Genomic DNA, 65,865 nt, shown 5'->3' on the forward strand with positions numbered 1-65,865 from the left:
CCTGTCAATTGGGTTTTCTCCGGGTCTTCCGGTTTCCTCCCACTGCTAAATACCTCTAGGAGCAAGCGAATTCTAGAAATAAAATTGAATCACGAGTATCTCTCTGTCTCTCTCTCTCCCTCTCTCTCTCCCTCTCTCTCTCTCTGCTCTTCTTTCAAAATACTTGCTTAAGTCTCTATTTACTGTAAATAAACGTTAATTTGGACTTTTCAAACGTTATATTTAAGAAATATTGAGACTTGTAACATTCAATACATTTGAAGGTAGTCACAATATAGCATGTGGGCGTGGTTTGTTTTGTTTATGAATTAAATAACAATATTGATATTTTAATTATGCCAAGTTTTCTGTCAAATATAACGTAAATATGTAATCTGAAACAAATGTGGAGTAAAAATGTAAAGATTAAATAATGAAATTTGCACTTATGTAATGATTGTGAATAACCTTTTTTTTCACACCTGTTAAAATTGTTTTATCTATGTGGTATAGGTTTACAAGTCATAAAAATCAGGTAATTCTGTGACTATAGTTTATACTCAGAGTTACGGTACTTTATAACTTGTAAATGTTCGTTTTTATGGTATAATAAATATATATCGTTTATGTAGGCGAAATACATGTATGATGAAACACTACAGCAACATATGCAATTTCGAAACCGCATAGGCATAGAGGTATCATCTACGTTATTGCATCATGGCTTTCCGGTGCGTCTAAATCACTATAATACACACGAATTCTCTCTACTTAATGAACCAACACCGCCTCTACCAACCAATCAGCTCATGAATACGTCACCGTCTGTTCATTGATTCCAGACACCGAGGGACGGCTAAGCGAGCTGACAACAACATGTAGAGTATAACAGTCAGTTGCTTATCGAACACGCGCACATTTCAACTCAGTGCAGTGCTTCAAGAGGGTTCACTCTGTTTCCGCTGTTTTGTGTTCACTGAAATTTACATTAGTCGCTTGTGACAGACCTTTACAAAATGGACGATACGGCTTCTCCGATGATACCGGAGCCAGACTCCAAAAAATACACAGTTAATAGCGATAAGGCTCCCGAGAATGGTGCCGTGTCGACGCCGGAGGGAGAAAGCGGTCCAGTGGAACTTAAACAACGTATTTCCCTTCTTAATGGATGTACTGTTATTGTGGGGTCCATTATTGGATCGGGTATTTTTGTCAGTCCCAAGGGAGTTATGGAAGGATCCGGGAGTGTAGGATTGTCCTTAATCGTCTGGATTCTCAGTGGTGTATATTCTATGATTGGAGCTTATTGTTATTCCGAATTGGGAACCTCCATCGTCAGATCCGGTGCGGATTATGCCTATATCTTTGAGGCTTTCGGACCCTTTTTGGCTTTTATAAGACTTTGGGTGGAATGCATGATAGTAAGACCATGCTCGCAAGCAATTGTGGCCCTTACGTTTTCATATTATGTTATCGAACCGTTGTTTCCCGACTGTACCCAGCCTGATGATGCGGTGAAGATTTTAGCTGCCATATGTATAAGTAAGTTTGTCTAACATAATCTTAATTAACCAACAATTCATTATCTTCTCTATTCTTACCCTGATTTTATTTCAGTACCGACATATATTTATTTTAAATAATGCCAGAACTTTCGAGCAGTTCCACAAACCAAATGGGGCGTAACGATCGAATATATCTTTCAGTTCAAACACGTGGCGTGTTTAATCATAATCAACAAACAATTCATTACCTTTTATATTCTAACCTGGGTTTATTTCAGTGTTGACATTTCATACTTTATTCATTATAATTAATGTCAGAAAGCGGGAAATGTTCCTCAAACAAAGGGGCGTTAGGAAAGAATACATGTACCTTTCATAGTTCAAACACGTGGTTCAGCTAAATCCGACATGAGAAGGCTGGACGTTAAGGTGTCGCTTCATACCATTGTGTTGTATACTATAGTAGAACATACCAGAATGTTATTCAGAAAATGAATACATTTTTCTATAGATAATAAAGTACACTCCTATATGCGTGTATTTATTCATATTCAAATTATTTCATATTAATTATATCGACATTATTACAAAAACCCGGTCGACACGGGCTATCAGAGTTTATAATATGGAAAACAGGATGTTTTTGTTTGTCACTGACAAGTTGAATACTTTACGACGCTTGTCTTTCTCAACAAGGAAAAGTTAGTCGTAAATTATCTAATGTTCAACATACTGAACAAAAGAACGATAACCCGCTATTATTGGTGACAAGGGTTTAGGCAGCTGCTGTTGAACTGTCATCAACAGTCATTAATAATTACGGGGAAACAGAAACCATTTTACGGGGATATTAATTGAAACATTTTACCCCGCCCTTTGTTAACAAGAATTTCAACATTTCCACTTTATTAAGGAAAGTCTGATTTTGATAATGGCAATGTTTTACATATTTGGGAATGAAAGAGTGTGTTGACACCCCCAACACTATAGACCCCTACGCGCAAGCGAATTATTGAAATAAAATGGCCTAGTTTGTGTTGAGTGGGCGTACCCCCACCATCTCTCTCACTCTCTCTCTCTCTCTCTCTCTCTCTCACGTAACTGTTCTAAGTGTGACTGATACGACAACCCTGGGCTGTGTTCTGATATACATGTATATAAATCGTTCTCCCGGACATAAACAGTAAAATGTACGCAAAAACACATGTATACAAAAAATACATTCACACTTGTTGTTATGTATAAGAACAATGATAATTCCATGACAACCTGCTTGACTGAACACGTTTTTTAACGTTATTATAATAATAAAAAATAACATTGACGCCTGAATCGCCGATTAAAGCGACAGAGCCAGGTTTATCTCATATCTATAATCATCTGTATAAATATTTGTAAATAGCTCTTCATCAACTGTGATTGTTCCGGCTCTACACCTTCAAACCATTGTCAAATGAATCGAGAGTGAAGTACATGTCGGCTTCTACTAAAAGCGACTCGTAGACCGGCCATCACAGATCCTAAAACATAAGCCCTTTTCAAACAATCGGATTAAACTATGTAAACAGAACCGTAAGAACACGTGCTTGAAAAGAGACAAGCGTGCAAACAGTTTTACGCGCCAAAAATGTCGTATTTTGATATTTATATACGGGCTAGTCGTGGACGTGTCGTCGCGGATTGCATCATCAGTCCAGCCACGTGTCTGTCTATTTCTACCTGGTGTTTAAACACATCTACAGCTGCTACATATAATTATGGCCCTCCCTCCCTCAATATATATAACTATAATATATCTATATACGTCTATTATATATGCATGATATATACAATATAATATATGCGTATATTTATGACTTAGACATGTGGGTCTGTTTTTTTGACGTGAGATATCAGTATTTTTAACTTTAATTGCACATGTCTATTTATAACGGGTTTGTTTTTAGGGGGTTGTTTGATTTGTTACATAATGTAGGATAACTTTGGCCATTCTTTTCTCTTTTTCGTCTGATTTTTATTGTTTCTTTCTAGAGCACTAAATACCACGTCTGTCATTGAGTCAAGTGGGATTGTTTCCATCCCACACTTGTTCGTGATAAGGATTAAGGTCACCTGTCCAACATCGTGGGTTTTCTCTGGGTGTCCCAGATTACTCTCACTGCTAATATTGTACTATGTATATATTATATATGTTAGTCTATACATGTTCTTCTTGTAAATCTTTTCGACACATTTTGTAAACAGATTTAAAGATATATTCACGTGTTACGTACACACGTATGGATGTGTTTTGGCTGTGGGTACTTATACAGTATTAATACATATATACATTATAATTATATACAGATAATCCTTCATTATTGGGATTATGTATATTAAGTATAATTGTGTTTAGAGGGCACCTTGTACATACATTCAAATACAAACTTTTATCTCGTTCTAATCGTTCTCGTTTTAATTACTTATATATTTGTCATTCAGTAGTACATGTATCTCATAAACACATTTTAATACTTGTAGTTTATTTTCTGCACTACTTCACAGGTGTAAATAGAGTAGGTTACTTGAAGTCGAAACGGTGTGTTCTGAATGTTTTGTAGACAAATGAACTGGGGTTTAACGCCCTACTGTTCTGCCCCGACTGGGCTAATGAAGACGAGCATACGTCATATAATATCCGGATAACGGTGGTGCCGACTAATCTTCATCGAATTCCAACTGTCAAATATTATTCTATGTGTACACCAGAGAGAGAGAGAGAGTGAGCGAGAGAGAGAGAGAGAGAGAGAGGTCATTAGTTAACGTCAGTTGAACACAAACTAGGTATTTGGAGACTACCACCTGATACACTTTTATTCCAATACTAACACGAGGTAAGGCAGGCGATGGTTCCTGTTTTGATCATTTAACTCGGGTTGTTGGTTTTAGTGTTCGTAATAATACATCCGGGTCCGATTATTGGTCAATAATAACAGTATGAGTAACACGAATATGGAAGCAATTACACTGAAATCTGGGCTATATATATTTTATTTTTAAAGCACCAACATACCAGAGTAAAGGTTTAATAAAGAGTTAATACAAACGATGGTTACAAATATAGATAGATAAATTATATAATAACAATTACAATACATATATAGATAACAATTACAATACACATATAGATAGATAAATTATACAATAACAATTACAATACACATATAGATAGATAAATTATATAATAACAATTACAATACAAATATAGATAGATAAATAATAACAATTAAATTACACATATAGATAGATAAATTATATAATAACAATTACAACCCCAAAAAATTGAAATATTCGAACTTTTTTTTATTGTGCATTTAATTGCCAGATCGCCGATTGAAAAAGAGCTAGAATATCACTTTGCATGGTAATTTCATTTTCAACTGTAATTTTAACGGTACAGATGTTACGGTTATAGCGCTATTAAAATATAGATATTAATTTATTGGTAAATCGACCATAACAAATCTGCTGATATAGGGAATATTAAATTATTAATAACAGACTATAGCACATCTGTAGATAACTATATATTATTAAATAAACTATAGCATAGTGGCGGCACCAGAAATAACCAATAGAGGGGACGCGAACTCCCAACACTTTTCTAGAAATCCCAGACGAAATACGCCTTTTAGAGTACGGTATGTCAATTGATAAGGAATACGATCAAACAATTAAAAGCGCGGCTTTTTTATTGTGGATGTTCCATTAAACGTATGATCTTTAAATCTCGACCTCCCGAGTTATAGTCCTTTGAAAACGTACATATTTCGTCTTCATTAGCCCAGTTCGGAGCAGAACAATAGGGCGTTCGTTAAACTCCATTTCATTTCATTTCACTGTTACATATTGCACCTATAACGGCTTGGGCTGCCTGGCCGGAAACCCCATTTTTCAAGTCGCAGCGTGGGAAAGGGTTAGGGGAGTTTATGACGTGACTGAACTACCCTTAATACATGCGACTTTGCATCTTAGTTCCCGGATGTTCGCTTAGTTCAATATGTTTAGATTACAGTATGAATAATGGCGTAGTTATTACAGTAATGACGTAGTTATAATGACGTAGTTATATATATATATATTTATTACAGTAATGACGTAGTTATTTATTTATTACAGTGATGACGTAGTTATATATTTATTACAGTATATGAGATAAGTTATTGATATAACAATCTGCTTGTTATTGCATACGAGTAAGTTTAATAAAACAAACAAATAAAACTAGAATTTACTACATGTACTTCTGAATTTATTACATGTAAAGTGTCATTACGCTTACATCTATCTTTATCAAGTCTATCTATTAAGTTTTTTCCCGGTGTATGGGAAGACGGAATGCACTCGTTTTATACCCTAAAATTCTCCTTTCATAATAAAAGAGATACAAAGCTTTTTATTCCTCCATAAATGTGAGCAAGAACTCTCCGATTTCTCAACTAAAGTTTAGGGTAGTAGTATGGATATAAAGTTTGACTACTCCACATTACACCCGTACTATCGGGAATGATATATAAAATGGACTTGACGCCCTACTATTCTAATGCGACTGGGCTGATGAAGACAGGCATAAAGTGTGCTTTGAGGGAAATTTTGCTCGGATTTATAGCTATGATGATTGTATTTTAAAGTAGCTAAGTCTCTATCCAAAGTCTTACACGTTGAAAACACCAATTATTTGTCAATTCAAATCAACATTGATGTTGTGATCTTACCGGGAAAAGGTAGGCTTCTGATATCCAATATTTAAGACAAAATAAGAATTTTACCATTGGTACACGAATCGTGTACCATAGTGTGTTTCAGTTTCATTTGTAACATATTCCACACCTCATGTCAAATGGTGACGCCATATCTTATCTGGAGAGCATGCGCAATAGATTGGAATAACCAGACGCTAGAAATTTGCTATTCGGTTGAGACTTGAGACTCATGCCGTATTTTGCTGGACATAACTGATTTGAAATTAAGAGTCAAAACGGAAACAATTGAATGTAAATCAGTTTATATACAATCAGATTACATTATTATATGCGTTGCGACCCATTTGGGTCAATTTCTAGTTCCCAAATATTAGCGATTTAGCTCCTTTAAATATGCCGAGAGATTAACCGAATATTAAGATATTTATTATGAGAAAGTTTCAGAAAGGATAAGCTGGGATTCCATTATTCTGTAAGAGTCTAATGGAGCTAATCTTGTCTTATAATAAATCTATTATTAGAACACGAATGATAATTTGTTTACCTATTAGGACTATACTGTTGGTAATTAGAAGATTTAGGTTAATGGCCACTACACGTCAGCAAACTGCATGGTAGTTGAAATGAAATGAAAGACGGACAAACGCCAAGGATTGTGCAATGAAGGGAATGTTGCCATTAAAGCATCTTTCTTCTTATACTCTTCGCCGAATTTCAACATTGAAGGGGTTCTTTTACGTGAACGCCAAAGTGTACACGTATTTTTTCCCAGTCAGGCCCGTCTTTCCGCACCACTGAGAAGGGGAAACCACGCTGGAAAATAATGGGAACTTTTTCGACCAACACATAATATCCTGCATTTTTCGGCACTAATTTCGATAGCTACTGATCCATCTGGGGGCCTACGAGATTCCTCGATTATCGCGAATACCTAGTCTCCTCGTTCTAGCTAAAATCAGTTGCAAAGTTCAAGGTTAGTTCAATGTCAAGGTTTCCGTGGCAGTCGTCATGTTTGATTTGCGTGTGTTTGTGTCACAACCTCTGATTGGACACTACGGTTTACGTGTCTGTGTTAAAGGGAGATAACGTAGCTGTAGGTTCGCTAATTGCAGACCAGTCTAGCAACGTCTAGATGTTGCAACACTCGCGATCGTTGCTCTAGGAACATGCTTACTCACAGAATCACAGTGACTTCCACATGACACATGCTCGTCGTCAAGAAACAGGACGGAGCAGAAAAATAGGACGTTAAACAGAAATCCATTTCATGTCATTAAAGAAACATGAACTGCTAGTTAAAATGTTAAACTTGTTGACTTTCATTGTGTAAGACAAGACCGTATTTCATATCATTAAAATGTCAAATTTGCAAAGTTGAGCTGCGCGTCTCAGTAGTAGAAGTATCTGGTTTATTAAAAGTTACGGCGACTCGCTCTTATTTTAAAACAAAATGACCAGTGTTACTTAAGAAGACACACCATGGCCTTTCCTACATTTGAATATAACATTGTAATTAAAGTATAGCTAAGTCTCTAACTCAATATCATCAAAAATATTCGACATTGAAAACACGAATTATTTGTCAATTCAAATCAACATTGGTCTTGTGATCTTACAAGGAAAAGATGGGCTTCTGATATCCAATATCCAAGACAAAATAAACATTTTACCATTGGTACACGAATCATGTACCATAATGCGTTTCAGCGCCAGTTGGAACAAAGGACTCAAAGAACGCGGCTAGACATATTCCACAAGTCATGTCAAATGGTGACGCTATATTCTTATTTGAAGAGCATGCACAATAAATATCATCGGTGTAGACTGGAATAACCAGACGCTAAATATTGCCATTCAATTGAGACTTCTGGCGTATTTCGCCGAACATAACTGATTAGAAATTACAGTAAAACAGAAACGGTTGAATGTAAATCAGTTTATCTACATTCACATTACATTATTACATGCGTTGCGACCCATTTGTGTCAATTTCTAGGTCTCTTATATTAGCGATTTAGCTCCTTTAACTATAATTCAATTATACGTAGGCATGCGAATAACTGTCCAAAACCTATCTCTTTTTAGAAATAAAATAAATAATATTTATTTAAATGACAGGGACAACGTATAGTCGTTCGGATGGGACGGAAAACCGAGGTCCCTTGTGCACATTGGCGTGCGCGTAAAATATCCCATGGCAGACGGAATTCGATTTAAGAATGGGTCGTAGCACAATGTATGGCACATGGCGGTCTTAATTAGCCCAGTCGGAGCAGAACAGTAGGACGTTAAACCCCATTTATTTCGTTTATTTATTTGACATAGAACCTGCATGGCTCTTTCATAAAAACCATATTTAATATTTATATATGACTATGGGGTTTAAACTTCGTATTACTAACTACAATGTGACTTTATACATTATTTAGACCGAACAGTAGGGTCTTTTAACATAATATTATTTATGATATCACTTAAAGACATAACAGTCCATTAAAGAAAAGCTGGCTGTGCGCTCTGTAAGGCCCTTTATTATTTGCCGCTTCAATGAGAGAAAGACAGAAATGAGGTTCAAGGTCACCTCGATACGACTAGGCTATTTCACTTGCTGCAGTAATACCCTGCGCCCCGCAACCGCAACACCACCACCCAATCCTAATATATATTTAGCTCATTAAAAACAGCAAACCCGACCAACAAACATTGTTTTGTCACATTATATCACCACATTATATGACCCAAGTAACGACCCTTGTTGCAGACCACATACTAGTAATTATACTGCAGACCATGGAATTAATTATATAATAAAATTTTATAAAAATGACTGTGTATTATGACGAATATTGTCACGACACGTAATGCGTGTTTATTAAGAAAGATAATTCTGTACTCACGACAAATGAATTCGTTACATTTAGCCAGAGTTAAAAGCCTTGTTAAACGAAATTGCATAGATCATTATATACATGTAGATAAACATAATGCATAACGACAAGGTGTTAATAATATACCTGTACATGATTTATGTATATCAACAGTTAAATATAATTATACTTTCCCCTTGAATGGAATTTCAAACAACAATGACATTCCATCGGTAAAATAAAATACAAAATTTTCAGCAACAAACGTATCACACCTATTTTAAAATGATGTGTGAATGGCGAGAAAAACTTTTTAGCTATACACGTACCAGTAATTGACTTGACAGGTTGATATCGTAGATAAGCAGACTTATTTTACAATTATACCATGTACTTGAATTTGAATGGAGAGATAAAACATGCTTTTTGAAACGTATTAATTAAACATCTTTTGGGACTGTTGAACAATAGCAGTTACAGCTGTCTTTACTTGAACTCGAGCTTAAAGGAGCTAAATCGCTAATATTTTGGACCTATAAATTGACACAAATGGGTCGCAACGTATATAATAATGTAATATGAATGTAAAACTGATTTACATTCAATCGTTTTCGTATTTACTCTAATTTCAAAGAAGTTATGTTCGGCGAAATACGCCAGAAGTCTCAATCGAATGGCAATATCTGCGTCTGGTTATTCCAGTCTACACCGATAGTATTTATTGCGCATGCTCTCCAGATAAGAATATGGGGTTCGACATGACTCGTGGAATATGTCTAGCCTCGTTCTTCGAGTCGCTTGCTACGAATTGCGCTGAAACGTATTATCATACACGATTCGTGTACCAATGGTAAAATGTTTATTTTGTCTTAAATATTGGATATCAGAAGCCCATCTTTTCCCGATAAGATCACAACACCAATGTTGATTACAATTGACAAATAATTCGTGTTTTCAATGTCGAAGGTTTTGGATGATATTGAGTTAGGGTGATATCGCAGACAAAGTTACAGCTGTAAAAACGTATTATTTATATAAGTTGATGCCACACAAGTTTAAATGTGTATAAATAACGTATAAGTGTTTACAAGGTCATTGATACAGAACAATAGCCTTATGACCTATATTGTACTAGTATATATTACAGCATTATGTATGGTACCATGCCTTAATAATGATATTTAGATATGTGTAGGTATAAACCGTATCAGGAACACGTGGAATTCATGTGACATCTAATTTCAGTTGGAAATGGGTGAAGGATTTGAAAATGCCAGAATTGTTATTGTGACATTCTTGAAGTCACTTATTAGGTCATAGTTCTCAATCACTGACAACGGCAACAAGTTGATCATCAAGTTGATCATCGATCGAGAGAGAGAGAGAGAGAGAGAGAGAGAGGGGGTAACTTCCACTAGGTCATTTCGAGACTAATATATGTTCAATTTTATTTCAATAATTCGCTTGCACATCGGGGTCTTTAGCAGTGAGGGAAATCTAATGATCTGGAGAAAACGCAAGAGATGGACAGAGGACCATACTCCTTGTAGATTTCATTTGATTTACCTTTAGAAAGGCTGTGTTCAAATTTGTGTTCCACTAGTCATCGACAGTCATAAAACTATAACTAACATGCCCAAAATCACTGATCAAAATAACACATCAGTCCAATTTTATCAATCTTTTACCTAAATCAAATATGTTTAGCCGCGTTTTGTAGAATTCTATTTTCGGTTGCTATATTACTCAACACTAATGTCATGCAGTAATATATAGTTGTTGTAATCTTAAAATGCTACAAGTTATTATATAATAATTTATTATTGTAGCCAAGATAATCAGTTATTGTAGTCAAGATAAGATAAGAAAAAAAAAGTTTACTTGAAGTAGAGTAAATGAAATAGGGTTTCACGTACTTTCCTGCATCAACCTGGCATGATACGCCATGCAAGGACATTTCGCCCGTACAGTGGCGTTTCCATCTGATCTTCATCAAATGCCAACTGGCAAGGGTTCTTGGCGGGACCTATGTTTATTGTCCCATCCGAAGGGCTTGGTCCTTGCCAGGCTCCACGCCCTGTACCAACTGACAAGGGGAAATAACGTTGAAAAGAACCCAAAACCTCCTGGTGGTGAGCCAGCCTACACCACAATGTATTTGGTCATTATACAAGTGGGATTGGTCTGTGGCCTTTCTTTATACCATGATACGCTTCATATATCAGTTACTAACGTATCGATATCGAGGAACTCCCAGAACCACGTGGTTACAAATGGAGGCTGCCATCTTGAAATTTGATCGTTGGCAGTGATGGTAAAGACATGCACGTGATTTAATGGTTATTCTCACTATTACTATTTTCGGACATTCTAGATATAGCACAGAACGTGTGAAATCGACAAGCATCTTCGTATCCAATCGGTGAAGATCTTCAAAGAAAGCGTGAATCTTTAACAATGTGTAAGGAAATAGGCCAATGATTATGGTCTGTATTCGTTGGTGATTTGGTTTACATTCCAGGTCTATTATTAAACAAGTATGTCCGCCTTCCCTCGCTGTCAATAATGCCTCTCTAAATTTAGACCATCATATTGCTTTCTAAGTTGTTTAAGTTGACCTGATTATATAATTGACCGAATCCATATACCCCCTCCCGATAAATGGACACACCCCAATATTTCAAAATTGTCGAAAAAGGATCATTATTAATGGAAAGGCAATTGTGAATATTCAATTAAACATATTAATATTGACTTTCATCAGATTGAAAATCAAATCACGGGAGGTGTGATCATTTACATTATACTGTTTCATGTTGTCCCTTTGAGGGTTGGGACTGTCCTTAATCAGAGGTTTGGTGAAAGCCACCGCCTTGATTTTGCAGTAGATACAAGACAAGTACTTCTTTGTTTACGATAGATAAATGCTTAAATAAATGATAATAATAAAAAAATACATCCAGGTAAAAATGTTCTCCACTTTACTTCATTCTGGCATACGCACATTAAATCATATAAGCTAGCTGTCTGCCCTCTATTATAGGCGTCATCAGATATTAATAATGTATACCTTACAGGTATATGCGAATGTTTTTTTTTTTAAATTAAACCCAGTAACTGTCTCTAATTTAATACGGGTACAGCCAATGCCTGTAGGCTTGTCTATATTTATAACATTTAAAGATGATTAACAACTTGACACTGAACTTACTGTAGTGCAACTCCTCAACTCCCCTGATACACTCGTATGAATCTTGATAAATAAAACCCCGACTAATAAAGATAGTAACCGATCAACTGAAGGTATCTATTGATTGAAGGACAGTCTAGATACACGCCTAACTCCACAAGATGTGTGTCTCCAATTGGAGAGAGAGAGAGAGAGAGATCTGGGCCCACCAAACCAGCACTGCACCTGAATATCTTAGGACAAACGAGCACTGCACCTGAATATCTTAGTACAAAGTTTACTGTGCATGGTTTGATATATTTACCAAGGCCATCTGCAGATTTCCTTATGGCCACGAGCTGTTTACATCTCGTGACCTTGAGGAAATCAGCAGGCGGTCTTGGTTAATAGATCTGACCCTGTCTCATACCGTAGACAAAAACACATTAAATGTACTTCATGATTAGCAGTCAAAGTCCTTACTTGTGCGAGATGTTTTTGCCAAAAATAAAGTAGAAAAGCATGTTTTATGTACTTGTTGATATCGTATCCGTTGAGTCTTACGAATATACAGCGATTTTTGGCACGAACAGGTAAATAATATAGGTAAATTGATTAATGTTAACAGATAAAGAAATACAGGTATTAAACACAGGTATTACAGGGATTGGTAGTATTATGTAATATGCATTCCGCCATATAAACATATTCAGTTCATTTAGGTAGGGAGTGTGGTAGTAATTATACTGAGGCAATATTAATTATCTCGTAATACTTTACTAATTTGATCGGGTTTTTATTGTCCATTTTTCATACACAAGATCAAAGGAATCTAATATGATCGTTTTTATTGTCCCCTTTTTCATAGATTGGAACGAAGGAACAGAAATCAAAATCAAATGTTTGTCTCCAAATGACCGTAGTATTGCAGTCTGATTAAAATACAGATCGGTATATTATTTCGTTTCGCCTTTACTCTCGATTGCCTCCACTACATTGAGATGTGACTGCTTGTAGTGGGAGGTCGCGCCAGGAGTCATGCGAGTGACGTTTGATTAGCTATTCGATAATACAACTTTTGCTTTGTTTTGTGTTCAATCGCCGCAAATGTCTACCCACAGTTCCGCGCGCCACACGACAAAAATTCGACTCAACAGACCATTTGGTTGGCTAATCCGTCACGTCAACCAGAATGCGGGTTATGTAACAACTGTTCCAGATCCTAATGTAGTAAAGCCAAGTAAAAAGAAATTTTGAACTATACACAACGAAACGAAATAGGATCTTCGTTTTGAACAGATTGGAAGTATTAAATCCCATTCTTGTAGACTAGTGTCCCGTGGATCAGTTCTTGTCAAATTTCTCAAACGCGTCTCAAATAGATCGTTTTTCTTTACAACTACTTGCAATAACAATGGTGGTCCACCTTCTGATGGTAATACAATACCATCCAAAGAAATAAATTCGGCCCACCACTGCGTAGCGTGTACATTGTACGTAAATAAACCATTTGTAGTTGGAATTCGAATTTCCATCAGAACATACTTCACGACAGCCGACTGTTTTTATTAGGTCGGCTGGTGCATAAATGTCGGAGGTTAAACCATATTTCATTTTTTTTACAAGCCCACAGTGAAATGTGGTTGTCACCCTGTCGGTCCGTACGTCCGTGGGACACAATTACGTGTGGACACTCTAAAGTTATCATCCGATTGACCTGATAGTTATGCGCAGGGTTATGCTTTCAGTTGAAAATACTTTTCCACAAGTATTTATCGGGTGGTTATTACCAATGTAAGTATGGCAATTTTGGTATATATGGAAAATCTGGATTCACTGAAAAACACCATGGAGTGCACACAGGACAAAAATGTAAGGGGTTCCCTAACTGGTAACCTGACGATAAGGGCTATCTGCTCGAGTGACGTCAAAGGTCGCACGCAAAGATTGTCTGGGCATAAACTTGATGGTGAGCTTAAACGTACATCAGTCTCTGAGATAACAAAAAAAAAAAAAAAAAAAGAAACAAAACACGGAAGAAGACGTAAACAGTGGATAATCCGGGAATTAATTAGGCTTCGATATTTGTGATAAAATGGACAGCGATTAAAGACAACATCGTCTTGTATGTGCAATGAATTCTGCTCCGGCTTGGCATCCGTTGCTAGGTACCGCGCTAGCGAAGTCACCTAACACAATCAAGGCTTCTTTTAATAGATTTTTTTTATAGCTGGGGTTTTCCCTCGCGAACACAATGTTTTGAGAAGGATATGAAGCAAAATGTTGATACTAGATTAATTAGTTTGAATGTGTTTTTAGTCCAAATATATCATCAAATCACCCAGTTTATACGCGAGAAGGTATCTTTAATAATAAACAGGACATACTATTGCATCACTCTATCTCGCTCTATACAAGTTCGAACCGGAATATCAATGAATAGCAGTCATCCATACACACAATTCATAAATAACTTGTGTGGGGCGTATTGCATCATAACAACCAGACAAGTTTGTTATTGTCCTCGGAAAACGAGAATAAGTTAGTAGGCCTACTAACGTTGTAGCCCAGACATTCGTTCGATTTCTTTTGGTGTCATGGGATTATAATTTGGTTGAATTCATAGGTCCCTCGCCCGTCATTCGCACATAATTATGGTCTACCTTTATCAGCATCTAGTCGTTCAGATGGGACGAAAACCCAGAGTACGTTGGTCTACACGTTAAAGAATCCTTGGCAGTTGAAATTCGACGAAGAAGTTGTTAAGCCGCAGCCCGGGCAAAATCCCCCCTCAGAGTAAACTACATGGTGTATGCCCGTCTTCATTAGCCCGGTTGGTGCAGACAAGTCTGACATTACAGCACATTTCATTTAATCGGACCCGACCTGATGATCTCGACTTTTATATCGGTAGTCTAATTCATCCTTCAACAGATAACGCTTAAAGTATTCAAAGGCTGCAGGTTTGGAATATCTGGTTTTGCTAGGACGGGTTGGTAAATACCACATTCACGCCCTGCATCTGTTATAGACAATATAATGGTCGATATGTTATTGGTATTTTCTCATAGAAATCTGTGTTGTTCCACTCCATTCCGTAAGTCAGGCTGTAAAGATTTGCGTAACAATGGTTCTAGGCGGGTTCCCTACCTGTGTTGGCAGAAAAAAGTTCCTCGGGCTCAATTTTCCTGTGGTTGGTTTCCCCTTGCTGTGGTGCATGCAGGACGGAGGGGGGGGGGGGGCTGACAGTGAACAATACATATTTCATCAAGGAAATAAGTAATTTTGTTCCAAATAGTGGGCCAGTGCACAGACACTTGAAGGGATTAAAATATAACTTCTTACTACTGCTTAACTATAAATTCAAGCAGTCGTAAGAAGTTTTATTTTAATCCCTTCAAGTGCCTGTGGGCCAGTGGGAACAATTTTTCGACATTGTCGTGGCGACATTCAATCACGTACGTGTTATAATTCTTCTTTGGTTGCCATTTTAAAAAGGAAAGAAACATCGCGTAGCCGTTAGATTTGATCAAATCACCAATTTATGTGGTACGGTTTCACCTTTTATTCAATGGGAATTAGTTTATTATATGATAAGCTGTGTGATAAGCTGTGTGAAATACAGTTTGGCACAGTTTGATTAGAAATTAAGGAAATTATAGGCCAGTAACATTTTTGTTAATCAAATTATTGCAAAACAGTCAAAGTTTATAAGCAAAGAAAGTCATTAGAACCATCTACGTCTGTGACCGGAGGCATGACGGACAACATGAGTAGCGGAACCATTTCTAGCCCAGTCGTTGCTAAGAGGAAGGATGTTAAATCTTAATTAACATACAGTAATTAGTTGATCGGTTTTGAAACGCAAATAAAACGAAACGAAATATTAATAACCTCCGTATAAACATGATGATGCAACTTTAGGCGTGTTCATGCAATTCAAGTCAAGTCACGTGACAGTAGACGGCAATCGGAGTGTTTCCCGCCAAATCAAGACATATTGGACTGCTCGTGTTTAATTGACGGCGGCTGTTACTATGGTAATTAATTGAATTGCTTTGTAAGACCGGAAACGTGAGCGAAGCTTTGATTGTTACGATAGAAGTTTTAATTAAATGAATTTCATTCTATTTGAGGATCGATGGAGGTTAATCAAGGTATTTTATTGATGTTATATTTATCAGATAAATGGCGTGTTGTGCTTGGGATAATCGTTTACGATGTGAGGGGGCGTTAGGTATGGTCTTTGAAACATGTCCTGAAATGAAACAGACATTTAAAAAAAGAAAAATGAAAAAAAAAAGAAAATCCTCCATCGCATAATTGAAAGTATTCGTGTAAACAGGACTGGCGTCTTGTTCTTGATCTACCTTTCCATGGAATAAGAAGAATGTTTGTGTGCCGAGCAAGACAAATTTTATCCCCAGGGGCATGTCTATGAATTTGAGCAGCCGGGGGGGGGGGGGTGGAAGGTGGAGACAACGTCAAGTTTGGCGTTAGGTTGGGAAAACTACCCGCGAATTTGATAGAATCATGCAGAAGCTTTGAGACAATATTTCTGCTCATTTAAGTGCATACATTTATAATAGGATTACAGTGGAGTGAGCTAAAACGGGGTTATTTCCATGTATATAGGAGAAAAAAAAATATTCTCTGTCTGATCCCCCTTTCACACCCGGGGTTTTCGCCCAACCTGAACGATTTCGCACTGTCCCTTGTCAGGCCCTCCGTTCTGCAATACTGCAAGGGGTAACCCGGCCGAAACTTTCTCGGCCAACACCGGAAGTGAACCCTCACACGATGAACCACCCTGACTCCCATTGTTGTATAAACAAACACATACCTCTATGTTCTTATTTGTGATATTTATGTCAATGGTATTGTTAAAGGACACGTTTACTGACTAACTTGATCAGCTCAAACCATTGACCAAAAACCAATAACAATGGCCACGGTCACCAGATGTTGTTTGGCCTATTAAACGACACGTAGTCAATATCCGTTCAAATTGATCCATACATATTCAATACGATTTTTATGATAATAAATTTTCAATTAATATATAGAGAGTCTCGTTTGTACAAGTTAATATGTTGTTTTCATGGCTTCTAAAGGAAGTGTGAACACATAAAAAAGGGAAACATGACACCCAGACAGAATAACTTTGAATTTACGATGCTTTTTATGTTGTTTTAGAGATGAACATTGATTAATGAAATGATTCTAGAAATTTCTTTGAAGTACATTCAGTATATTTCGAGGATTTTTAGAAAGATACTTTGTGTATAACAGATGTTAACCGGAGTAGGACCGCATTACAAAACAGTGTAGTAATTGTTGGATATGGCGGCCATTTAGGACAGAGATCTACTTTCGAAATAGAGTAGATAGTTCTCTGCGTGCAGAAAGCTCTCCCGCCATTATATTAAAGAAAAATGTGGATCAACCATCTTTCTAAAATGAATAAAATAAAAAAAAATGGGAAATTCTACAAATGGTGGCCGTCGACCCCATTACTTCCCCCCCCCCCCATCTACGACTGATTATAGTTAATAGAAAATCGTTGAAAACACGCTCGGGTAGGGGTGGGAAGGGTGCTGTGGGACGGAAGTGTTACACTTATTACTCCCCCATAAGCTACGCAATTAAAATTGATTTGTTTTTAAAGAAGAGACAACGGAAATCATTCAGACAGATGTATCATTGTGTTTCAACCATGATTTGTTGATGTAGGGTATAATAAGTTTCATTCTACAACCGACCCGACTTGGCTTTTTTCCCACGGGACCGGAAGTAACGACGGTGCAGATTGTAATAGACCATGGTGGAATACTGCACAACAAAACACAACCATAACAAACAATACAACTATGCATACAACCATGGAGATAACCAACAATTTTCAAATAAAATGTGTTTTAACGCCATACTGTTTTTCTCCATCCGGGGGAGGGCGGTCGAATGGTTAATGAGTGCGCGTTGCATCATAAGGTCTGTCATTGGGTCGACTGGCGTGGTTTCGATTCCCCGGTTATACGTCACAAGGAGTAGGATCGCCTGTCCAACCTCGTGGCCTAGTTTGTGTCGAGTGGACGTTAATCTCTCTCTCTCTCTCTCTCTCTCTCTTCTGCAACCGAGATAAGCAGGGTGGATGAAGAAAGTTTTGCCAGGACATTGGCGTTTCCTTCTAATCTTCATGGGCTCTCGCTAGCGACTACTCCGATGGACCGGTTTCTAGTCTCATCCGACTACCGGTAGGTCTGTTCTTTGCCGGGCCATCAGAGTACCAGACTGGAGTACCAGAGTACCAGACTGCATAATCGAATTCCGGGATGGAGCTTGGGATACTCACTGAGAATCAATTCGATCAATATTAACGCAGGTATATAGGCCTACCGCCGACACCTTTTTTCTACTTTATTTATAGCTTGCGTTACCGTTTGAAAACATTAGGGATGTACTAAAAGAGATTAAATTCCTATCATTACTATTTGTTTAAAATTTATTTTCACAATGCTAATAGGTATTAAACCGACATTCTTCGGTTTCTCGAAAAAATAAAGAGAAGAAAAAAAACATATAACAAAGTCAACGTTAGAATTAGTGAAAGAATAATGACTTCCCACCTGTCATATAAAGCAAATAATTTGCCAGAAAACGAAATGAAATCTTCCCACTCTAGTCCATATATAGCTTTAATGTTGACGTAATGACAGAAAGGTATCACCATTTTTCTCAGGTTGGCGAATGAATAATTGCCTGAAAATCAAATGAAATATTCTTACGCCCTTATTCTATTTAACTATTATAGCGAGAACTGTCAGTTCTGTATCTAATCTTGCCTAATGTCGCTTTAAACAACTGAATGATATACACTGTATAAACCCAAGAAACATCCAGTTTAGAACCTATTAGAAACCTGGTCAAATATTCTTGTATTTAGTTTCAGCCTCCGCGGAGACAGCTTGTTTAGAAAGAGGCCATCCCTATCTTCAATACAAAAATAGAATTAAAAATTAATAATTAATTATAGTCTCAACAGTCGCTAAAATATGGGACTTCTCAGTCCGGCAGAAATATAATTCTACATTCTTTTTTTAAAACTCGTATCATGTTAATACTATTTAAGCGGCGGACCCGCAATTTGGCGTGAAGTATATGTTATACGACAGGTGAAATATGAATGATATAGCTACAATATTTTTAATTATTAAATAGTGTACTTGTTTTCTCTAGGCCACCCGATACAGAATATAGTACTGTATTGAGACAAGATAGAGGCTGGGTATTTTTTTTCCTAACAATATTTATTCAATCAATATTTACATAATCTAAAGATACAATATTTAATTATGGGATCTGAAAAAAAGTCGGAGTTATAAATTCATTTCCCGTAATAAATTATTTACAGATATATAAATACATTGTTTATAATTGTAATTATGAATTGCATACGGTTACAATTAAATTACAAAAGCAAAAATATTTAATCTCGCTTAATAAAAAAGTTATCTTGGCTATTGTACACAAAATACTTAATATACCGAGGTTAATATACCGAAAGTAATGTACAGAGGCTGGTTATTCAGATAGTCCCTACCTTAGAGGTTTTTTTTATTATCTCGACTATAAAATCGATAATGAATACGATGAAAAAAAAAAGTAACTAAAAGAGAGCGAGTAGAGTTGGCTTTAATATTAAAGCAAAAATCAATAAACCTTATATAGTCATCACCTCTACGCTATACTCTGAGGTCACACATATTAAAATTTTGCTTTTTGAGGAAAAACAATGAAATGAAATGGGTTTATCGTCCTGATTTTCGGCACCGACTGGGCTATTGAAGAGGGGTATAAGCCATGCAGTGTGCTATGAGATATATTTTGTCCAGATAGCGACGCTATGGCCTAAAGTTATTTCGAATTTCAACTGCCAATGGTTCTTTTACATGCCCTTCAATGTTTACACTGAACCTCGGTTTTGTGCCCCTTCCGTACTACTATACGTTGTCCTCTGCCAGACCCTCTGTCCTGCACCACTGAAAATCCCGATGAACTTTCTTGGCAGCGATCGAACACGGGACGTCCAGGTTAGCTAGCCAATGTCTTTTGTTTTACTCGATACAAACAAAGAAAAGGTACTTTCGGTTACTCTTCTCAGGGGCTTTTAGTCCAAAATGTGAAAGAAAACAAAAATTCGCGAAACTATATAGTGGCGTTTTATTTAAATGTGTCGAGACCCCGAATAGTTGCAATATTGTAGAAGCGTATTGTCTTGTGTGGCTGGAGCAAAACGGAAGTAGTGGAACCATTTCTAGACCCATTAGAACTAACAATAAAATTGGTTTGGCCTTCCTTTCTAGGACAGATCGATAACAGATAGTTGGACGACCACACGGCTGTAAAACACCCGACAACTTCAGTGTTAGAAAAGGAAGTTACGATAAGAAGTTAATGCACCGACAAAAAAGAAGATAAAGTCAATGATTCACATGTCCTAATATTTTTTAGCCTTGGTTTAATTTTCGGGTTGGTACATGTCATTGATGATGATATTTTGCAACTGGCTCTGACAGTGTTAGTTAAAGAAGTCAATACAAGTAGTTAATACACCGACAATAAAAAAGGATAAAGTAGATGATTCACATGATTTGGTATCTTGATAATCGGGAGTGACTAATTTTGGGTTGGTAAATATCATTATCACGAATGTTGATGATAATATTTATCACTGGTTCTTACATTACTGTATGTAAATAAGCTGTGAAGCTACTGGCCAAAAAAATAGGATTTAACATTCTGAAGTTGAACCAGTTTATCCCAGAGAAAGTACAAACACATCCGTATCCCAATAGTACCCGGCCTTCATTCTCTGTGAAAGCGTAAAACACTAGACCAATAAGCAATCTTGAAACGAGTGGATTTCGTGTTTTCATTTAGCTAATTGGCGGACAGATCTATTTGAATCTTTCTCGACCAACACCGGGATCAAACACGGGAGATCCACGTTAGCGATCCAACGTCTTATAACTCACTAAGCAATGGAGGCCATTGCGACCAGAGTAATGAAATAGAATGCATGGTTGTTAAATCTTACTTTTTATGAATCCATTGACGTGTTGAGCTGTATTATTAGTTTTTACGTTCAAATATCCCGGAATGTTTTTTTTTGTTTTTATTCAGAGGAAATGGTGTGACCTTTAAACGATAATAGTTGTAGGCAGGTGACCTTTGTTACAAGCTGTCCTGACCTTTATACGAATAAGTAGGTCTATCCGAACATACCTGTAATACGTAACTTCATGTGGTAGACTCATACTAGACTTACGCTGTCTGTATACAATCAGCGCCACTTGAGAATAACGAAACCTTTGAAAAAAAAACCAACAAAAAAACATAAAACAAAGGACACCTTCCAAAGAGGCTTAAGGGGCCATATGTGGCACTGCTAGGAGTTTTACTCAGTATTAGAAAATGGGTGGCACATGTACATGTATACCGCGTACGAAACTATCGATCGGAAACTAAATGATATATCTGTATCACTGTATCCGAAGATAGCGTAGGCTACATCTGTCTTCAGAATGTGGTATACAGGTGTGAATAGTGCATATAGGTGAGGAATGGTGCACAGGCTTTGTTGTAAATCTAATACACTTGAAGTTCACGTAACATTGTTCCAGTTTCCTCCCACTGCTGAAGACCGCTACGCGCAAGCTAATTTTTGAAATAATATTGAACCATGTGTTAGTCCCGAAATGACCTAGTTTGTGTCGAGTGGACGTTAAACCCCCCTTCTCTCTCTCATAACATTGTACTTTTCTGCAAAGGTTGTATTTAACGGCTTCACACCCATAAATATATAGGACTATATATGAAGGTCATGGCCTACTGAGTATACCAGGAATATGCTCATAGATTAGAATCGTAAAGCTGTTTACATCTAAATATAACATTACTACGTCATTGCGATACGTCATTGTTTTGATATTGATCCCGCCAAATAAATACCAGACACAATATTAGGTCTACAACTGATGATGAAATCGATCTGACCTTGATCACGTTTAGCAAGGTTAAGTTTGTAAACAAATTCTTCTATTGGAATTTGCACGTTCGTAACCCGTATGAATGGCTTTACAAATTTACAGGTGCGCGTGGGTTTAAGAGGGTAATTCTATCTCCGCTGTAAAACCTCGGGGAATGAAATGCCGACACAGTAGTTGTTATTTCTATGGCATATGAGGTTTAATTTCTGGTCAATATAGACCCCCGCCCCCACTCTCACTCTCTCTCTCTCTCTCTTGTATTGCTACATTGTGTTTTCAAATATGACATCTGACTATTCTAACAATATTATCCGCTCTAGTACCCCCCCCCCCCTTCCTCTCACTCTCTCTTATATAAATTAATAACAATATTGCTACATTGCAGTGCAAATGCCAATATGGCTAGAAGAATTTGTTTACAAACTTAACCTTGCTAAATATGACGTCAAGAAGTCTGTTCAAAGAATTCTATCGGGTCTCTATTATAGTCTGCCTACTTTCAGGAATATTAGAAACCGTCTTATCTATATATTGATGTCTCGAAATAACTTCTTTTATCTTCACAAATTCATCAAAATTGTCATAAAGTATCTCTACTCCTGTCATATTAGCGTCCCGGTGTGATATTGACCGGGTATTATATTGGACCGGAATAAATCACGAGGGGGTTTGTGATATAATTTCAGAGATTTGTACAGTAATGACGTGGAATAAGAACGGTAATAGGATTCCTGTAATATCCTTATTATTATCAATCTATCGAACTTTCGACAAAAAAATTGTTAATAACCAACGCTGATAAATGATCATAACCACGTACAAGCGCCTGCTACGTTTCATCGCCAAAGGTTGCTCGGGGGCATTGCTGTTGTTCACAAACCAGTGTTGGTCAACAAATTTTCTTCATATTTTCCCCAGTAATTTCCCCCTTGTCAGCGGTGCAGAGCGGAAGCGTGGTCCAGAATATAAGCCATTGGAAGCACGTTAAAGATCCCCTAACAGTTACAGAATCGAAATGAAAGTAGGCCGTTTGGGGGAGAAGTGAAAGGCGTTAATTAATAATGAACTGCATTTAATTTCGCCACCAAAAAAGGAAATTGTTGTAATATGTACACGCGACATTCGAATGTTCTTATTCCTTTAGTAGTTTAGGTCACGATGAACTTGCCAGTTGCACTTAACACTCTCAAATTTTCACCTGTACAATTGTTCGTTTCCAAATCTTTAACCAAATATTTATAGCCATTATAGAGAAAAAAACCCAAACATCACTCGAGACACTGAGCAAATATGTTAAATCCGCCGAACAAATAGAAGAAAACTACTCTGGGTCGTTTTAAACTTTATAGTTTAAATGACGTTTTTGTTTGCCTTAATTCAACCCAAAATGTTATTTTAAAACAAGGATTGCACATTGGTCGAATTTTCATGAGGGATCAACAAATCTATCCTGTCGATAAATGTTACGGGGACGGTAGATAACTCTGACAAAATTCGCACCGTTAAGTAGAGTTATTCCCCTTCTATATTTATTTCTCAAAATTGTTAAAATTTAACAAAAAAACAAAAAAACACGTGGCGTGCGAATTCCACGCGTCCATTGATCGTCAAGAACAGCTTGTTATTGTCGATTAAATTTGACACAGATCTACGTCGATTTCGGGTGAGAACTTTTTATTGAAGTTATTAAGCGTGCCAGTCTCCACGGAAGTAACTAGAGTAGAAGTAGAAAGATAGAACTGATTTACTCAAATTTACTGATGCAATCCGTTTTTGTATCGGGGGTACTTGTAACTTACATGTATGTACTTAGTTACTACACAGAAAAAACAACCCGAATCTATGAATGAAAACAGACGAGTCCACTATTTGTATGAAGCTTATAAAGGCCTTATAAGGCAAGTTCATGCTCTTTCTTACTGTATAAATATAAGTAGAAAGCTCGTCACAATTTCCCGCGCGTTTGTCGAGTGCATTTTGAAAGTAGACACGGCCGGATAACGGTGAACTACGGTTGACCCATATCGACCATTGTTACGGGACTCTTTTAAGTCCTACGTACGGTATATAAACTTTTATCAATGGACAGTAGCTTACGAGTTTGCCTAGACAAACAGATTGGAAGAAAAAGGCTACGACGTCCACGTGGTTTGGTGTTGTTGACGCACTTTTACTTTGTTTCACATATGGTGTAGTTCTAGTTTAATAATCGAATTTGTCGTTGAAGAACTGTGTGAAATTGTGCTCCTATTTTAGAAGCTTGAATATTTGTTCAACATTCCAGATTTTCTAGACTTTCCAGATGCCGAAACAGAAGCAATCGTACGATGTTGTCAATGACAAGGACGGTATCCCTGCAGCTCCAAAACCCGATGAGCAGTCCGACTCCGAGGGCATATCATTAAAACCAAAAATAACATTATTAAATGGAATCACTGTTATTGTTGGAAGCATTATAGGGTCTGGGATATTCGTCAGCCCTAAAGGAGTTATTGAAAACTGTGGCAGTGTTGGCTTATCTCTTATAATTTGGTTGTTATCTGGACTGTATTCTATGGTTGGAGCCCATTGTTATTCTGAACTGGGTACAGCAATTGTCAAATCTGGGGCAGACTATGCCTATATTTTCGTAACTTTTGGACCAGTTTTAGCTTTTTTGCGGATATGGGTGGAGTGTGTTGTCGTACGTCCATGTACGTTAACGATTGTAGCTCTGACGTTTGCCTACTATGTTATTGAACCATTGTTTCCCGACTGTAGTCAGCCTGATGATGCTGTCAGAATATTAGCAGCATTATGTATCAGTAAGTGTTTTACAGTAAAAACTTATGTTGTATTCAAAAACTACAAGCCAAGCGCTTACTCTCTGAAACATGGAAACTCGCGAAGTTCCGGATCCTTAATTACAGTAAAAACTATTCAAACATGGCAGCCACGCGCTGAATAACCAACAGTAACATGGAAGTCTCTGGGTCGACCCCAGTTATAATTCCATAATTTAAGTATTCAAAGATGGAAGCTATAGTATCTTAGCAGTAAGGCGCTGGTTTGATAACCAATAGATCCTGTGGTCGACTCCAGTCTTTACAGCAAAAATTATTTTTGAATTTCCAACTGGGTTTCCCTTTGTCAGTGGTGCATGATATAGTGCCTGGCAAGGAAATGTGTATAGTCATTCATATGGGATGATAAACAAAGTTCACCTCTATACATGTCATGCCTTGGAAGTTGTAATTTGATGAAACACAAATTTCCATCCTGATCAATTACATGGCGAATCATACGACCTACCGGTACTGGTTGTTTCCCTCAAAGTACTAGAATGTTACACTCCATTTAATTTCAGTAATATATAATATATGTATCCATTATCTTGAAACAATTTACTGTTTACAGCTGAATAACCACAGTTTCTATGTCGATTCGGTTCAATAGAAACATTCAATGGGGTAGTTCACCTAATTTATTATTTCAGTAATACCATACCCGGTACCGGTTTATAATGTAATATTATATTGGGTCAGTAAAGCTTGAGTCTTATAAAATTAATACAGGTACTTGTAAAGTAACCCATATTTAAACTGTTTGACTAAAAAACAACGTATTGTTATGCCTAGGTCCCACTGGGCGTTTTTTGCCTCAGGGATTTACATGTATGAGCGTGGGGAACAGGTTCCACAGCGTTCAAGGGAAACTCCGGGGGCATAGCCAGCCACTGACATGGAACCATCGGCAGGCCTCGGGAGAACTGTGAAAAGCTAGCATTGTCGGGAAAACAGGCTCATCAAATTTCCATCAGTAGTACATCACCGAGGCAATGTTGGCATAGCATAGGGCCAGCGGCAATCAATGTAGCTTGCTCAGTACATGTATGAGCAACATCTTGTTGAATCTTTTAAAATGCCTGCTGCTAATTATATCCCAAAAGCAGGTACTCAAGTCAAGATTGAGAGATTTAATGATTAAGATTTGTTTAATGCCTATAAATATACATATAACCTAAAACAGGTTACATAAGAAAATAGTAATCCACATAAATAGCCTAATCTTGTGAGGAGAAAAATATGTAAAGTAACCCCTATTTAAACTGGTTTACTTCACAAAAACTATGTATGAGAAAATGAAAGGCTTAATGCCCTAATTTTGTGAATGAATTGAGTGTGCTATGATTAAGGAAATTTTTCTCTCTAAATATATGTTACCATGTAGAATCACATTTCAATTGCCAAGGGATACATGTACATGTAATTTATGTGCACGCCACTAGACGCTTCTCCGTCTTACACTGGACACTAACGAGGGAAAACCACCTAGGAAATCCAGAGGAACTTTGTGGTCCATCTGGTCTGAATGTACACATTTAATTTCAATGGTAACTTTTCAATATGGCCAGTGAAAGTGCCAATGTTGTACTGCTGTAGGGTAGGCCTGATCTCAGTTGGTTTGTGTGTCTTATGACTGGATTTGTTTTCTGTGGTGAACATTGAACTACCAGTTTATTTATTACCCAAAGCCAAGAGGTCATATTCTTAAACAGAACAAATTAAAGGAGCTAAATCGCTAATATTTGGGACCTAGAAATTGACACAAGTGGGTCGGTCACAACCCATATAATATTGTAATATGAATATTTACATTCAATTGTTTCCCGTTATACTCTAATTTGAAATCAGTTATGTTCGGTGAAATACGGCAGAAGTCTCAATCGAATGTCGATCTCTAAAGTCTGGTTATTCCAGTCTACACCGATAGTATTTATTGCACATGCTCTCCAGATAAGAATATGATGTCACCGTTTGACATGACTTGTGGAATATGTCTAACCTTGTTCTTCTGAATGCCTTGTTACAAATGGCTCTGTAATGCATTATGGTACACGATTCGTGTACCAATGGTAAAATGTTTATTTTGTCTTAAATAGTGTATATCAGAAGCCCATCTTGATATTGAGTTAAAGATGAGATAGTTAATGACATGAGAAAGTGACACCTGTAACATTTATTTCATTTATTGCATTACATGCTAGATATACTTTTTGTTTTTCCAAGATTGTTCGGGAATCTGGGGACATTTTCTCTCCACTTTTTAGGGAGTCCCCCTTCCCCCCTTTTATGGGTCATATTGATATTAAAACATATTGAATAATACCTGACAGCTCGGGGTGTACAGTATCATAAAATTTGCTCTGTCTGTTGGATATTTCCTGTGTATGTTATAGGCCTATGGGATGGACCATAGATGATGGCCAATTTTATTTGTGTCTGGGTCAATTAGTATTGTTGGTCTAACTTCCAATCCACAAGCGCAAACTATATGTACAAACTGACTCTCAACCATTTTGTCTAGTTGAAAAGTTTCTAGGCATTTGGAAGGACCGAGAAACTTGACTTTGATATTGATGAAGGAAGCGCCACTGTCACAACAAAATTTCTCTCATACATGTAGCACACTGCATGCAAAATGTCCGTCAATAGTAGCTGGGTTGGTCAAAAAAAGTAAGACAATTTAATCCCCATTCCATTTCATTTCTGGGCATTTTAAGTTTAGACAGATGCAAGCAATATCGGTCAAGAGTTATCTTAACCTACTTCTTAATCCAGCCTTGAATTTGAAAAGTAATTCTATTGTACCAGTATCTGAAAGAGCATTTCATAGCCTTGCATATCCAGTTCTATCTGGTCTTTAGACCTACATGTAATTTGAAGAGTAATTCTATGTACCAGTACCAGTAACTGGATGAACCAGTCCGAAAGCATTTCATAGCCTTACATATCCAGTTCTATCTGTTGTAATATTGACATGAGCTATTTATAACCCAGTATCAGATGAAAGGGGTGATAAGATTGGGAATAACAGATTAGATGACCAGGTGGGACAGGATTTCCTTTTCATCTTGTTTGTATCGTAAATCGTAATCTTTTTACTTTAGACGCACCTTTATTGTTTTTTTTTTATATCAGGGGGTATATTGATTTCTAGGGATATTTGGACTTTGAACACCCAATTCTTTTTATACATAAATTTATTAGACTGTTTTTAAAGGACTTTGCCCAGATTGCAAAATTAAAGCAAACTCATCATATATTTCAAACTGGCGCATTCTCATTTTCAACAGGGGCATACCAGTACAGGTTTCGCTATAGAAATGTTCTTTACCCTTACTTAAATATATATATATTGACATCAATCTGATATATTTCGTTTCGATGGCCTCCACTAAATGAAGATTTGACTAGTTATAGCGGGAGTTCATGCCAGGGTCATATGAGTGGCATTTGATTAATCAGTCAGCATTGATGTTTCTAGAGGGATGCCCACAGTTCGTGCACCATGTGCCAAGACCTCACTGTAACAGACCGTTTCATTGGCTAATCCCTCACATCATTAAGAACGCAGGGTATATGTATATACATGTAACTACTCTTCCAGATCCTAGTGTAGGAAAGACAAGTAAAACAAATTTTTGAACTATAAAAAAGGAAACGAAACAGGATCCATGTTTTAATCAGATTGATTTTGATATGTACATGCTATAAAAAGAATAAGACATCTCACCTTTCATCGTCACAAGGACTGAAATATTATATTGACGAGATATTTAAACATTCCTTTCTCAAAATTTTCTTAAATATTTATCCTTTGTAACTATATTTGTTTAGTAAGTAAGACATAATGGTCTATTTGATTTGGTGTAGATTGTATTCAACAACATGTTTAATGATATTCAGACTTGTAATAGACTGGATGGTTGTTAAACACCTGAATGACAGACTTCCCTATTCTCTGTATAAAACTCTTTCCTCATTTTCTTAAAGTGGCAATGAGCCTATGCAAGTCAGAATGATATGTTGTCAATAATCAGATGAGTCTTGTATTATAATAATTGTTGAATATAATTTAGAAATTTTAACAGATTAAAGATGTTATTTGAGGGATTGCCTTGTAAACTAAATAGGGGGGTTGGATGGCCGAATGGTTAGCATGTGCGTACTGTATCATAAGGTCTGTCATTGAGTCAACTGGCATGGTTTTGATTCCCCAGTTGTACGTGACAAGGAGTAGGGTCGCCCTCCGATTTCCTTCCACTGCTAATGACTCCTATTTGCAAGCGAATTGAAATAAAACTGAGCCATGTGTTAATCCCAAAATTACTTAGTTTGTGTCGAGTGGACGTTAAACCCCATTTCTCTCTCTTTGTAAACTAAATATTATGAAAGTTGAATGTTGTATTTGGTAACTGGTGGTTTTTAAGATTCAAGTTTGTAGTTGACCATAATGAAAATATAGTTTGTGTTATTTCTATGTGTAGTCCCAAAATGACCTAGTTTGTGTTGAGTCGATGGATTGTTTTCAGGGTCGGATTAAGGTGGTGGCTGACTGGGCTGCCATCAAGGGACCCGGTATAAAGGATCACCAAATTGTCAGTGCCAAATAAATCTATCCGCCAAATAAATCCCTTTCTACCATTACTGACATACAAATTGCATTTGTGTGAGTGTTGTGGACAATGACCAGAATATACACCCTTTTCACATTTGATACAATGTACAGCCAGGGGCCCCATGCAAGCTTAATCTGCCCCTGATTGCTTTTATCAACAAACAACAATATTGTTGCTTTAATATTAACCGGTAAAAGCCTCTTTATGTACATGTACAATAAATTACTCAAATCAATTATTTCACTCTTAATATAAGCGGGAACTGACCTTCTGACTTTGCTGTGATATTTAGAGGTCATGGGCTATTAGCAAGGTCCTATGTGTGGATGTGTCTATGTTTAAAATGAATCAATATGACTTACATGTATTTTAATATTAATGATAAATTACCATGGCTAGAGTCCTGTCACAGATATCGTCAGGCAAAAAATCAGGCTTTGATTTGGCACAATCCCCCTGGTGCCTGTCTGTTATTTTTTGTGCTCGAATTTATCTTTTTTTTACTAATGAATCAATATCAATTATTAAACATACAGTATCTGCCAATTGCAGGTCTTTCTTTAGGCCTGAAATGTTATCTAAATTATTAATTAGACATTAATTAACTTATCCAGACCATAATCATTTAATCAACTCTCGATATCATCATAGCCTACGATATTTACTGGATTAGAATCCGATCTGCTGCTGAATGCTCATTCATGATTAAATCATAAAATGGGTAATAGAGACTGTTTTTTATAGTACCGACTTTAGTAAAGATGATCAAGGCTAGCCCCAAAATTCAGTCGCTAAATTCTCGGTTCAGAGTGGATCAATTTGACTGAAATTTTTAGCAAATTCCCTTTACATTATCTAGTTTTTTAACTTATAGTGACAACTGCCAGCTCTTTATCTAATCACCCATAATGTATCTTTAATATTGTAATATAAATGATAATTTAAAGTGACAATAACACCCTTGCTGGCTTGACAGCCTTATTAGCCTTATTCTAAGTACTAGATGTGTTTGTGTCCTACCTGTTGTGTTAATTATCCATTAAATCCTATTTTACTTGTCCAAAGGGTTCAACAATATTTTTAAATCCAAGTCACATTTGAAAAGCTTTAAGTCAGGCTTTTCAAATCATTTAGTGGAATTTTTCCAATTTTTTAAATTAGGTGTGTTAAGATGAAATTTGTATCATCAATTAATTGGAATATTGTAAAATAGTACAATTTGTTGACCAGAATAAAGATTGGGACATATTATTCAGTTACAACAAGAGTGGTATTGAGCCTTTAACTTACATTACCAAGCCAGTCACAGACATTGTCAGTTTAAGGTACAAATTTAGGCTCTGTCATGGCACCGTTTGTCATGGCCATATTCTATATATTTCTTGTTCTTTAGTAATGAATCAATATGACTTATTTGTATTTTAATAATAATAATTACAGTTTCTCTGTTTTGAACTGTTTTTTCTGTGTCAGATTTGTTCACTAGTGACTGACAGTTTATCAAGTAGGCCAAGCACTAAAATCAATTATTTCCATGTCTGTTATAAATGACATAGATGTGTATGTAACATATGTTGTGGTTTTAAATGCTTTAAATTCATTTTACAGGCTTTAAGTTTATTTTGACCGAGGGCTTAATAAAATGAAAACAATATAATTTATGAGCTTGGTCAAAGTCCTTTCTGAGTTAGAAAACAGATTTAGAAAGAAGTAAAACTTCGCTGTGCTTAAACGGTTGAGACTCACAATACAAAATCAACTGATGCACATATTGTGTTAAATTATACATGTATAATAAATAGCTTGGGTTTTTCGAACTTAATCCCAACCACATTAGAAAACTGAAACATATCTGATACCACATACAAGTAAAATGAAGTTGGGTTTCATGGACTGGGCTAAAGAAGACGGGCATATGCCATGTGCAACATGCTATGAGGGAAATTTTGCCTGGACAGCAGTGATGTATATGTAGTCTACTCTTATTTCGAATTTCAACTGTCAAGGATTCTTATATGTGCATGCCAATGTGCACATGGGCCTTGGTTTTTCGTCCTATGAGAATGACTGTATGTTGTCCCTTGCCAGACCCTCTGTCTTACCTTTGTTGACCTATGCCTAAGATGTATATTCGAAATGTTTTTATATTTTACATTGGTAACCTCCAGACCTCACACCATTCTTGAATTAACTCATTTTATCCCAAATTCTATTTTATTATATTTTACATTGGTTTTATCTTTTATCTTTTCAGTGGTGCTGACTTTCGTCAATGCTTATGATGTTAAATTATCCACAAGAGTTCAAGATCTTTTTACATACGCTAAAGTGTTGGCTCTCATTCTCATTATTATCACTGGATTCGTTCAACTTGGACGAGGTAGGTAGATAGACGTTAAACTTCGCTAGTTCCCGCTGATTAAAGATACTATATCATTTTACTGTGCATGTCATCACTTTTTATATAAGTATTTGATAAACCCTAACACTGTTATCTTTGAATCCCATTCTGGTAAATAAAATTGCTAAAACCTGGAACATCAACCCATTATATGACTGGTATCAGCTACTGAAATTCATTGCTTGAATGCCGGTTAGTCACATGGCCACCAGCAGATTTTGTCATAGGTCATGAGATGTAATCAGGGAGAGCACTAACCTAGCCCTAAGCCTTACCCTTATAATCCTAACCCACAATCCTCGGCAACAATCACATCTCTTGACCTTAGGGAAATCTGCAGATGGCCATGTAAAATAGATCTAACCCTGAATACCAACACATTTCATAAGGAATTTACATACCTTTTTCATGAAACCCCTTTTACCCCCACCAAAAGTTTAGGAAACCCTTATATAAAGAAACACAGTGCCCTATAACAGGGATTTTAGCCGATCATTTACCGGAAATTGGTGGAAATATTGTCATACAGAAATCTTGATTAATAGATTTTAAAACTGATTATTTTTACTTATTTCAGGTCAATATGAAGCTTTCCTCAACCCCTTCGAACATACAGAACCTGATATCGGTAAAATATCTCTCGCATTCTACTCCGGTCTCTTCGCCTATAACGGATGGTAAGTTACAACTAGCATCAATTTCTGGTTAAATTCCACACGTGCATGTGCAACAATTAAAATTATGAAAAAGTATGTATCTTTCTGCACAGGCCAGGCTAATTAAGACGGTCATATGCTATGCAGTGTGTGCTTTGGCGAAAATCATCAATTTCGGTTAAAATTCTCCAATATGCAAGAATTAAATTGAAATGAAATGGGTTTTCAGAATATATTTGTGCACAGATCATGAAGACGGGCATGTGCCATGCAGTATGCCATGGGGAAAATTTTGAATTAATTTAAATTAATAGAATTAAATGTTGTACACCAACTGGGCTAATGAAGACAGGCATACGCCATGCCGTGCGCTATGAGGGAAGTTGTAAACTCTATTTATATTCCCTGAAAGTAATGTGCAACAATAAAATGTAATAATTTTTTGTCACAGGCAAGGCTAATGCAGACGCGCATACACCATGCATTGGGCTACGAGGGAAATTAACACAATCATTGGATGACTGGTTTTATTTATGTTAGTGCAAGGAAAAAATAGAAGAGAGAGACAGAGACTTTATTTTAATAATTCGCTTGCACGTAGGTGTCTTTAGCAGTGGGAGGATACCGGAGCGGGGGACCTGGAGAAAACTCACAAGGTGGGACAGGCCCCGTGTCATGTATAACCAGGAAATCGAAACCATGGCAGTTGATTCAATGACAGACCTTATGATACAGCGCGCACGCGCTAATCATTCGGCCATCTTCCCCCCCCCCCCCTTAGAAATTGAAGCTATCAAAATAAATACTTCCATTATAAGATGTTGCCTATAATCAGTTCTTAGTGTCCTGTAAATTACTCCCATTTACTACAAAACAATAAAAATGTGATAGTGTTTATGAACTACTTGGATGAATCATCTATTGTGGATGGGATTGTGGTTCATTGTCTGGCAACCAATTTTTTGTTGCGGCGTAAATTGTGGTCTTTTTAAGAGAAATTGAGCAAAGTCATCCGAGTAAACACAGCTTACTAAGCAATTTGTACTTTTTCTAATGCGCACAAACAAATGGAATGCCAGATTTAAACAAATACTTTTAAGATAGAAAACATGTCATACTGCAGTGTTGCAGCTAGTAATGACTCAGCAATTCTGTAAGATACTTAAGAATATGTTTTTGTTTTCAAATTGTTCTATTTCTAATACGCACAAATAAAATGACAACTTTAAACAAATACTTTAAAATAGAAAAGAACATGCAGTGCAGGAAGCAGCTAATAATGACTCAGCGATTCTGTTAGATATTTAACATTACTTATATGTACATTCTATTAGTAAGTACAATGTACAGGAGAACTGCACTACACACAAAACCGATAAGACAAATTTACAGACAAGACAAGCTACACAGATTGCAAGAAATATATAGTTAATATAGTGAATGGATCCATGGGCAGTCGTAACTGTAATAATGCAGGCTTCACTCTTACTGAAACAAAAAATAAAATTATTTACAAAAAAAGACTTAATGCACTCGGTCTTAGACATTCTAAGGAACAGTAGTTTGGGACAGTTTTGGTCTCTCAAGGCAGAATTATATTATTACCTTTCTTTTTTCTAATTGTGTATACATTAGAATGCACGTAAAAGATCCCTTGGCAGTTGGAATTCGATATAAGAGTAGGCGATAGTGCCGCTGCCCGGGCAAAATTTCCCTCATAGCACACTGTATGGCGTATGCCCGTCTTCATTAGCCCAGTTTAGGAGCAGAACAGTAGGACGTTAAACCCCATTTCATTTCATTTCATTTACAACCCTTTGTTACGTGACCGCCGCTATCTTTATTTGCAGTGAACCAAATTGATATAGGCCTGTTTCAAATTCGATTCATTTCATTTCATTTTTTTCTAATTTTCATTTCGGAACTATTTAATGTAAACATCTTCATGTCGACAAGGAACTGAGGTCATCGATATGTACCAAATGCTAAAGGATTTTAAAACTGATTATTTTTATGAACTTATTTTAAGTTGCTAAAAGTTTTAGTTAGTAGGAAATTGTGAAATTCGTATCACGGTTGAGTTGCTAGCAACATTAGTGATATACAATTGGACAATAAAAAATGTTGAAGGTAAAAAAAGCCCCAACAATTGGACCTGAACACTGTATTTCAAGTCTGTTTAGATAAAGCTATATTCTCAATGCATCTTCATAAATGTGAGATGTGGTTGAGTGACCAAATGGTTAACGGGTGCTCATTGCATTATAAGGTCTGTCATTGAGTCAAGTGGCGTGGTTTTGATTCCCCGCTTTGGTTTTCTCCGAATCCTCCGGTTTCCTCCCACTGCTAAAAAAACGATTCACGCAAGCGAATTAACGAAATAAAATTGAACCATGTTAGTCCCGAAATGACCATGTGGACCTTAAACCCTATTTCTTTACAATCTCAGTCTCTTTCTTGCTGGGGGGTTGGATGGCTGAATGGTTAGCGTGCGCGCGCTGTATCATAAAGTCTGTCATTGAGTCGTCTGGCGTGGTTTCGAATCCCCGGTTGTACGTGGCAAGGAGTACGGTCGCCTGTCCAACCTCATGGGTTTTCTCCAGGTCCTCCGGTTTCCTCCCACTGCTAAAGACCCCTACGCGCAAGCGAATTATGTAAATAAAATTAAACCATATGTTAGTACCGAAATGACCTAGTTTGTGTGGAGTGGACGTTAAACCCCATTTCTCTCTCTCTCTCTCTCTTTCTTGCTAATAGTTTATTTTTCCGGCTTGTAGTAGATGTATAGTAGTTATATAATTAGTGTTCAGGTGCAAGTAAATTATTGAAATAAAATTGTATAGTAGGTATATTAGGTAATATATGTGACTATATATAGCTATTATAAGATAAGTATTCACCATATACCTATATTATATAATTTACATGCTACTATAAAAAGATAACTGTTCAGGATATCCCTGTTTTTATATACTATCAACTAGTGGAGGACTGTCATCTTATCTATCTAGTCCTACTTAACAACATGATAACCTTCCACTTCTCACCTATTATAATCAGCTGTTTTTACTACACAGGTAGCAATCACACGTATGTAACCCCCTTTTACAACCATACAACATGAGTCCGAGATCTGTGCAGAAGCCGTTGAGGCTGATCGAACCCATGGTGACTTAACATGATAACCTATGACCTCTCACTATTATAATCAGCTGTTTTTACTACACAGGGGATCACGTGGCTAAGTGGGTAAGACGCTAGCTTGCTAGCCTGGAGGTCGGGTGTTCGATCCCTGCATTGGCCGAGAAAGTTCATCCAGATTTTCCGGCGTGGTTCTCCCTTGTCAGTGATGCAGGACGGAGGGGCTGACAAAGAAAGCTGTCTAGTCGTTCGGATGGGACGAAAAACCGAGGTCCCGTGTACACATTGGCGTGCACGTAAAAGATCCCTTGGCAGTTGGAATTCGATATAAGAGTAGGCCGTAGTGCCGCTGTCCGGGCAAAATGTCCCTCATAGCACACTGTATGGCGTATGCCCGTCTTCATTAGCCCAGGTTAGGAGCAGAACAGTAGGACGTTAAACCCCATTTCATTTCATTTTTACTACACAGGTAGCAGTTACACATGTAAACCCCCTTTTCAACCATACAACATGAGGCCCAGATCTAGCCAAGGCTGTCTATAATAAAAATATGCATAGAAGAGCATACACCTCCCTTCCCAGTACACATGGAACTTGTGTGTTTGGTTCTTTTAAGACTGCAAATCGACCAGTTCTTTTAAGACTGCAAATCGACCAGTCAACTTGACTGACAACACCATTGAACGGGACACCGAAAAATATGGTAATAATTTACGACCTTGTCACCACCTTACTGCTTGTTTTGTCTTACTGTGTATATAAGCCTCTTAAGGTTTCTGTGTCAACAGAATTAGATATGATATTAATGATCCTGTCACCACTGCTTGTAAAAGTATCTTAAACCTCTTAAGACCTATTATTGTGTTGAGTGTTTTTATCCCACCTGTTAATATATCATCTTACATACCATTGTTATTGTTTGTATATCTAGATGTAGATTGATGTTATTTATCTATCATAGGTTAATTGTTTGTAAGTTAATACTTCTCTTATCATATTTATCAGATTTATTATGTTGTTAGTCTTCTTATATCCACATAATATAGATAAACCACAACGCCTTAATTCATACATGTCCAGATAACTTTCCTACATGTATTTACTATCTCCATTTTAACTTGGCTACTCAAAACGGCCCTACTGCTTACCAGTAAATTTTGGTATTGAACCACCCAGAAATGAACTACTTTGTGTCTAGTTGACTCTCTCTCTCTCTCTCTCTCTCTCTCTCATAACTGCTAGACATAGTTGAAGTGATAGTAATGAACAACCCTAGCTGTACACATTTGCATGCATATAAAAAGAATTCGAAAGTAGGCTGTAGCACAGTAAAATTTGCATCATAGTACACTGTATGGCACATATATACCCGTGTTCATTAGCCCTGTCAGTGCCCTCTTCATTAACCCAGTTGGTGCCCTCTTCATTAACCCAGTTGATGTCCTATTCATTAACCCAGTCTGTGCCCTCTTCATTAACCCAGTCCTTGCCCTTTTCATTAACCCAGTTGGTGCCCTCTTCATTAACCTAGTTGGTGCCCTCTTCATTAACCCAGTTGGTGCCCTCTTCATTAACCCAGTTGGTGCCCGTTTTATTAACCCTGTTGGTGCCCTCTTCATTAACCCTGTTGGTGCCCCCTTCATTAACCCTGTTGGTGCCCTCTTCATTAACCCAGTTGGTAAAGATGAATTAAGGGAAATGAGGGATAATCTTTTGACCAAATTATAATAGTATTGATTATTAGAATGTCACCATTATTCTTAACAATAATCAGCATTCTCTGTATTTTTCAGGAATTACCTAAATTTTGTAATTGAAGAATTGAAAGATCCTTACAAGTAAGTAACATGTTTATGTATTATTGATGAATATTAAATGTACTTTATTAATTATTCTTTTGGCCCCCGATCTTGCCTGCACTGTACAGGATTCTTCCACCCATCGACAGGACTTTCAGTAAGGAGTTCATTCGTCACAGTCTTGGATAATTTTATAAATTGTCTAGATTAAACGTCATGTATTTATGCTATCATTAATGACTTCAGCATTTAATAATATCAGTCAGCAAATGCTCATGAAAAAATTATTTTGCTCCGAGTAGGTCAATGTTAAGGGTTCAAAGAACATTCCACAGAAACCACTGGTCTCAGGTCTAACTTTTTCTTAGCACCTGGTGGGAACCAAACTCATGATGGCACTCATTCGCCTCACAGTAAGTATGCTTGTCTATCTGGCAGGCATCGATATTTCCGCGCACATGCGCACGGCGTGCGCAGGCACAATTGCTTTAAAAAAAAAATTTGCAGGCACATTTTTAAAGATGTAGCCACCCCGGCGGCGCCTGCGCACGGCACTATTTTTTACCGCCCAGTACAAAGAAAAAATCGAAGAAAGCCGCCCAGTCGTATTTAAACCCCTTCGTCCTTCTCTGTACACAAACTCGGTGCTCAAAATTTACCACGGCAATTAAACGGCAAAGCCATGGTAAAAGCTGATGTACGCAAACCATGTCTGTCACGGCATAATTTATTTTTGTGTGCCGTAGTAGACCCTATCATCCCAAATTAGTTTAAAGAAAGATGTATTGGTATTTTGTTTATTTATACTTAGAAGATGTGTAGGCCTAGGTATATTCATTTTACAATTATTCTACGGTCTTTATATTTGTTTATTTGCCGTAAATAGGTCACCCAGACCAATTTACGGCACTCCAATGTTACAGGTTTGAATGTCGTAATTGTCCAACACGTGCCTGCAAATTTTCATGATGTTTCTTATTTTATTTCTTACCTGTGTTGACCGTGGATTTGCTACGGCCCGAGAGTAGGACTAGGAGGACGATGAGAGCTTTCTCAGTTTCTGCCTGACCTGATTCTCATTCCGCCGTAATAATAATAATATTCGTGAGACACGTACAACAACTTTACAAACAAGTCAAATAATACAACGTGTTTTAATTATCAATATCTACCTGTTGTCATAATTCGCTGCAGTACTCAAATAAAACACAAACACCGTTTTAAGAATCGTTTTAATTTTTAATCTCAAAGTAATAAAGTAATATTTGAAAAAAAAATCCAACAAAACAACAAATACCGAAAGGTCCTCAACTATCCAGAGAAACAGAGTGGGGTGGGACAATTTTATGCTTGGTCGGGTGGTGTCAAAAAGTTTTTAGATCCCTGTATCATTGATGAAAATTAAGTGAATTTGGTAAAATTTGAATATATAAATGGAAATTTGATTTGCACTGAACCAAATACAAAAGGCAGCAGATGCTCTGAAAATACACCAAGAAGGGTTTATTTTCATAAAAGACCACGCCCCCCTCCCAAAAAATTTTGGGACTCACTCCGCTCGCCAGATATATTTATACACCACTCACCAAATCATGGCTACATCCCTGTGTTTCAGTATGACCCTGCAGGCACATTTTCAAGTGTGTGCGCAGGCACACTCAACTTTTATAGAGCCCTGCTCTCTGGATTGCCCCTTTGCCCAGTAGATATAAGTACTGGAGGTACAGTGCGCCAACACTATAAAGACTACAGAACAAAGTGCATCTGATAGACATTTCTTTTCTTCTTTTTCCCATCTCCCCCCGCCGTTCCCCACCCATCACAGTTTCTCCCCCATCAAAGAAATAGACTCCACATCCTTTTCTTTGGCTTCCACAAAAACACCTGGCCAAGTGTTGAATGTATGTGCATGGTCGTTTATATTAGTAATCAAAGGGGGACAATCCAGAGAGTGATCAGTTTACAGGTCTACACCCTACCACTGACTCTTAAGATTATTTTTAAAGACATTTTTTTTTATTGTGTGAAAATGATAATTAAATGAAGTTTTAATTACTTTTATTGACAGGAATTTGCCAAAAGCTATCTGGATCTCTATCACCATGGTTACAGTAATCTATGTTTTAACTAATGTCGCATATTTTACTACAGTAGAAAGGAAAGAAATCTTAGGTGGTGCTGCTGTCGCTGTCGTAAGTATATTATGCAATAACAACGGTCGGCTGGGATATTTCTTGAAAAGAGAGAGTGAGAGAAATGGGGTTTAACGTCGACTCGACACAAACTTGATCCTTTCAAGACCAGCACATGGTTCAATTTCATTTCAATAATTTGCTTGCATGTTGGGGTCTGTTACCCTGGGAGGTAACCAGAGGACCAGGAGAAAACCCACAAGGTTGGACAGGCGACCTTACTCTTCATGTAATTGCTGGGAATCAAAACCGCACTACTTGACTCAATGACAAACCTTATGATCTTAAACCCACCCGGCAAACCTTGACAGATTCCTTTACTTTACATCTAGCCTCGGCTGTATGACAGTAAGTGATATGTACTTACCTACGTGTAGTCATGGGCAACGCCGTTGGTAATCTGGGAACTTGAAAGTAGTTCCAATGGCGGACATTTCGTCATACAGCCGAGGCTAGATGTAGGGTACTGGAATCTGCTGAGGTTTGCCGAGTGGCTTAAAATCATTCGACCACCCAGCCCCCCACTGTATTTAGGGACAACTGGTCACCCTGCTTATTTTATCTTCTAGACAATAATTATATAGCTAGCATGGATGACCTTGCTGCTGATGGCCTGATTTAAACTTTTGTCCATTTTAAGCAATATTTCTACTGTTTGATAAGTGGAATTATTTTAACATTTTAACATAAGATTTAACTAGAGGTGTAATTTGTATTCCAGATGTTCTCTAAACGACTCTACAGTTTCATGTGGTGGATTATGCCAATCTTTGTAGCTCTCTCTACATTTGGAGGTGTAAATGGTATCCTGTTCACTACATCTAGGTACGTTGTTGTGTTATTGGTCACTTTAACCTGGTTTAGTCCATCTTATAAAGAATGGTGAATCAAGTCCTTAAATCCGATATATCTGAACATTTTAAGAAACAGGGGGGGGTACGCGATTGAACATTCCGGAATTGAATTCTCTCAATCCCAAAAATATTGACAATCTAGTGAAAAGGGGTATTTCAGGCTACAATGCATGCATCTACTGAATAAGAAAATATCTCAACCAACCAGGCACCTGAAACATATTTGTTGTGTTTAATTGCGGACTGACAGCACTTTGACAGGACTGACCCTGTGACACTCGATTGCAATTCTGTCAATTCGGGACGTTCTGGACTGACAATCCAGCATCCCCAAAGATTCCTCTTCTTTTTATTTGGTTCTTAGGTTTAGTCCATTTTACATAAAAGGTTGAATTAAAATTGATTCTCTTTTGATCGATTCTTCCTACTCCCACTTCTTGTCCAATAAAACACTCTGCTGGTAGAATAACCAACTCTAGTTAAAGGGAAGTAACTCTGTTTTTAGACAGGATCCCTTGAAAATATTTATTGCGCAGTTTATATCTAAAAGTATAATATATCTGAAGAAAACCCACAAGGTTAGACAGGCGACATCAACATCCGAGCCACTACTACATTTTGTACAGTCATCAAACCATAGATTATGATCAAACACACTGAACTGCAACACAAATATCTACGATTTCTACGTGAAGCAAAAAACTGGACAAAAATCCGCTATTTTGCATAAAAAAACCCACAAAAATACACACTGTGTAGCGTAATCCAACCCGCACAGTATACCTTGGCACCTATGAATGGGATCCTGTACAAATCATGTCTTAAATCGGTGAAAATTCGCAAAAAGTTACAGAAATTTTACTCAAAACATTGCCAATTGGATTTAGACAATTGCGTCACAAGGTGATTTCCCGTGGAACCACCTTTAGTGCGGTAAATTCACACTGTTAAATACGATATGGAAAATTCCATAGCCATGCAATTTCAGCCTTTGTTTACTCTACGGCGTATGCCGTAGTCATGCACTTATGGGTTAACAAAAGAAATATTTATTACAAATAAATGTATATTTTTATGAAACCCATAAAAGTACACTATATTAAGTAGGGGTTTGTGATATAATTAAAAATATGGTATTAGATATGTTAAATTTTATAAATGAATATTTTTCTTGTAGGTTGTTCTATGTAGGAGGTCGTGAAGGTCACATGCCACAGATTTTAAGTATGGTATCCATACAGAGATTAACACCCATGCCGGCTGTCATGTTTATGGTAGGTCTCATTCCATTCTACATTTATTGACTACCTCATTCTTAAAGACATATGGTTTAATGTGTGCATGTTAGATCATAAGGTCTGTCATTGGCATGGTTTTAATTACCTGCTTGTCCGTGACAAGAACTAGGGTTACCTGTCCAACCTTTAAAGATCTCTATGTGCAAGCGAATTATTGAAATAAAATTGAACCTTTTGTTAGTCCCGAAATGACCCATTTCTCTCTCTGATTAGCCCAGTTGGTTCAGTAAATTTGAATGTTAAAACATTTTATTTCTAAAAGAAAGGGAATTATGTGACATTTGCTAGCACAAAATTCCATCAATCTGGAAATCAATTGATTGAATTAAGGGGCCTACCGTAAACATCCACAGGCTTTCCCACATGTTGTATTATTCTGTTATAATGGGCTGTGTGTTTACATCAAATCTCAATGTCAGCGCACTGAAGAAAACGGTGAATAACCATTCAGTTTATAGAAATAAGGCAAAAATCCAAGGACTTCAGATAGTTATTGAAACAGTTCCAAGTTTATGAGTTTATTCAAATTATTATTGAGATATTGTTTCGTTATTAAGATAAAAACACTTAAAGAGGCACTATGGAAAATTAGATGAGGAACTGACAGTTCTCGCAATGATAGTTAAAAAATAGATAATGAAAACAGAGTATGCTGAAATTTCAGTCAAATTGCTTCACTCTGAACCAAGATATTAGCGATTTAATTTTAGGCTAGCCTTGAACGTCATAACTACCGTTTTTATGATAATAATCAAAGTCTCGGTTATCCATTTTTACATTAAATCATCTGGCATAAAAGGCATTCGAATCCACTAAATATTGCAGGCTAACGATGGCATCTAGAGTTGATTATGGTCTGGATAAGTTAATTAATGTTTAATTAATAGTTTATATAACATTTAAGGCCTAAGTAAAGAACTGCACTAGGCAGATTTAGCTCTTGCATAATGTATGTTTAATATAAACTAATATATAAATAATTCATTCTTCGTCTTTATTTCAGGGTGCTTTGTCCATGATGTATCTGTTTTCATCAGATATTTACGCTTTGATTAATTACGTAGGTTTCGCTACGTGGTTGTCAATCGGCATGTCAATCGTTGCCCTTCTAGTCTTACGTAAAACTCAACCCAATCTAAACAGACCAATCAAGGTAAGATATGTGTCTAGTTATCTCCCCTTTAAATCTCATTTTTCACCTTGTCCATATAATATTGGAAATCGTCTTTTGTTACAAGTTCATCTGGATTTTCTGGCATGGTTCAATAAGAGCCTGACAAGGAAATACATTTAGTCATTTGGATGATGCGAAAACCGAAGTCCCGTGTTCATGATGGCTGGCTGGGACGCAAGAACCCTTGACACTTACAATTTCAAATAAGAGCAAGTCATAGCGCCATTTTCTTGGCAAAATTTCCAGCGTATGTTATATAGTTTTCTATTCTGGCCAATATATATTTACAGGTCCATCTATTCTGTTCTGGAATTATATATTTACAGGTCCATCTATTCTAACTGGTTATATATATATATTTACAGGTCCATCTATTCTAACTGGTTATATATATATATTTACAGGTCCATCTATTCTAACCTATATTATATATTTATATATACAAGTCCATCTTTTTTGACCTATATTTATATTTACAGGTCCATCTATTCTAACCTATATTATATATTTATATATACAAGTCCATCTTTTTTTACCTATATTTATATTTACAGGTCCATCTATTCTGGCCTATATTATACACTCTAGTAACAGTATATTTAGTCGTGCTACCTCTATATGCTAGCCCTGTTGAAACAGGTAGGTCTATTACCCTATTATCTGGTGGGTTTTGAACCACAAACTGGTCCCCAAGCGCTAATCATCCTGTTGTTCTTCTTAGGGGTGACATTCTTAACAAAACCCCTAAAACTGTGAATTTCTTAAGAAAACCCTTAAACTCTGGATTTAAGAAAACGCCTAAAGCTGTGAAGTTAAGTATGATTTGTATGCGTGTTCCTTGGGCAATTGCACATCGATTGACAGATTTTCTAAGATGGCAGCGATAACGTCACGCTTGGTTCCTGCTGATCTGTATAGTACTACCGTACTTGTTACACTTTATCAGTTTTTAGTGTCTGTAAATACTTTCATTACCAACAAAAGAATAAATATGCGACAAACCTTAGCAACTGCTTGGATGTTTTACCTGCTGTGGTCGTATTTTTCTCTTTAAAATATTGTAAATTCTTTCATTACTGACAAAAGAAATAGTATGCAAGAACCCTTGTGGGCTTTTCGGATGACTTACCAGCTGTTGATGTATGTTTTGTTGTCTGGCAACCTATCTTTATGTTGTTTTTTTGTAGGTATTGGTTGTTTAATCATCGCCACTGGTATACCCGTATATATCATATTTATAGCCTGGAAAGATAAACCCAAGTTTATTTACAGATATATGGGTAAGTTAATTACATATATTATGTAAGAGTTAAATCTTGCAGATATATTGCAGATCTTTCTTTAGGTCTGAAATGTTATATAAACTATTAATAAGACATTTATCAATTTGACAAGATCATAATCTACTCTCGTTGTCATCGGATGGATCCGATTTTCAAAATATTTGAATAAATAAATATGATTAAAACTCAAATAGGAAATGAAAAGAAATGGGGTTTAATGTCCTACTGCTGCACTGACTGGGCTAAATCTCAAATATGATTAAAACTAGGAAACGGGTTGGGGAACGACAACATTGGATGTTATATCTGTGTAACTACTGGATCAATTAATGATGATGTCGACGGAGAGGGTAGACAGAAAGAGATATTTAAAAACAAACATAACACAACAGGAGATTTGAAAAATAGGGGGGATCACGGTGCCCAAGTGGGTAAGACGCTGGCTCGCTAGCCTGGAGGTCAGGTGTTCGATTCCTGCATTGGCCGAGAAAATTTATCTAGATTTTCCAGCGTGGTTCCCCCTTGTCAGTCATGCAGGACTGAGGGCCTGACAAGGACAGCTGTCTAGTCATTCGGATGGGACAAAAAACGAGGCCCTGTGTACACATTGGCGTGCACATAAAAGATCCCTTGACAATTGGAATTCGATATAAAAGTAGGCCGTAGTGCTGCTATCCGGGCAAAATTCCCCTCATAGCACACTTTATGGCGTATGCCCGTTTTCATTACCCAGTTCGCAGAAAAACAGTTGGACGTTAAACCCCATTTTATTTTATTTTGAAAAATAGGAGAATTATCGTATATGCCATTGAGAGTCGCCAACCCTGACCATGCATTTCTCGGACAATATTCTCTCGGCTTTGATTTAATTGTATTACAAATAGGCTTGTCAAACGATTTTATGTTGGCTTGTTTGTACCATCTTGATCAGATCTAACTTGTCAGTGGTATGGGATGGAGGGCCTGGCAAGGGATAATGTATAGTCATTTGGATGAGTACTTATTGGCGTGCACGTAAAAGAATCCTTGAGTGTCGGAATTCAGTATAAGATTAGGCTGTAGTGCCGCTGTCGGGGACAAAATTTTCCCCAGAGCAGGCTATATGGCATATGCCCTTCTTCATTAGCCCAGTCGGAACAGAACAGACAGTAGGGCGGTAAATTCTATTTCATTTCATCTCATTTGCTTCCCTTGGATTTCCCAGAGAATATGACATTTTATAGTGTTTACAACAAAATGTGTAAAAAATATTCATCTTTTTTCTTTCAGATGCCATGACCAGAACTCTTCAGAAATTCCTCATGGTGGTTCCAGAAGAAAAGAAAGAAGTTTGAAGATAAGATGAAAGTCTTAAAAAGAATTTTAAAAAAAAAACGGTGAAAAAGAATTAAAAAAAAAAATGGTGGTAATTGACACAAAAAAATACAACTTATAGATATGCTCTGGACATATGGCAGCTGCAAAAATAACTTTCTAAATCAATCAGGCAAATTAATAAACTTAGTCAGGCTTTGCTTGCCAAATGTATGCGTACATTTTTATTTTATTTGAATAACATGATCATTGTAATCAGTTAGAGATAACAACCCAACATGAAGATGCATTTTGTAAAGTCTAGCTCACAGCCCGCCGTTCGTTTTTTGACACACCTGGGTTTAAGTGGTTGGTAACTCGAACGACGAAAAATCTCTACTGCCAGTCTGTGATCTTCTGTGGTGCCGAACACACACAAATGACGTGTAAGTCTCACCCACAGGTTTACTAAAATTTCCCTCGTATACTGCCCGTGGGTTGTGAGCTAGGCTTTGGAGCTAAATCTGCCTTTTGCAGGTCTTTTTCGTGGCTTCAAATGTTATATAAATTATTATTTAGACATTTATTCACATGACAAGTCTATAATCAACTGTCTAGTCATCGGATGGTCGAGATTTAAATGGATTTGAACACCTGCAAGATTTAAAAAGTTTAATGATAAAATGGATAATAGTTTTTCAAGTACCATTGCTACGATAATAAATAACCTACGCTACATCTTCAAACAGTCATAACTTCACCTAGAAAAAAGCATTTTGATTGAAATTTACAATATATTCAAATTGCATTATCTATTATAGCAAGAACGACCAGTTCTTTATCTAAATCTTACATAATGTATCTTTAGATACATATTTAAAATTAAAGGTGCATTTATTTTTCATTTAAATGTATTTTTATGGCTAATTAAGCTTAGTCAGGGTTTGCTTATCAATTTTAGGCTGGCATTTTAAACAATATATTTATTTTATTTTGAAAATGTGATCACTGTTATTGGTTAAAGTAGATGCTAAAATTTAAAATGAAAATTGATTAATTCTTTTTTACGTAAAATGTGTTGCGTTGTTTTAAATAAAAATTTGTTTTAAAATATATCGATAAAGAATACAAATAATGGTTGTGTGGAAATTGGTTCCAATTGCTTTTTATAAATAAATATTTTATTTGTATGTTTTAATTTAGAAGATATGCTGCCAAATTCACTGGGCATTGTTATAAGGAAGAACATATTAAAATTGTATTAAATGTTTTAGAATTCTACATTAAGCTATTTTTGAATTCTTCATTAAGCTATTCTTTGAATGGCATTTAGTAATTGGAACATAATCAAAAACACACTTTTATGGATAACAATTACTATGGTTTATTTCACTGCGACGTTTCAACAAGGTTTCACAAGTCGTTATCAAGCATATACCCTTGTATATATGCTTGATAACGACTTGTGAAACCTTGTTGAAACGTCGCAGTGAAATAAACCATAGTAATTGTTATCCATAAAAGTGTGTTTTTGATCTTCATTAAGCTCTTTAAGAATTCTACATTAACCCTTTAGCATTTCAAGAACTTGAAAATGCCCGAAACTACTTCTCCATGTAGAACCTGAAACTGTCTGAATATGTGAACTCTTAAGGGAATGTTTACAGTTCTTTGACTTAGGGGAGCCACAGTGGCTCAGTGAGTAAGATGTTGGCTTGCTAACCTGGAGATCTTGTGTTCGATCCCTGCATTGACCGGGAAAGTTCTGCATTGGGATTTTCCGGCGTGTTTCCCGTAAGTCAGTGGTGCAGGACAAGACATGATAAGGGACCATGTATAGTCCTTCAGATGGGAAGAAAAACCAAGGTCCTGATACACATCGACCTACACATAAAAACACCCTTGACGCTGCTGTCCGATGAAACTTTCCCTCATAGCACGCTGCATGGTGTATGCCCGTCTTCATTAGCTCAGTCGGAGCAGAACAGTAGGACATTAAACTCCCTTTCATTTCTTTGATTCAGACAATTTAAGCATTCTACAGAGTATTGGGCGGGTTTCAAAAATCAGCTCCAAAAACTCCATGTAAAATAACATCACTTTGCATGACTTAACCCTAATTATTTCAGGGAACCGGGGTAGTTGATATTGATATATGTACCGGGAGCTAAAGGGTTGACTTGGTTTTAAAGCTACACTAATCTAACAGACAGATAGTGTTTAGAAAGATTTATAAGATGGTTGGTCTTACAAGACATAACCACAAACTGGGAGACTTGGATGTAATTCCATTGGTTCTTATTCCTTATAATCCTTTTATACTATTATACGTATCCTAATAACTATATTCTATGCAGAGTCATATATATATATAGAGAGAGAGAAATGGGGTTTAAAGTCAACTCAATACAAACTAGGTCATTTCGGGACAAACATGGTACAATTTGATTTCAAAAATATGCTAGTAATTAGAGGAAACTTGAGGACCTGGAGGTTGGGCGGGCAAGCTTACATGTATGGAATCGTAGCCATTTGACTCAATATGTATATATGGCTCTGCCCAAATGTTGAAATGATTTTGACAAACATTGTTTTTAAACCTAAATTATTTTTTTTAAGGTAAGAGTTTATATTTTGATTTTTGATTTGCGGAGGTTTTCATCTTTTAGTCATCTTGTGTATAGACATTTTCATTTTTGAATCGTTTCATATTTAGAGAGAGATAGGTGGCATCATGACATGGGCAACATTTCATGTCTAAAATTGTGTTCAAATTGTATTATATTCTGTTGTTGGGAGTTATCTCCCTGTATCTTCTAGGTCCTATCCTAGTTAAATGTTCCCTGTTGTAGGTCTAATCTAGATCCTATCCTAGTGGAGTGTTCCCTACTCTGGGTCTGGGTCTAATCTAGATCCTATCTTACTTAAATGTTCCCTGTTCTAGGTCTAATCTAGATCCTATCCTAGTTGGATGTTCTAGGTCTAATCTTACCTAGACCCTATCCTAGTCTGTAGGGATAAACATTAGCACCCTTGTAAATTATTGTAGGACCAGTGCCAAATTTCATTCTACAGAAATAAAACTTTGATATCAATAAGTTTGGTACATGTATCAAGGAATTTATTCATATTCCAGAAATTATTCGTTTTCATTTAGTTTATTACTTATGTTATCTGGCGCTGGTCTTTAAAGGCTTGATCTGTCATTTAGTGCTACAAGAATCCCTTGCAAACTACAATACTGTAAAAGTTTAATCTATAATGGGAATATCAGTCAAAAAATGGTTCAATTAGGTTCAGTATTTACAAAGTTATGATAAATTGAAATTTCATTGATCTATGCTGCTCACTATTAGCTGCCATCTTTTATTGGTAGGGAGAACCTGATGAGTCTGGTTTAAATCGAATTGAATCCAAGTCAGGAGATTATCTAGCGTTTTCTTAATTAAATGTTACAAAATCAATCTGAATACATATTAACGTGAATAAAGTCGTGAGAAATTTGATATTTTAGTGAAAATGCAAATGACACGCCAAGCCTTTAAATAACCTTGTATATTGGCTAGCTTAAAATATGTCATGGTGTAGAAAGTAGTTAATGGTATCGTGATTTATCAGAACTCATTGTAAATATCTCGAAACAGGGGTATGGTCAAGAATTTGTAGGGGTGTGTGCAGAAAAATGATCAAGGGGGGGGGGGGTGCTGTTCCGGTGTGGATAAGTTGATTTCCTTGCATCTGAGGCCATTTCTGAAGGAAATTTACTCTTTTATAAAAATGTATTGGCCCTCTTTTAGGCTCTCTCGCTACTCCCCTTCCCGTCTTGGGATTTTCTGCAGACGTAGAAACATGATTGTTGCACGCCAATGTCTGCTTGCTATAGCCCTCTACCCCAATCATGTATATTGTGGCTTTTGTGTAGAGAAAGGGAGATAACCAGGTTTTGTAAAACTACTTCATCATTAGATAGTTTGTGAGTGTATATTGAGCAACATTTTCGTTGCAAATTTCATCAAATTGTAGGAAATTATGTAAAATAATGATATATGTGGTTTATTGTGAAATAAAAATAGATAATAAAAAAACATATTGTATTGTAATTGCCTCTGAAACACAACTTAAAAAACATATTGTATTGTAATTGCCTCTGAAACACAACTTCTTCAATCCGTCAACACTAGTATTTGAATAAGTGCGCTTTTTTGGAGCGCTTTACTACCTGGCTCGGAGGTCACAAAGCATTCTCAAACTTATAATTAAGAATTTAACAATCCGACAAAACCTTGAAATTTCGAATTCAATTCGACTTTTGCGTATAACGATCAACTTTCGTGCATAAGTCGACTGCTTAAGAAGACCCCTCTGACGCTTACTTCTTCTACTTAGAACACACAATATTACCCGGTGGCACTGGGAGGGACTGCCACCCGTCACCCTAACCCCCTCCCCCGCACGCTCATATAAATATTGTTTTTTGGGAGGCCCGGACGGGATCTTGTTCATCATGCAAAATCAAGGGTCACCACGCCCCTGAGCTGGGAGCTCATTTAGCAGATGACCCAGAAAGCTGCTGACGTCCATTCTGTTTCACCGATATACAACCTGTAGGACTCCCCTCAAATGACATCAATACCCCCGACCCTTCTTTCATCACTTGAGAACGTCCGCTTTACGCCCCTCAGGGATGAGTTCATTACCCCCCCCCCCCCCAGGGATGGGTTCATACAAACCGTTAACAGAGAAGAAAATATTATGCATACTAGAATGCGTCACCAGTGTAGTTTGCTGAACTCAGATGTCCATAAAATTAAATTGATTAGAGTAATTTTGAATATCCAAAAGAAAACGCAAAACATTTACTTTTACAGAATCTAATTTAGGAGCAGACGATTTAATTAGCTTTAAAACAAAAAATTCACTAACCAAGTTAAAATTTTCTAAATAAACAGAATTTTCTAACTTATCAAAATCATGAGCATTAAAGTCCGTTTTACTTAAAACACCAAGTTCAGTTCGTATTTTCTGTATTTTTATTTGAAAGTAATCTGAGAATAAATTCGCGAGTTCAGTGTCATTATCATTGTCCGGGAGAATAGTCCAATCAGCATTATGATTTAAAAGTATTTCCACCCACATTGCAAAAATTTAATCCAAGATTTCCCTTGTATAAATGACAATTTGCATGCATATATGAACCCAAATTTAGAAGGAGCATTTTTTTTTTACCCCTGTCCTTTATTTTCTTTAAGTGTATGAGATGGGGAGAATAAATTCACGTTCAAGTAAGTATTTTCAGATTTAGGTCCCATAGTTTGCATGATCAAAGGTTGTATTTGAGGTTTTATTGTGAAGTTGTTAAGATTTTAAAAAGAACTACAAAATTGGCAACAATTAAACCATACAGAGATGTACAAAAATTTGAAAATGGCAATATTAAACTGAAAACAATAAAACCCAATCATAGTCAAGCACTTAAATCGATAAAGCCAGTATTAGATCAGCAAAATAGTCAATTATTTTAGTACAAATATAAACAACACAAAAAAGTTTTAAACAAAAAAGATTCTACAAACAACCATTGGAAAATGACCACCTTTGTGTTATTTTTCATTTATTCAGCACTACAAAATTAACAAAAACAATAATAACAAATTACAGACTTAAAGATACATTATGGGAGATTAGATAAAGAGCTCACAGTTCTCACTATACTAGTTAAAAACTAAATAATGTAAAGGGAATTTGCTGAAAGTTTCAGTCAAATTGATCCACTCTGAATCGAGATTTTAGCGATTGAATTTTCGGCATAGCCTCAATCATCATTACTAAAGTCGGTACGATAAAAAAACATAGTCTCGATTATCTATTACATTATTAAATCATGAATGGAAGTCGAGCATGCAGTCCGAATAGGGTGTTTTACTAATAAACATCTAAATATACAACGATCTTGGATCATACCAGGATGTAGCCTAAAGGAGCTGTCTTCAGCTGAATATCATCCAGTCTTCGACATTGCAAACACGGCTTATTGGCCAATTTAAAGATACATTATGGGAGATTAGATAACGAGTTGGCAGTTCTCACTATAATAGTTAAAAACTAGGTAAAACTAGGTAACTAGGTAATGCTGAAAATTTCATTCAAATTGATCCACTATGAACCGAGAAATAAGCGATTGAAATTTCCGCCTAGCCTCGATCGTCATTACTAAAGTCAGTACGATAAACAGCATAGTCTCGATTATCCATTTAATCATTAAATCGTGAAGGAAAGTTATGCAGTAAATCGGCTCATAATCCACAAAAGATCTCAGGCTAGCGATGCCATCGAGAGTTGATTATTGTCTGGGTAGGTTAATTAATGTCTAATTAATAATTTAGATAACATTTCACTCGGTTCAGAGTGGAGCAATTTTCGTCATATTCTGTTTGCAATATCTATATTTTAACTATTATAGCCAGAACTGTCAACTCGTTATCTAATCTTCATAATGCCCCTTTAAATTATGGATACGCAGATAATTTTCATCATATAGTCCATATAAATGACGAAAGAATTCACACTTGACTTGGATTTACTGAGATCAACATCACAGCAATTACGTTGTAGCAGTTATCTGGAGTAATTGCACATTCCACGCTGATAAAAAATATTTCGTTTAAATGCAATATTTATTCGTTTAAGCGTAATATTTATTCGTTTAAACGCAATATGAATTTGTTAAAACGAAATTTTAATTCGTTTAATCGAAATATTCATTTATTTGAAAGAAATATTAATTCGTTTGTACGCAATATTAATTCGTTTAAACGCAGTATTAATTCGTTTAAACGCACTGCTAATTCGTTTAAACACAAGACTAATTATTAAAGCTTAAATGCAATACTAATTCGTTTTACCGAAATATTAATTCGTTTTAACAAAATATTAATTCGTTTAAACGCAATATTAATTCGTGGAATTGTGCACGTAAGTGGCTCCGTAGTATATCCGTTAATAATAGTCGGTTTAACTAGGGGAAACAGTTGCCAAAATCGGAACAAAATAGCTCAAACCTTCGTCGTAATTATTCCTGTCGGTGCAGAAAAGTAGGACGTTAAACCCCATTTCCTTTCATTATATTTCATATAGCCCAATTACCATTGAAATCAAACTATTTATCCTAAAACCATGTCCGACGCAATATAGCTCGTTGGAGCTGACGTGCCATGAAACATTTTTAACATCCTACTGTTCTGCTCCCAGTGGGATTACGCCTTTCAGTGTGCTATAAGGGGAATTTTGTCCGGACAGCGGCGCTACGACCTACTCTTATGTCGAATTCTAACAGCCAAGGGATCTTTTACGTGCACGCCAATGTGTACACCGGACCCCGGGTTTTCGTCTCATCCTAGCGACTATACGCTGTCCGTTATCATGCCCTCTGTCCCGGACCACTGAGATATCCCGGTGCGATTCCTCGTCCAACACCGAATCGAACACGGCACCTCCAGGTTAGCGAAACAGAAAAGCCACCGTGACCTCCGGACTACTCGACAATTTTTAAACTAACCCTAACCTCTGTGCTTGTTTGTTACATAGAGTATCCCAATAAATATGTGCCCTAACCCTAACCAAGCCCTAAGCCTAACATAACCCTATTGTGATTACGGATTGCCTGTTTCTCAAAATATATATTTATAATTTATGTAGTTTTTCTTAACTTATATAATTATGTAGTTTTTTGGATTGTATATTATCATTTTGTGTAACATTCTTTATAAAATACACTCATTAGTTTGTGACTTCTTTTCTGTCTCGCAATATCGCTGGGTTGGAGCTGACGTGCCATAAAACATAATTTCATTCATTTGTAACTTTTTATTTATATTTTTCCCTGAAACAGGCATTAGTCTGCTCAGAAGACGTGGTGGGGGGTTTTGGTTTAGGGTGTTTTAAATTATAAGATCTGTCATTGATTCAAGTGGCGTGATTTCGGGTTCTTACTTGTGACAAGAAGTAGGGCCATCCGTTCAACCGCGAAGGTAATCTCCGGGCCCCTCGGTTTCCTTCCACTGCTAAAAATCCTACATACAAGCGAATTATTGAAATAAAATATGTTAGTCCAGAAATGACCTAGTCTGGGTCGAGTGGACGATAAACCCCCATTTCCCTCTCCATTTTCGTTTATATTTTATTTCGTGAAAAAGTCTTTAGACACGAAGTCGTGATCTCCATACAAGATTAATAAAGGGTAAATAAAACGACGCAATAATTTTACAGTTTAGAGTGTTATCTTCGCTCTAGTTCCTGTATATAAAGCCGGGTTTATGTCGCACTTGTGACCAGAACAAAAACTAGTTTTAGCTGGGCTATCTGCATCAGGTGAGGACAAAGAAAACATGATAGGTCGGGACGATTCGGACGACATGACTGCATTTATATTTTTTTTTGCGTGTTTGCAACTAGTCTCAGATTTTAGATAGTCGCACATGTTTCACGGCTGCTTTCAGACATTTCTGTTACACATTCGGTTCTTAGCCAGACACACCATCAGCACACAATAGCAATCAGATTCACAAATTCTACGTTCGACAACACATTTATTATTTTCAATCCCAAATATTCATGTGGTAAGGCGGGGTTGGATGGCCGAATGGTTAGCGCGTGTGCGCTGTATCATAAGGTCTGTCAATTGGCGTGGTTTCGCCTGTAGAACCTCGTGGGTTTTCTTCGGGTTCTCCGGTTTCCTCCCACTGCTAAAGACCCCTACGCGCAAGCGAATTATTGAAATAAAATTGGACCATATGTTAGTCCCGAAATGACCTAATTTGTGTCAAGTGGACCCCCCCCTCTCTCAAATGTGGTAAGTCAATTCGGGGGCTATTATCAACCGTGATTATCAACCGATTTTCACAACACTTACAGATTATGATAACATTAATAATATCTCAAAGTTGGCAGAATTTCGGCCACTTCCGGTCAGCGGTTTCGGAGATAATAAGTTACCACACATTTCATGTGGCACCGCTGCAGACCTCAATTATCAACCGATTTCAGTTAATTTTATCATAATCTGTAAGTGTCATTGAAATCGGTTGATAATTGCGATCTGCAGCCGTGTCACATCCGGAATGTGTGGTAATTTATTATCTCCGAAACCGCTGACCGGAAGTGGCCGGAATTTTGCCTACTCCGCGATATTATTAATGTTCTCATATTCTCTAAGTTTCATTGAAATCGGTTAATAATTACGGCCAGTAGCCGCAAGGCTATTTTGAAATTCTTGCTTAGCACATGTGGTAAATAGCCACTGCCTTAGCAGAATGTGTCTAAATTCTCAACAGTCTCTTAAATGTTTGGTGTCTTATTCAATTTTGCTGTGTGATAATATATATTTATGATATCTCTTTTATAATTCCTATAGAAAGCTCATTTACAAATAAAACTATTAAAACAGTTATCATATCCTATTTGATTGTCATAAATATGAATGATGTCCTTCCCGACTTCTAATTTGGGACTTATGAACAATTGAGTGTTGTGAAAAAGGAATAAACAGAACGTAAACATGGGTTGGTACTCCGCTCCTTAAACTGTTCTATGTATAGGGGTTAACGAAACTGGGTGCAAACATGCATGTAGATGCGCAGTGGGCATTGTTATCTATTAGCCAAGGCCCCCCACTGCGGTCAGACAGAAACAACATCCGGGTTATCTTAGGACATTGTGAGACAAAATTAATGGCGGACATCCTCTAAAATCTCTCAAATCTTGTACATAACAGAAATGAAATGAAATGAAATGAAATGGGGTTTAACGTCCTACTGTTCTGCTCCTATACTGGGCTAATGAAGACGGGCATACGCCATACAGTGTGCTATGTGGGAAATTTTGCCCGGGCAGCGGCACTATCGACTACACTTATATCGAATTCCAACTGCCAAGGGATCTTTTACGTGCATTCCAATGTATACACGGGACCTCGGTTTTTCGTCTCATTCGAAGGACTAGACAGCTCTCCTTGTCAGGCCCTCCGTTTATACATAACAGTGAATGAAATGTGGTTTAATAGCATGTTAGCACCAGTCGATCTATACTGAACCCATAGTTTGGAATTAAAATGAAACGATCATTTTAAGAAAAATGTTTCGCATTGCTACGCTTTGCTTGTCGTTTATCAGGGACGTGTTCAAAAATTTGAGAGAGAGAAAGAGAGAGAGAGAGGGGGGGGGTTTAACGTCCAATCGTCAAATGGTTCAATTTTATTTAAAAAATTCGCTTGCGCGTAGGGTCTTTAGCAGTGGGAGGAAACCGGAGGACCCGGAGAAAACCCACGAGGTTGGACAGGCGACCCTATACTTCTTTTCACCTACAACCGTGGATTCGAAACCACGCCAGTTGACTCAAAAGAAAAGAAAGAGTGGACATTAAGCCCCATCTCTCTCTTTCTCTCTTTCTTTTCTTATATTTCTTTGCCGGGAATGGTAGGTATTTCCACATATCGGTTTGAAATAAAAACTACTCTACAGGCAATATTTCGCAAACATGTGAAACAGATATTAGAATGTCACAATCTGTTAAAAGGGTGTGGTTATATTTTTTTGAACACTGAAATAGACAAAAATGATTCTAAAAGTACGTGTAAGATGAATATGTAAAGAGATTTATATTCAGTTTTCGAAAAAAATATTGTAATTTCTTATCAATTATGCTTATCAACATTGTCTTGTAGGATATGTTTTTATTTGTTCATTACAAAATGGCACCCAAAACCATAGAACATACGACTCGTGTACTGATCATACAACGTTAAAGGAGGTAAATCGCTAATATTTGGGACCTAGAAATTGACACAAATGGGTCGCAACGCATATAATAATGTAATGTGAATGTATATAAACTGATTTACAATCAACCGTTTCTGTTTTTACTGTAATTTCTAATCAGTTATGTTCAGCGAAATACGCCAGTAGTCTCAATTGAATGGCAATCTTTACCGTCTGGTTATTCCAGTCTGCACCGATGATATTTATTGCGCGTGTTCTCCAGATAAGAATATAACGTCACCATTTGACATGACTTGTGGAATATGTCTAGTCGTGTTCTTTGAGCCCCGTGTTCCAAATGGCGCCGAAACGCATTATGGTACACGATTCGTGTACCAATGGTAAAATGTTTATTTTGTCTTGAATATTGGATATCAGAAGCCCATCTTTTCCCTGTAAGATCACAAGACCAATGTTGATTTGAATTGACAAATAATTCGTGTTTTCAATGTCGAAGATTTTTAATGATATTGAGTTAGAGACTTAGCTACTTTAATTGAGTCTTAAATATTGGATATTAGGAAACCTATATCTTCACGGCAAGATAACAACATCAGTATTGATTGAAATTGACAAATATTGAATTTTAATTCGTGTTTTTAATTTTGAATATTATGGAAAATATTGAGTTAGAGATTTAGCTCCTTTAATCAATGTAACTTGTAACAACTTGCCATTTTGTCGAGGTGTGTATTTCTAGGAAAAATCGTCAGAAAATGTCACTTTATTATCTGATATGGGCTCGGCAAGAATCTAGTTTGCACCTCCCACCCCTTTAAAAAATGTTATATACTGTATGTGTTTACAACATACCGGTGATTATCTAGATTGAAATCTCGGCGCACTATTATATCATATAGGACATGAAATGAGCGGCATTGAAATGGGCTATTGAAGACGGGCATACGCCATGCAGTGTGCTATGAGAGAAATTCCGCCTACTCGAATTGCTACCAGGGCCGTAACTAGCTCAGAGCAACGAGGGGGACGGGAAGTGTTCTCGGGGGTGCTGTAATATTGACGGACAATGTATATCTAATTTTTCATGGTCGAAATTTTTTTCACAGGGGGTGGGGGGGGGGGCGAAACTTTTGGCAGGGGGGCTTCGCCCCCCCCCCCCCCCCTGCGCCCCGCTAGTTACGGGCCTGATTGCTACTGTCAAAGGTTATATTACGTGCAAGCTAACGTGTTGATAGACATGGCCTCGGATTTTCATCCCACATGAACAACCAGAACATAGTGGATTTAGTGGATTTCAATACATGTAAAAATGGATAATCGAGACTTGGTTTATTATCGTACCAAAGTTAGTAATGACGTTCGAGGCTAGCCTAAAATTGAATCGCTAATATTTCGGCGAGTGAAGCAATTGCACTGAAATTTTCAGCACATTCTGTTTTCATTATCTATTTTTAAACTATTCTAGCGAGAACTGTCAGCTCTCTATCTGATCTTACCTAATCCCCCTTTAATTAACATTATTAATCAAGAGAATGTCCACTCAACACAAACTAGGTTATTTCGGGACTAACATATGGTTCAATTTTATGTCATTAATTCGCTTGCGCGTAGGGGTCTTTAGCAGTGGGAGGAAGCCGGAGAACCCCGAGAAAACCCACGAGGTTGAACAGGCCCGCCCTACTCCTTGTTACGTACAAGCGGGGAATCGAAACCACGCCAGTTGACTCAGTAACGGGCCTTACGATGCCACCCAACACCCCACACCTTTCTAGGTGTCAATTTATATTTTACTTTTACATTGAACATATTGTGATCTTTTAATATTTTTAACATATGTGATCTTTTTGCTTTTTTGCTTTGAGCATTTGTGATTTTTTTACTTAAAGATGCATCATGTAAGATTTAGATAAAGAACTGACCGGTCTTGTTATAATAGTTCAAAAATAGATAATGAAAAAATAACATTGCAGTGAAATCACTTTATTTTAGAGCGAAGTTATGAGTGTTTGAGGTTTTATCAATATAGTCTTTGCTACACTAATAAACAATGTTTCAACTGTCCATTTTTAAGTAAAATTATTAAATATCGATTGTGTTTTAATCCATCCAAAATCACGGCCACCCGATGATCAAGAGAGTTGATTATGGGCTTGGCATGTAAATAAATGTCTAATTAAAGATACATTATGGGAGATTCGATAACGAGGTGACAGTTCTCACTATAATAGTTAACAACTAGATAATGTAAAGGCAATTTGCTGAAAAATTCATTCAAATTGATTTACTATGAACCGAGAACTAAGCGTTTGAAATTTCCGCCTAGCTTCGATCATCATTACTAAAGTCAGTACGATAAACAGCATAGTCTCGATTATCTATTTAATCGTTAAATCGCGAAGGAAAGTTATGCAGTAAATCGGCTCATAATCCGCTAAAGATCGCAGGCTAGCGATGCCATCTAGAGTTGATTATGGTCTGGATAGGTTAATTAATGTCTAATTGATAATTTAGATAACATTTCAGGTCTTAAGAAAGACCTGCAATAGAGAGATTTAGCTCTTGCATAATGTATGTTTAATAATTTATATAACATGTGAAGCCAAAAGAAAGACATGCAATAGGTAGCATTAGCTCTTACATAATGCATTTTTAATACGAATGTTCAATTATTAGTATGGTTTATGACGACATATTATTCTTACTTGCATATTATTACCGCTTTGAGGGTCTCAATAACTATATTTTAACTATCGCGCGTTTTCAGAGTCAATTTATATTTTGATTTAAAAAATATAACAATCTGATTAAAATACAGATCTATATTTCGTTTTGTTTTTTATACTGACCAGTTTTACTGAAAGGTCGCGTCAGGGGTCGTACGAGCGGCTTTTAAGGTATGACGTCAGACATTGATTAATCAATCAGCGTTGACGTTTACCCACAGTTCCGTGCATGACACGCCAAGAAGTCGCCGTAACAGATGGTTTTATTGACTAATACCTCACGCCACCCCGAACACATGTTATATAACAACTCTTCCAGATCCTAGTGTAGTACAGACAAATAAAACGAAATTTTAAGCTATAAAAAACGAAACGAAATAGGATGTGTTTTAATCAGATTGAAAATTTAATTGACTGTCAGAAAAATAGAAATAGTCCGTACATTCCCTTGTTTTTATTCATTCTAATAATAAAAACAAGTGAATGTACGGACTGTTTCTAATTTACGGACTGTTTCTAAAATTCTCTTATCTAGTGACAGTCAATTATATTTTTGAATTGTCAGATATACTCTTACAGTCTCATATAACAACTTTTGGTCTTCCAAGGAATTATTATTGACAGAAATTCACCCGTGTATCTGTTATCACACGTCACTTCAGTCAGTTATAAAGAAGGATAACTCGAGTTTGCCTTTAGCTTTCGTCACTCCCCTTTCTTGAAATCTTCATAACGCGTCTATCGTAGCAATGGTCTCTATGTGCTAAAATTATATTTGGAACGTAATAAACCAGTTCTATCACAATGTGATAATGACTGACACCAATATTGCCCTTAAATATTGGTGTATGTTTGTAGCATTTGGGGGATCACGTGGCTAAGTGGGTAAGACGCTGGCTCGATAGCCTGGAGTCGGGTGTTCGATCCCTGCATTTGCCGAGAAAGATCATCCAGATTTTCCGGCGTGGTTTCCCCTTGTCAGTGATGCAGGACGGAGGGCCTGACAAGGACAGCTGTCTATTCGTTCGGATGGGACGCCGAGATCCCGTGTACACATTGGCGTGCACGTAAAAGAAAAGAAATGAAATGAAATGAAATGAAATGGGGTTTAACGTCCTACTGTTCTGCTCCTATACTGGGCTAATGAAGACGGGCATACGCCATACAGTGTGCTATGAGGGAAATTTTGCCCGGGCAGCGGCACCATCGCCTACTCTTATATCGAATTCCAACTGCCAAGGGATCTTTTACGTGCATTCCAATGTTTACACGGGACCTCGGTTTTTCGTATCATCCGAAGGACTAGACAGCTGTCCTTGTCAGGCCCTCCGTCCTGCATCACTGACAAGGGGGAACCACGCTGGAAAATCGGGGCCATATAAAACATATTTTTTTAAATAATAATACTGATAATTACAATAGTATCTATTACTCACTCTGTGGAAATAGCGCTGTATATAAAATTCTGTATAATAATAATTACATTGGTACGGGTAACCCATTTTTCAGTTCCGTTTCTTAATACTTAGAAACCCTGAACAACAAACGACCAACATATGATGAAATATCTTTTATTAAAAAATATTCCCCATGGTAAAATATGGAATGGAAATGTCGTGATCTCATACATTGGGCAATGATGTGTAAGCGGTAATTCATTTATTTTTTTTCCCGGATCTTTACACGTGGCGAAAGTTGATTGAGAACCAAATTAAGCGTGGCTATTATGACTAGATATCCTGTGCATTATATTCGATAGGCGATAAATTATTGCATGGTTGAATAAAGTTCAATGTGTTTCGAGTGCGTGAAGAGGTTTTTATCTCTTTAAAAATTTATTATTAACTTTAATATGTTGCACAATTTCTCTGTAAATGTTAAATGGGAATTTCAAAAAATGTTTTGTTAAAAGAAATATATCAACGAAAGAACTGTATACGAATTTCTATTTATGAAATATATAGACCAGGGGCCTGTTTCACAAAATTTTAACTGAGATAAAATCCAAATTTTAGTAATTTGATTGGATAATATTAGACTGATTGGAGTGCTTAGCCAATCAAAATTGAAGTATCTACTAAAATTTGGATTTTATCTTTAGTTAAAATTTCGTGAAACAGGACCCAGTGTTCTTAATCGGATGTTTTTTGTTGGCTTTAGCCGATTGATGTTTAATCTAGCCGATTGATAAAACAATGAACCGGCCAATATGGTATCATAGCATATGGTTTAATTTTATTTCAATAATACGCTTTCACGTAGGGTCTTTAGTAGTGTGAGGAAACCGGAGGAGCCGGAGAAAACCCACGAGGTTGGACAGGCAACCCTACTCCTTGTCACATTCATGCGGGGATTCGAAACCACGTCACTTGACATACCTTGTGATTTCACGCGCACGCATTAAACCACTAGACACCCCCCCCCCCCAACCCGCCAGCAAAGTGTAACAGGGTGAGGGAGTTCAAGTTAAACAATACTTGTCCGATCGCTAACCCGCTGTGTCACCAAAATCAATATGATTATATTAGGTTGGCCGATTGTTGACCGCAGTATCACCAACATTCAATATGATATTCATTGTGTAGTTCTTTATTTTATATAGTTAATATCAATAATATATGTACATGCACGTTTTAATTAACTTCTTAAGATATCAAAGTTTGGTATAAATTAGCTGAGGTTTTGAGACAAATCAGTGTGGAGCTTGGAAGCTCACAAGAGAAGGGTCTCTCGATGTTCTAACATTGTAATAATGTTGATAGAATAAAATTGATGTCCAATCCAGATTTGAAATTATGTTATAAACATAAGCTTGGTGTCCGTGTCCAGAGAACCACTGTGGTTGTATGAGAAGATACAGCGTATAGTAGTGGCAGCCGAATTCTATCCAATTTGAACAACAAAACCAGTCCAAGTCAGATTCCTCCCCTTGTTAATAGTTTGTGAAACAAACATAACCACCCAATCCTTGAAAAGTATATAGCAAACATATATATTTAATATAATATGTATAAGTTGTATTTGAAAAGTTCTTCTGAAAAATTGTCATAATGTCGATCCAATTTTAACACATTAATAGTTCACAATATACTATATATAATATAATATGAATAGTAGGTATTTGAAAAGTTCTTCTGAAAAATTATCATAATGTCGATCCAATTTTAACTTTTCCAATGGGAATTTCCACTAAAATTGCTTATTTCTCTATGCTTTTTATCCAATTTTCAAAATTTTGTCTTTCCCCTGAAAATGATTCAACTGACCGAGAAACGCCATGGTTTTTTAAAGTAGTTGACAAGCCTTTTAACTCTCCAGTTAAACCTTGAAATAGGACAGAAACATCTCCCTGTTCAGCCATTTTTACGAAAAATAACAAATAATAGAGCAAACGTACCTTTTCTGCTCTGATGGCGCAATCCATCGGTTGTGTTTGGTCTCGGTACGACGTTATTAAGTCTCCTCTGAATTTCATCCCAAAGATGTCCAATCCGGTTTAAGTCCCGACTAAGGGCTGGCCCAGTGCATAAATTTGACACCGTTCTGCTATAGAAAGTCCCGAGCAACTCGGGCGGTGTGGGCACGGGCGTTGTCATGCTGGAAAACGTTGTTTCGATGACGTGCGAAATGTGGTATGACGTGGGGCCTGAGAGCTTGATCTATGTAGCGCACTGCTGTGATGCCACCTCCTCTGCCTCGACCAAGATTTTGGAACACCACAGGACCCACTCTCTGGATCAGGCCGATTCCACCCTAAACCATTATGCTTGGACCTCCCCATGAGTCTCATTCCATGACACATTGGTAAGAATAACGCTGGCCAATGTCGACGCTATATTCTGGTCCTGCCATCTACAGTTGATACGCATTACCGACTCTCATCTGTGAACAGAACAGTTCTCCATTGTCGTCAGTTCTGGTGTTGTTGGGCAGACTGTAGACGTTCACGTCGATGGCGAGGGGTGAGGATCGATCCACGGTAAGGTCTACGGCAATGGATGTTCTCTCCGGTGAGACGTCGGCGCACTGTATCGGTATTGATGGGTCTTCCGTGTGTTCCCACTGTCTGACGTGCTGTATCAGATGCCTGTGTGAAGGGATTGTGCACGTGCTGTCGCACAACATGGCGGTCTTGTCGCCTTGTGGCAACGTTTGGTCTACCAGTTCGGGGGGCGATCATCCGTGGTGTTGGTGGCCCGAAAGCGTTGCTGAAGCATGTAAATGGTCTGAACATTGACCTGGAAGTGATCGGTAACGGCTTGGGCTGTGTGGCCAGCGTCGAGTCTTCCAAGCGCCTGGTTCCTCTGAGCTGTCGTGAGTCGTGGCATGCTGCTGACGTTGTAGTGTGAATGATTCAACCAGGTATGGGGTGCATTTTATAGGGTTGGTCCCGGTGAACAGCACGTGCAACATGAGTTACATGAAAATCATGGAGAACACATTACCATCTCAGAAGTCATGTTGCGTTTTTGAGAACATTCCCTGGGTTCAATTCTGTTTTTGGGAAGGAGCCTTATTGCTCAGGTAAAGTTGGAGACGTGGTCACAAATATACAATAAAAACATTTGGCAAGTTTTATGCAATGTGTCTATTCAGGGTAACATACCAACCTGACGTCTCTTTTGCTGCTTAGTATATCTTTTTATACATGAATAAAATGCTGGCCTACAACATAATTTTTATCTTCGCATTAATCGTCCCACATGTTTTAAAAGTTTAAATCAGATAATAATTCTGTAGTTTTCGTGATAAAAATAAGATTTTGTTACACCCAAAACCATAACCGTGACATTCTTTCAATCTATTCATCGGCAAAATTATCTACTTAAGAAACCATTGAACGTTTTACGCGCCAATATAGATATTAATTATATTTTTTGAACTTCAGCATGTCATTGCTGTCAGAATTTCTTTACATTATTATTCAAGAGCAGATGTCACTCATATTATATGTGTTATATACCATTTTATCATATATATACCCCCGGTTGAGCAATTAACTGACTGGCAACGTTGTTGTTGTTCTTAGTGTTTAACGTCCGCTTCTACCGAAGGTGATATCGCAGACCAGTCTTATATTTCATTTTTATTATTTTAGCACACACGCAGGGGTATTTCCTGTGGGAGGAAACCGGAGTACCCGGAGTAAACCCACGAGGTTAAAAAGGCGCCCCTATCTCCAAGTCACACACGCTCACACTAAGGATGGAAACCACAACCGCAAACCAGAGGTGACCGGCCAGATAGAGAGGTCCAAGCGAGGCCATCCCACCCCCCTACTGGTAAAGGTACTATTTTGATCTTATATACTTGACAGGCAAAATCTAAAAATTAAGACCCACTGCAGCTTTCGACAAGGTAACGTGATGTAAATAGTGTTAGGGCTAGCCTTGCTTACATCTCGTGACCTTTAACCAAATCTGTAGGGCTTAAATTTTAGAACTAGCCATCATAAGATGGAGATTGATATTCATTTGGATGATAGAGACTAGTAGTTTCTAAAGTGTTTTTATTCGGGAACCCACTGGGTCATATTACAAATTTTGGGGGACATACCACATCAATCTGAACGACAGACCCAACCTACCTGCAGAGAAGTGACTCTGACCCAGCCAATTGCCATGATATCCATATGACGTTATCTAAACGTCACAAGTCATGAGTTCAACGCACTACTTCTTGTACCGGAAGCTCAGCTGGTAAACAAACAAACGAAAGTTTTAATGGTTTCGACGAATAGAAAAACATTTAATTACGTACGATACGACATCTGAGTTTACTCTGCTCAATCATATTCCCATATTTTCACAAACATCTTTGATAAATCGAAACAATTTCATACCCATTACTATCTTCCTTCACGTACGCGGGGGGTTGGATGGTCGAATGGTTAGCACGTGCGCGCTGTATCATAAGGTCTGTGATTGAGTCAACTGGCGTGGTTTCGATTCCGCGGTTATACGTGACCCCGTTGACTTAGCGGACACCCCCCCCCCCCCCTTCCCCATAATGTTGCCTGGTTCCCAGGTTGGAAAACGGTGAACTATACATGATGCCAGGTATATAAAAATTTAAAGGTTGCAAAACTGGCTCTCTTAAAGTACCTCATAATATATAAATATATTTCTTGTGTTTTTTTTTTTAAAATCGTGACTGTCGAGAAAGTATGCTTTTTATTATACGCCTGATGAAATTTGACTGCAATCCGTGTGTACATCAATATTTAAGATCATTTCATAAAATAAACTGTTAAAAAAACCAAAAAATACAAAATAAAAATAATAATAAAAAACAAACAATGCGTGTCCTTAAGTCAAGGGTATTTTGATTTTGAAGGTAAATCGTGCATAAATTCTGCTTACATCAATATACGTGTCAAATTGTACACTTGTAATGTTCTATTTTTGTTTGAAAAATGATGAGATGAATATTTTGTACTGACAGGCCCATTCTAGTTTATTCATTGAACACACAACAAAAAGTCACCCGGATCTTTCAAATGTGTACAAGGTCGCGAGGGGGGGGGG

The 65,865-nt window shown here is 37.0% G+C and overlaps 1 protein-coding gene across 3 annotated transcripts; it reads left to right on the top strand.

Moving 5' to 3' along the window:
• Window positions 1-839: 839 nt before the first annotated feature.
• Window positions 840-49,404, top strand: LOC126808956 (large neutral amino acids transporter small subunit 1). 3 transcript variants are annotated; one of them, XR_008787468.1, is made up of 12 exons: window positions 840-1,521; window positions 32,007-32,132; window positions 32,731-32,830; window positions 37,744-37,788; window positions 39,818-39,941; window positions 40,663-40,766; window positions 41,973-42,069; window positions 43,097-43,246; window positions 43,822-43,906; window positions 44,455-44,547; window positions 45,820-48,744; window positions 48,788-49,404. XR_008787468.1 is itself a non-coding variant. In XM_050534038.2 (11 exons), the coding sequence occupies exons 1-11, from the start codon at window positions 996-998 to the stop codon at window positions 45,882-45,884; spliced, it is 1,515 nt and encodes a 504-aa protein (XP_050389995.1). In that variant the 5' UTR covers window positions 840-995; the 3' UTR covers window positions 45,885-49,404. The 3 variants fall into 3 exon arrangements, 2 of the variants coding, with proteins under 2 accessions (XP_050389995.1, XP_050389996.1); XM_050534038.2 differs by having other exon boundaries at window positions 45,820-49,404; XM_050534039.2 differs by lacking the exon at window positions 840-1,521 and adding an exon at window positions 24,262-25,115 and having other exon boundaries at window positions 45,820-49,404.
• Window positions 49,405-65,865: the final 16,461 nt, after the last annotated feature.

Source organism: Patella vulgata, chromosome 1 (assembly GCF_932274485.2).
Source record: "Patella vulgata chromosome 1, xgPatVulg1.2, whole genome shotgun sequence".
Lineage (NCBI taxonomy): Eukaryota > Metazoa > Mollusca > Gastropoda > Patellidae > Patella > Patella vulgata.

Coding starts and splice junctions, on each gene's coding strand:
- LOC126808956 (XM_050534038.2), top strand. CDS start 996: ATGGACGATACGGCTTCTCCGATGATACCGGAGCCAGACTCCAAAAAA. Junction 32,831..37,743: donor CTCTTCGCCTATAACGGATG/GTAAGTTACAAC, acceptor TGTATTTTTCAG/GAATTACCTAAATTTTGTAA. Junction 44,548..45,819: donor GTTTATTTACAGATATATGG/GTAAGTTAATTA, acceptor TTTTTCTTTCAG/ATGCCATGACCAGAACTCTT.